We start from the raw sequence: 72089 nt of genomic DNA, 5'->3' as shown, positions 1-72089 counted from the left end.
CATTTATGTAGCAATATTCCATTATCACCTGCATATGGTGTTTATATATCTCAACTGATTCGATATGCAAGAGCTTGTTCTGGGTATAGTCAGTTTTTAAATCGAGGTAAGCTACTGACAAACAAGTTGATGGTACACGGATTTCAACAGTCTCGATTGAAGTCAGCATTTCGCAAATTCTATGGTCGTTATAACGATCTAGTTCGTCAATACAACCTATCATTGGGTCAAATGCTGTCTGATGTGCTTCATACCGATTGTTAGGCCGTTCTTGGCAAACTGATTTTGACTACGGATATCTCCGTTTGCCTGATCAGGATATAGGGCTCACGGCGGGTGTGACCGGTCGACAGGGTGTGCTTACCCCTCCTAGGCACCTGATCCCACCTCTGGTATATTCAGGGGTCCGTGTTTGCCCAACTATCTATTTTGTATTGCTTGTAGGAGTTATGAGATTGATCACTGTTCGTTATCTTCACCTTGCATGTTTCAAGTGAAGCTGGTGTCAACAAAATGTTTTAAGGGCTGTTATTTCTTTGCAATACACAGGTATCGAATTGCAGGTACCTTTATTCATAGCCGTTCAGAGAGAAACGTTTGCTTTGTTTTATAGCTATGTTTAATAATTTTCCAGAAAGAAGTATGTTTTGTACGGTATCTACTCGTAAGGAATCTGCATTAGGAAAACAGCAATTCTGGAAGAACTCTGCCACACTTGGTTAATTTTCATTCAGTGGTTCTCATGTGGAATTAAGTTACCGGACAACAGACGCCAAATGGTGACAACAACTAATTTGATCGTATAAGTCAGATGATGAGTATTCCGAATGTCCATATTTTTTTAGTTTATAAATTATTCTGCCACGCTCAAAATTAACTAGTATTTCTATTACACATTAGTTTCTGACATGTAATTAAAGTTTAGTACAAGTCTCTGTGGCTGCAACAGCTTAGAGTCGTTTATTATGTAACCATCAGGTTGCCTGATGGGTTGTTATCTGGTATGTCGATTTGGTGCATTCGGTAAATGTATTTTTTGGAGGCGAACTCTGTCTATATGATCCCTGTGAAGTAGAGAAAGCATGTTAATAACAATCACAAGACCATATAATGAAACCTTCCATGCTTATAAATTCATTCTAGAGAGTAAATTAACCCAAGATCGACACCTACATGTATAGTGCAACATACAGCCCCAAAGTAAACTGACTGTGGCCTATTACCCCTTCACCAATTTACTAGGAAATCAATTATAGATTTCTATATCCTGATATGAATTAAATTCCCTATAGACATTAACATTTAGTGTTCTGAATTTGAAGTGAAGTACTAGACTAGTACATGCAATGTAACAAGATATTCTGTGCAATATCATACCGATTGTTGGACTGCTCTTGGTGCACTGATTTTGGCTGCGGATAACTCCATTTGCCTGATCAGAATATGGGGCTCACGGCGGGTGTGGCTGGTCAACGGGGGATTCTTGCTCCTCCTCGGCACCTGATCCCGCCTGTGGTGTGTCCAGGGTCCGTGTTTGCCCAACTCTTTATTTTGTATTGCTTATATTGCAAATATATAGTTGGGCAAACACGGACCCCTGGACACACTAGAGGTGGGATCAGGTGCCTAGGAGGAGTAAGCATCCCTTGTAGGAGATTGCTTATAGGAGTTATACGATTGATCCCTGTTTGTTACATGTATCTTCACCTTTCATCAAGAAAGCATAAGCGTTAACTAAGTACATTGTAGTTAACAATTAAACATAATGGATAAATATTCGAAATTCACACCATCCATTCATTTTCTACATAGTCATGATTCATAGCATATATAGGTTGCTTATACACACCTTGGAATTATACACTCTATCTTCATTATGTCCCTGCACCTACTACACATACAGTTTACAAGCTACCTGGGTCCAGTCATGATTGACACGTCTTTGGTTCTGGATAAGCATCAGCATCTTTTTTTTTTTTTTTTTAGTTTTGATGAATATGTTCCTGAATAAATATACATATACGAGTACAATGCTGGAATGTACATTGAAGAAAAATATGAAACGCTTAGACGGGGGGGGGGGGGGGGGGGGGGGGGTTGGCATGGGAAAGAGTAGAGGCGAAATTCACAAATAGAAAACGGTATAATTTTTCCCCTAACACGACTAATGTTTTCAAGTACCTTCGTTACAAATAATAAAGGAAAAATAATTTCAATAAATTCTAATTCATACATTAATGCTTATTGCAGATCCAGAATCATGCATACTACTGTAAATTACGTCACGTAATCACTGTACCTATCAGCAGGGTGTGCTTTATATATCTTTTTCTCTAAATCATAACCAATCCATTTAATCATAAGTTATCCCCTAAAACATTACCTGACCCGTTTGGATAGGATAAATTTCAAAGGCCGCTATCTTTGCAGCGGGTAACTTAAAATATATGATAGATTAATACTAATTTAATCCTTAAGCAAGGATTTTTGTTGTTAAAAACTGTCGTTTACGATATCAGGAAGTAATACTTTATTCATAAAAGCAGCAATGTGGTTAGGGTTGCCTTTCCCTTTAACTAAGTAAATTTTGGATGACTGATCACTAGATATGAATATTTCCGTTTTCAATTTTTGTTGAAGAAGCAACTGTCTATGATGTCAAAAAGTCTAGTCTTTAATTTATCGCGAGGAATGGTCTTGCAAATGGTAAGAAAAGTCATACATTTTGATGTTGTTGATTTGAGAAAGGTTTTGCGATTTCAAGTTTACTAAAAGTTCTTTTTAGAATCCACATTTGATTAACACCACTTCTGTCATATGTCGTCGTACAGTACGTTTATATGTGTCGTTCATTGTAATTTGATCGTCGAAAGTGGGAAATGTTGACAGGTTGATAATTAGTTGCACATGTAATTTCAAACATATCTAATTTTGTTTTGTGTTGATATGCTAAACACATCCTGATCTAAGCAAGTTGAGGAGGAATATTAATGTATATATATGGTACCTGAAGGGGTGAAGATAACTAACAGTGATCAATTTCATAACTCAAAAAAAGAATACAAAATTAAGAGTAGAACAAACACGGACCCAAGGATATATCAAAGGTGGGAGCATGTGTGTAGGAGGAGTAAGCATCCCTTGTAAACCAGTCACACTCGCCGTGAGTTTTATCAGGTAAACAGAGTAATCGGTAGTTTGAATCAGAATGTGAAGAACGGTCTAATAATTGGTATGAAACACATCAGACAGCGTTTTCCTCAATGACAGGTTATCTTAGTAAATTAGATATACGTAAAACAACTAATTTTATTTAATAGCTCGTTTAAGCATCTCGTATGAAGCGTGATTTCAACATCGAAAAAGCAATATAAGTTCTCTATTATCTTGAATGATGTTTTTATTAACTTTTCTGGAATGATAAAAAGGGTGTTTTGTATGTAAATTAGAGATTGTAGATTAGAGATTCTAGAGTTGAACGTTTGACTACGGATTAATCCGTTTACCTGATCAAAACATAAAGCTAAGTGTGACCGGTCGACAGGAAAGGCTTACTCATCCTAGACACCTGATCCCACCCTTGGTATGTTCAGGGGTCCCCAACTCTTTATTTTGTTTTCCTTTCGGGAGTTATGAGATTGATAACTGCTCTGACCAAAGACTTACAGGTTGAAATCCTTGAATTCCAAAAGGTTTCTTGTCACTGTCTTAAGAATTGACACATGAGGTTTCACATTGTTACCTTCATCTGCATGAAAAGTGAAGATAACGAACAGTGATCAATCTCATAACTCCTATAAGCAATACAAAGTAGAACTCCTATAAGCAATACAAAGTAGATAGTTGGGCAAACACGGACCCCTAGACACACCAGAGGTGGGATCAGGTGCCTAGGAGGAGTAAGCATCTCCTGTCGACCGGTCACACCCGCCGTGAGCCCTATATCCTGATCAGGTAAACGGAGTTATCCGTAGTCAAAATTAGTGTACCAAGAACGGCCTAACAATCGGTGTGAAACATGTCAGACAGCATTTGACCCAATGCATCTATCAATTGAAATTCTCTCTGATAGTCTTTAACATCATCCAGCACTTGGGGGTCCTTTGATCCAATCACTACCATGAATATCCTTTGCAGCAATATATCTCAATCCTATGTCAATGAGATTAAATGTAGGTTCAACATTAAGCTGGTGGAGCTTTTAGAATGCTCTGAACATGATTCGAAATATAAGTATAAAATCTTTTTCAGGTGGTGTAGAGATAACCCAATACCATGCAACTATCTGAGTAGAATTGTATACGGTCACTTTTGTGGTCCAGGTTATCAACCACGATGGTGGTAACTTCATACGCAACAACTACGTCACAGAGTTCAAGATGAGCCACTGTATGCACATATTTAGGTGCAAGCCTGGACTTTCCAAGCAGAAATCCAAGATCCATTTGGTCTGTTTAAACTGTTTAAACGACCTTAATGTAGGCAACTGTTTAAAAGGAAGATGAAGAGACATCACACAAAAATGCGTAACTCTGGATGCATGTTTCAAACCTGCAGATGTTTTAGATACTGGGTAAGTTAACATTAGCTAAGTAAACTAAGGAAGTACATCATTCCCTCTATGCATCCCAATTAAACGAAAAAGCATCTTCCCCTTGAGCACTACAGGATCATATACGCTATTCAACTTCGAATTATTCTACGTTTAGTGTAGGGTATTGGTTCGAGAGAAACAACAAACTTAAAGGAATTATTTTACAGGTCCCAAAACATTCCTATACCTTTCTTTTCAGGGTACCTCATTCAGATGTAAGTGAATGTGTTTCAAATGATTGGATTTGTCATCTTCATCAAATGCACAGATCACTTACTGAGAGTTATAGGTTATTTGTTATAATCTTATTTTTCCTCTATCCAAAAGAGCCTTCTGTGTCCTTTGAATAATTGAACTGCCTCTTCCTCCTGTGATACCGAAATTAAGAAATCATCCACAAAGCAATTTTCAGTATCAATTTCTCCCATATGGATCACTGAAGTCGGCGAGACTGACTTTAGAAGGTCATATGCGGGACAAGACGGGGACGGTGTGTTGCCGAAAACTTGTAGAGTATTGTCATCCTGTATCAAAGCTGCTCTCGATTGATTGAATATTGTTTAACGTCCCTCTCGGGAATATTTCACTCATATTGATTACAGAATTTCGGTCATATCTATCAAAATACTCTTTCAACAGATTAATGTCACAAACTCGTTATTCTTTACGCCAGCCAGGTGTTTTACCTACATAGTTCACATCACTAAGCTTATTTCAATTTCATAAGGACTATGATACCTGACCAGCAAAGGATGATCAGGAACAGGGGAAAATACAAAAACTTTGTCACCAGGTTCAAAAACTATGTTTTTAGCATCTTTGCCATACCAAACTTTCAATTTGGATTGAGAACTCTTGATATTTTCAAGCATTATGAAATCTCTCTTTGAAATTAGATACATAGTCTAAAAGATTAAGAGAACTAGTTTCAGTTAGCGATTTTTCTTTCATTAATTTTAAAGGACTTCTAACTGTATGACCAAACTGAAACATTATTTCAAAGGAACTGAATTCTAGAGGCTCTTGAACTGCTTTGCGTACGTCAAACAAAATAAAATGAACCCTTTTATCATACTAAGAGCAACATGTCTTCATCATAGTCGTAAAGGTTTGCTGTATACGTTCAAGTGCCCCCCGGAGACTCAGAATGATAAGCTTATAAATACTGTATAACACCTAACTCATGCATGACCTGTTGAAACAGTCCTGACATAAAATTTTAACCTAGCTCTGACTGAACAGCGGTAGGCATTCCTACAAAACCGAATAACTTGGTAAGAGTCTTGACTATGATTTTTGCCTCAAAGAGGCACTACAGCTCATTTTTGGCATTTTAATGTTATGTTTTTCAATAAATTCGATCAGTGCATAATATCTATTCAAGATTTATTACTGGATTCAGAGGGCATACCTAATTGAAGACCTACGGGTAATTGAAGACCTACGGAAGACTTATAGAAGACCTACACAAATGTGGGCTATATACATCAAAACTAATATGATTTTCTGATTAAGCATGTCTCAAATATAAAATAAACACAAACAATTTAGATAAAATATATTTATAGAGCTCAGTATGGGGAACAATTTTTTTTCTATTAGACGACCCAGTGCAAGAGCGATAACTCACGTAAATATATATCTACAAATCAGCTGTTCAATTGTTATTCATTTCTTTTATTTTTTAATATACAATTTTGAAAAAAATTTCCGATCTTTTAACAAAGAAAATATACCAGAAATGATTATTAATTGAACAGCTGATTTGTAAGTATGACATTTATACGAGTTATCGTTCTTCCGCTAGGTCGTCAAGAGAGGAAAATAGTTGCCCCTTCCCAGCTTTGAAAATACACTTTAAAACTTATTTTTATCAAACATTTTTGTTTATATTAGATATTTGAGACATGCTTAATGAGAAAATCATATTAGTTTTGATGTAAATCGCCTATATTTTTGTAAGTCTTCCTAAGGTATTCAATTACCTGTAGGTCTTCAATTAGGCAGGCCGGGATTCAGGTACTCTTCACACAATTGCTCTGAAAAAATATAGTTCCATTCATGATCAGCAGATACAACATTACAACAAATGTTTAGAATATCGATGTGTATGTAATACGTAGAAGAAAACAAAATTAACGTCAAATGATTTTCAGAAAATCACTTTTTCACCAGAAATGTAAATAAGAAGTATTCATATTCCTACGCTAGCTGCCTCCTCAGTGTATTTCACGAAAATATATAGGTCATTCTTCGATTGACAATTATATTCCTTTCATGATTATTGTTCGTTAATTATCATACAATTTCTTCTGAGAGAGAATGTTAATCATTAGTTTGTGTGTGTGTTTTCTTTTTTATAAGGATTTCTATGTATAGCAGAGCACTTCTGGTAAATGCCGATGATTTTGACATCGGCATTACGTACGACTACGAGTTATCGACCGTTATAAACAAGTATGACGCTTTGTCAACACGGTTTCATAGACGCTGGTATTAAATATATGTAATCAGAGCAGAGGAAAACAACTGTACAGAAATGAGAATAAATGTTATATCTAAAGGAAAACATTTTACCACTGGTAACGGTAGTTTTGAAAGACAAAAGGCTATCAAATCATTTTATTAAATTATACATATATGTGAGTTTTTCCAACTTCTAAATATATAATACATGTAAGAAATGTACGAGTGACGAGGTTTTGTTTTTCTTTTTTAAAGGTACTCAACTTATCAACATTTATATTGCAATTTATGTGATTTCTGCTTATTGTCAGTGAACAAAGTAAAGAAACACGTGTAAAAAAAAATTACATCTACAATATGCACTGCAAGACAGCTCGGTATTGCGTAGATGAGGTACTAGGTGGTACTTTTGCATGGAAAAAAAGTTTACGCAGAAAAGTTTATTTAAGTCTCTCGTTTACGAAATTCCCTGCAATTCAAAATGATTCCCATGTTGTTGTTTTTTTTTCAATATATAAATAAAATTTATTAAGGCAATGTATACATTTCTTGTTGAATAAGTGCATAGGTTGTGATCCTCATGTACAAAATTTATGAATTCACAAGGATAAGAAAATACAAATATAACCATAACAGAGAAAATTTAAAAAAAAAAATAGGAGGGGTGGATTAAAGGTTTGGAAATCAGATATTTCTACTATCTTTTTTATCAAGAAAGGGGACACACATTTGATTCTGGGGTGGGCATTTTTTCAATTAAAAAAGAAATTACCTAATTGGGCAATTTATTTTCTAGGAAAGGGAGGGGTATATCATAGTAAATATCTACAAAGTGATTTTCACCTTCTTGATTTTTGCATTACTCTATATATGTATTTTTCAGCTAATATAAAAAGAAGATTTAAAAATTATCCTTCTTTGGTATTGTTCATGTAATTGTACATTTTTTCAAAGTTAAAAGGTCAAGGACAGGTGTGCGCACTGTTTGCTAGTGAAGCAAGATTGGTCACAATATTTGCTACGAGTAAATTAAACGTCGAATTTCTTGGATATAAGGTAACCCATATCTATTCTTGTTTAAAACACGTATTCATAAAATAATTTTGGTGATCATCCGGGATTCAAATGTTTCTTCATGCTGACTTGGACTTTTGAATGCTTATTTACAACACGTGATTTTAAATGAGAGCAAAATTTTTGTGTAAAACAATATTTAAATACCACTTAGGGGGTTCACATTCCCCTTTGAAATATGAATATATTCCCTGTTTCTTATAATTAAGGAATTATAAATCATAATTTTAACAGAAACCCTTTCATATTCCTATTGACCGATGTTTTCACGTCTAAAACGTGTCGTGTTCAGACAAAATTAGGACTTGCATTATGTACTTTTAAGGTAGTGTATTCGCGACTAGTCCAAAATGACTGATTTAAAGGGAACCAGGACCACCCTCCTCTTTTCGCCACAAATTGTGAGCAAAACTCCAGATTTGGCACCCAAAATGGCTGAGTACTTTGACTAATATTTGACTTCCACATCCCTCTTCAGATCTGCCACTGAGTCCTATGTGCGTTTCTCATGGCTCTTTGCTTTCCGACGATCATACTGATCCAAAGGTAAATTTTACTTCACGTACGAGTTTTATCTCATTCTTTCTTTTTTTTTTTTTTTTACCTCTTTTGTCACAGAATCTGTCAAAATTCTGGATCCATCCACTACACCTTCTCTCACTGAACGACATGATGAACTGTTTACCGTCTATGCGCATGCGTCTGACGACCGAATAGAGGAGATTTGATATTTTTTGTTTAGGTCATCAAAAAGTATTAATTTTTACGATAAATTGAGAATTGAATTGAGAATTTAAATAAGTGTTATTTTCGCAACGTTCATACATTCAACTATGCAACAAAAATTGAAAAATTAAACTGCCATAAAAAAAAGTCAGTCACTGAGGTAAATTTCACTAGATAAACAAGCCGCGTTATGGGGTTGAAATTGGTCAATCTCAACTAATTCTCTTTTGGCCATCGATCTGGTAACAGCATAATGTGGATATAAGCTGTCGTCTTCATCCTCGGACGCGATATTGTAAATGATTTTGTCACATACTATGGGATCTGGTTTAATTAACTGCTACCACTACCAGCTACATCTCTGCTGTTTCATTTTATGTTTGCATTTTTTTCTCACTCAAATTGTCTTTCATTTTTGTTTTTCTTTCACCGCTCTGTTTCGATATTCTCTTTCAGTTTCTAGTTTCATTGTCTCAATTTGCATTTTCTCGCTTTCTCTTTGAAATTTTTATTTTTCTAACTCTAATTGAAATTCAAATTACGTCATGTTCCCTCGTTCAACGGTTTGTTTCGAAAAATCATATGATTCAAAAATATTTACTTCTACACGTGTTTTAGCGACCCTAACTTTATTATCTTGTTTACCCATTGCAGATTTAATTTTTAACCAGAAGTGTACAGCTAAATTTATTAATTCGTCTTTTTTAACGCATCTAAAACCTAGGCATTCGGTGAGTCAAGAAAATCTATGACCGAAAACATGGTAAATCCTGTTGCCTATGAAATTCAATAAATTCAGAAAACAGTGAGATATAAATGTTGAAAAATGTGAATTTTTTTTATCCCGAATCTTCAGAATCAACCCTTAAAAAAGCAGAATTTACTAACAAAGGCAATTAAAGTATTGCTAAAATTTATTTACAATTGATAAACTCACAGTGGGTGAACAATAAACAATGTCAAATTCCGAGCTGAATCTACATAAAGGGACTGGTTCACGATTTTTGAAAAAAAAAAATCATTTTTGATGTTAAACATTAAAAATATAATTCATTTAATGTTGACAGACAAAATTTTGACTTTCTGAATGTAAGAATAAAAGCAATATTTTAGCCTTAATTCTGTGTTATGTAAAAAAAAAAAAAAAAATCGAGTCTTTTAATATATACAAACAAACCAGTAAAATATTGATTTTGGAATATAAAGCATTTTAATTTTGCATAGTCACAGATTTTAACCTTTAGTTTAGATGACTCATTCTACCCAAAGAATGCTTGAAATGTGAAAAATATAATAAACTTAGATCAATATCCATTTCTTTTGAAAATTTCATAAACAATAACATACCACAATCTTTGTTTACAAAACAAATAATAAACTCTCTAAAATGAGATTTTTTGATAATGTATAACCTTAATTTTCATCTGAAATCTTTTAAAACACATTAGACAGTAGATTTTGATCATTAAAAGTGAAAAACAAAATTTTGGGGGAAATCGTTAATCAGTCTCTTTAATATTCAAATGAAATTCCTAAATATTCATAGTTCTCAGTAATATAATCCAAATATGTACATACAAATAGTCACAAGTCGACTTAATATTCAAATGAAATTCCAAAATAGACATAGTTCCCAGTTATGTAAAGTGCTTGTCTAACAGAGCTTAACATCATCAAAATTCACAGTGTGTTTATGATGAGAATGAATTTTCCGGTACATTCTTGAAAGACAGTTATGCAACCATTATGTCATCTTTCTGCTGCGTGATAAACATCATCTCTAGAACAATTTAGGTCACAGGTGTCAATCAAGTTTCATTAACTCACTCTATTATTTATCGTCTAATTGTCCATTCACTGATCTGTATTTTCTCGCTCCCTAATTCTTTCTGTTAACAATCAGTAGCATTTTTCTGCGTTTTATTTTGTTTTACCCCTATTCTACTCCTGGAAGATGTTGGAAATAAGTTATCTTTGTTTTCTTTTTGCATTGTATTTGTATCAATACCATTAAATGATATGTTTTCAAACAATTTCTATCTATTTATCAATAATTTGATTTCACTTGTAACACACGATTTGATTGGATGAATCAGATGGAGGAAGCACAGAATTTTATATAACTTGATATTTGGACACCCACTCCTTTACAACCAGCAGCTGCAACTACGTTGTTTACTTATATGACATACATGTACATATACATGATACACGTTCAGCTATATCCAACGAAATCTAAAATCTCACTATGATTTCAAAACAATAAATAATTTAGACAATTTGTTGGTTTAGGTTTTGTTATTCTTTTCAGTTCAACACAATTTTACCATACATGCACATTGAATGAACAAAAAAAAGCAAAAACAAAGGACTGTATTTGAGTATTTTTATAGATGTAATTTGTCATGTATCGTCTGCTATTCTTAAACAGTCAGTAGGGAGGCTTTGATGTAAATTATGATTTTAATTACCATTTGGAGAAAACTGGAGATTAAAGGATATAGATTTGAATGCCTGGTAATGATGCTGACTTTTCAAGTAGTGAAGTTTCAAATGATGTTGATGTCTTCACATCACTAAAAAATGCAGAAAGAAAAGAAAATGAAAAGAGCATTTCTGACAGATGAAAAAGAAAATTTCGCCATTCCCATTTAAAAATACAAGAACGAGATTCAAAGACGTCTCAGAAAAGCAACTAAAACAAATAGAGGAAAAGAAAAAATCTAAATCTACGAGAATGAATACTAAATGGGGGAAAATTTCTCAGGGTATGTGTAAATTTCAAAAAATGAATAAAATTTAAAAGCTAGAAAAGAAGATAAAAATAAAGAAATTTTAACATTAAGAAATACACCACATTTTAACCCAGAATGGGAATTGCACCCAAATCTCTCTTTTCAGAGCGCTTTACTGTTTAAGCTATCTAGGTTTGGTGAAATGTTGGTGTATTGTATGTATACCCCCCTCTTTGTAGAATGGAGTGTAGACAGATTTGGAGAACTATTCTAACAGATTTTGCATACAACTATTGAACCCAAAGAGCTAAATAGTAAATTGGGAAAATTTTATGTAAAGGCAACCTAACAACCAAGCAAAGACAGGGCCAATCAAATGTCTGCAGAACAAGCTTTTCAGTGCAATACAATTTTTACAAATCATTTCGATTTAGCACCAACAAACACCTGCAAAATTCAGGAAGGTAGATTGATATAGTTCGAGGGAAATTTTAACAACATTCTTGATGGAATTTTTAAAAAAAAAATAATCTTCAGGATAGGTTTGTAAGACCAACAAAACATAAAGAAATTATAAACACTTCCGATTTAATGATTATTTCAACCTACCTTTACGACAACATGAATCATGTTGTCCTTCGCTTTCGAATATGGTTCCTTTTGTCCATTCAGTTAGTCAGAGAAGGTCTAGAATTTCATGGGCAACTGAAAACAAACACTTTTGTCTTTACCACCGGTGAAAACGGGGAAGAATTCGCAACTTTGTCACGCGACAGCGTCTTTCCATCAAAAGGAGTCTAAATTGTTTTAAAATACCCCTGTTACTCATTACCAGTTAAGTCGTTTCATGCCAGATATATTTTAAAAAATGCAAATTGCAGTAAATCATATACAGCTCACTGCCTCCGTGCAACCACCATTCAGGGAATGAATGATGCTGGTTTTGAAATTTGACACATTATGCACATGTCTGGCCATAAGTCGTCTGTTTGCAATTGTTCAACAGCACAGAAAAAATTAATGCCTGACACTTTAAGTAGAGTTATTGTTACATACACCATGTTGAATGTAAACAATAATAATCCGCGAACAGTTATTTGTCATACTGAGACATCTTCAAATCATGATCCTTTAAAAGTTACAATAAAGATATCTCCTCTTCAGCATCTGCTCTCTCTCTCTCTCTCTCTCTCTCTCTCTCTCTCTCTCTCTGTGGCCTTATTTATGCAATCTCCATAGGTCAACAACTGCGTCTTTGAATTTGAAAAATAAATCCACACAACGACAATCCAAATATGTCTGCTGCACCACGCTTTGTTTCCGCTTTGTTCTAATTTAGGTCAGGCGTTACTTAGAGTGTTATATTAGTGCACGGGTATTTTAAACTGTCATTTTGGGAAAGGGGTCGTTTTCAATTAAAACAAATTTTGAAACTTTACAAATGAATTAGTTTTGTGTTTTTGCAGCAAATTATAAGAAATAAAATTGATTTTGACCTATGTTAAACGAAATGATGCTACTTGGTGCAGTTTACGATTCTTATGATCCGCTTCTTCGCGGATTATAAAAATAAACTGCATAAAGTTACGTTATATAATTCCTTTATTGTTTCCCTCGTTTTCTATTAATTTCTATCTATCTATGAAATGTGAAAATAAAGAACAGTGATCAATCTCATAACTCATATAAGCAATACAAATTAGAGAGGTGGGAAGACACAGACCCCTGGATATACCAGAGTTTCATTGTTTCACAAGTTACATGTACTGGTATAATATCGCATATCCACGCTTGTCTTGGATATGCGCATTTATCTCCGTAACTGTATCCTCATCAGTTTTTATTAAAAGGGAAAGGGGGGGGGTTCTTATTTATTCCGGGAAATTTAATTCTGCAATAGTCTAATATATATTGACACGTACACGTCACGTCCTTTCTGGAACATTCTTCCAAACGGCGTGGTCATCAATTTGGTGCAGCATCAATTCTATCCATAACACTTTAAAATATGCCCAAGACCAAATCAAAAAGGGGGGCACCCAGATCCACGACGTCGGACCAGTCTCAGCATGCTCAGGCAGTACAGACAGGGCGTAATCACAGGACACGGAGGAGCAATGCTGACTCCAGTGTAGCACATGGCGGAGTCCAGCCACAGATACCTGTCGTCCGGCCTCAGATACCTGTCGTCCAGCCCAAAGACCACTTTCAACCCCCACAGTGGGTGCAGCCTGGGGTAGAATTAACACCGAGTACAGGTAATGATATTTTGCACAATGAATTTAATCAGGGCCCACAACCGTTACCTACAATGATCAATTCAAACCAGGCCCCATTGGCATATCATGTTGATAACCACACTAAACATAAAATAGTCAACGGTGAATTTGTTAATTTAGCCACTTTGCTTGTACGTGACAGCAGTAATTCTCAGATAGCATCTATTCTCTCAGTCAACAAATTTGGCCAAATTATTGCACATCCTAAGCAATCAAACAAAATCACTACTATTGAACGCTGGACAGATGCGTTCCTCATATTTACTAGCATATATATTGCTGCTCATCCAGAAAAAACACAGCAATTATTAAAGTACGTCCACGACGTTAGACTGGGGGCAGAAAAGTCACAGGGTTGGCCTAATTATGACGAGCAGTTTCGCTTGCGTATGGCAACTAATCCGTCTATGGACTGGGGCAGGGTTGATGCAGAACTTTGGCTCATTTACATGACCCCTTCAAACACCCCATCCCCTCAGCCACCATCAAATCAGTATCTCAAGTGTTTTGATTATAATTACAAGGGGTCGTGCCACAAGATTCAGTGTAGATATTTACACCGTTGCCTTAAGTGTGGCGAAAACCATCCGTCAAGTGATTGTGCTAAAACCCAGGCTAAGGCGGGCAAACCAGGGGGACCAAGCAACAATCAGCCCTTTCGGGCCAATAGCAACCAGTCACAATCCTTTATCCCAAGCCAAACCAGACAGCAGTCTGGATATATGGGCCCTGGCAAATTCGCCAATAAATACTAGCATAGTTGTTAGTTATCTCCACACATACCCAAACACTACATCAGCTATTTCATTAAAAAATGGTCTAATTCGGGGGTTTAGATTGCAGTATTCGGGTCCTCGACTGCCAATGTTTTGTAGTAATCTTTTATCAGCCACTGAGCACACAGAGGTGTTGCAAGAAAAAATCCATAAAGAGGTGCTTGAAGGGCGAATGGCTGGTCCTTTTGACCACCCCCCATTGCATAATTTACACGTTTCCCCAATAGGTGTCGTTCCGAAGGCAGATGGCGGTTGGCGCATGATCACACATCTTTCTTACCCACCGTCAAATAGTATAAACCACCATATCGACCCGATTCACACATCTGTTAAGTATACCTCATTCGATACTGTAGTCCAAACCATTAGTCTTCTGGGCAAGGGGACGTTCATTGCAAAAGTTGATATCAAAAGTGCGTTCAGGTTAATTCGGGTTCATCCAGCTGATTTCGAACTCTTGGGCTTGCATATGAATGGCAGTTTTTATATTGATAAGTGTTTACCTTTTGGTTGCGCTATTTCATGCAAAATTTTTGAAATGTTCTCATCATTTTTAGAGTGGTTGGTCATAGCTAAATCAGGGATTGAAACGGTTCACCATTACTTGGATGATTTTATTTTTGCAGGCAGTGCGCATACAAGCCATTGTCATGTCCTTATGCATACATTTCAGTCTATGTGTGTCGAGATGGGAATACCTTTGAACCAGGATAAATCTGTTCAACCCACTACCTGTTTAATATTTCTCGGTCTGGAGATTGATACTATCAAAATGCAAATTAGAATACCCCGAGAAAAGGTTGACGAACTCATGAATCTCCTACTCTTCTGGGTCTCGAAAAATAAAATTAAGTTATCTACCCTTCAGAGCCTGGTGGGCAAGTTAAATTTTTTTGGCAAAGCAATACCCGGTAGCAGGGCATTCGACCGTAGATTTTACAACGCCACGATTGGTCCCACTAAGCCATCGCATCATATCAGAATCAATCACTCAATGCGTGAAGACATGAATACATGGATAATTTTTTTGAGGGGATTCAATGGTGTAGTGTATTTCCCAGAGAGGGAGTGGGCCACCCAGAACACTTTACAACTGTTCACGGACAGTGCAGGTGGATCTAGTTTAGGTTGCGGGTGTTATTTTCAGGGTCAGTGGACCTACCTTCAATGGCCACATGATTGGGCCATTACTTCCATCTTGAAAGACATCACATTTTTAGAACTTGTGCCCATTGTGCTAGCCATATCAGTATGGGGCAGTAGGTTGCAAAACAAAAAGATACTATTTCATGTGGACAATATGGCCTTAGTACACATTCTTAACAAACAGTCATCTAAGTCACATCGGGTCATGTCGTTTGTTAGACCACTTATCCTTCAAACATTGCACTTCAATATTCAGTTCAAATAAAATTGTTGATTCTATATCTCACAAGCAGTGGGACTTGTTCAGGAACCTGGCACCTACAGCCGACCACAACCCTCAGCTAATCCCAGCTTCGTTCCAGAGGCTGCTTTGTCAAGTGAAATAAGCCGCCTTTTACACTCATCCTTGTCAGCAAACACCAACCAAGCATATATGGTGGGTATTCAGGCATTCAACCATTTCTGTAGCATTCAGGGACTACCTAACACATGGCCACCACTGGATGCTCACATCAATACATTTATTGCACATTTATCCATACATGGTTACAAGCAATCCACAGCTAAAGCATACATCTCTGCCATTAGTTTTTATTGCAAACTCCACTGGAATGCGGATCCGACTAAGCATTTTATAGTGCAGAAATTGTTGCAGGGTATGAAGCGCACAAATTCAATATCGGATGCCCGTTTACCTATCACATTGGGCATTTTGGAACTAATCATAAATAAACTACAGGTGGTATGCTCTAGCACGTATGAGACCCTTCTTTTTAAAGCATCATTCTCACTAGCTTTTAATGCCTTGCTTAGGATAGGGGAATTTGCTTTGTCAAAGGGCAATTCTGTGGATCGGGTTTTACATACTGGGGACATTTCCCTGCACACTAACTATTTAACAATTCACATTAGATATTCGAAAACTGACCAACTAGGTAGGGGCACCACATTGACAGTACATAAGATGACCGGAACTACTTGTCCAATACAGGCCATGCACGATTATATGGAGGTTAGGGCACCGAAAGCGGGGCCATTATTTTGTCATTACTCTAGTCAGCCTCTTACTCGTTACCAGTTTACCTCAGTTTTGTCACGCTCGCTTAATTTAGCGGGGATAGATAGTAGGCACTTCAAATCCCACTCGTTTCGCATTGGTGCAGCAACTACACTCGCACAACAAGGCATGTCAGCCGAAGTTATTCAAGCGGCAGGTCGATGGAGATCTGTTGCATATCAGTCATATATTCGCTAATCTCTTAACGTTCATATGCCTTGGGTATTTGCATGCCTAACATTCACCAAGTTTTTCATAGGTCCAATTAAAGTGTGGATTGTTGGATCCTCCATTATTAAGAGGGCAGCAGTGGCTGCCAGATCCAGGACAGGGGGACCAAACCTTAACGTTCCAAACACGACCATTTGGTGGCAAGGTTACGGGGGTATGAATTTATACGAGTTGGTGCCAAAACTTAAAATATTACAGCAGGTGCAAGATATTCCTGATCTTATCATTGTTCATTGTGGGGCAAACAACCTAGGCCGTACCAATCTGTGGTCACTGGTCAGTCTTCTTCAGTCTGCTGTACTAGAAATAACCAAACTTTTTCCTAGTGTGAAATTAGTGTGGTCCTCACTGCTACCTAGATTTAGTTGGCGTTATTCTACACAGATACAGGCAATGGAAAACGCCAGAGCAAGAATTAACAGGGAGGGTATTAGGCTAATAGCTTCAAAGGGTGGGGCGTTCATCAAACACACACAGTTTGAAGCTAAGCCCGTTCACCTGTATCATTCTGGTGGTGTGCATCTGTCACAGCTCGGGAATGACTTATTTCTCAATAATCTACAAGGTGCCCTTGAAACCTTCATTGGTGGCAGGGTTAATGCGTTTCCTTAGACCTGTTTCGATTTGCGGCAATCTGGTTAGCGGTGACCATTTGAGTTGGCGTACTGCCGCCGTCACCACGGTTCTGGGCACTCCCTTGGTGGCGGTTGCAGTCCCACAAACGCTCCTGTTTCACGGGCGTGTGTGGCACGTGCAAGTGGCGTTTCGGCGCACCCCAACTCAAATGGAGGAGTGCACCCAATATTCTGCAGCTTCATGCCATGAACTTGAAAATTTGCAGTATTGATTGATGATTGAATTGCTGATTGAATGATTGAATTGTTGTTGACATTGAATTGTCGGACTATTGATTGATTGATTTAATATCTTAATTCTTGTATTATTGATTGATTTATTGTATTTGCATTTGGTGACGTGCACTTGCGTTTACCCAGTGCGCAATTCGCCCATCTGGGGCCGTCACATTTGATTGATTGATTGATTGATTGATTGTTCAGGGGGCGGCTCTGTGGTAGCCCCCAACCATCACCGCGGCCAAGAGCGCCAAAACAAATAAATACCGTTCATTATTATAGTGGTTGTACAGTGTTATTTTTAGACAAGAATCGGTGATAATATCATACTCTATAATATGATCAATTATATATATTATGACATTGTCTTGCCACTGTAAGAAGAGGGATGTACGGGCTATCTTTGTTGCTAATTCTAATCATTTATTGACTAAGATATTGTTTAAACTAATAAACTAAACTGACCGTTAAGAAACCTTGAAACTGATATTCACCGGTATGACATACTTTCTTGTACATATTTTCCTGTCCAACTAAATGTATAAATATGGAATGCACGATAAATATACTATATCTATGCATGCTTCAGTATGGCATAAATAAAAAAACAACTTTCTACTTACATATGAAGTTTGCACGTTGTTTAACTGGGGCATTTGAGAATTTTCTGTCATTAACTTAATGTGAAGTGCCACAAAGAGGTAGTTCTTACAGCAAGAACTGAGTATTCTATTTAAAGTCTACTATGTCCCCCTTTTTAAAATGATTATATTCTTAAGATCCGGGACTTTTACTTGAAATGTCGGGCATTTGGTGAAGAAACGTCACTATCTGTTGTAAATGTTTAAAGTTTGACGTGATGTCAGAATCGAGAATCGAACTCGTGTCCCCTGATTGCAAACATTAAATGTAATATATAATCTAAATACGGAAGTTCCGAGTTCCCCAAGAGTTATTTCCCTTTGTCGAACTCTTCCGTAAATTATGACGTAATATATGATGACAGTGGGTACAGTTGCTCATTACTATCGTTGTATTATTTCTTAAAAGATGATATCCAGAGTTTCTGAGACCATCCTATCTCAGGGAAAAGGCAACTTTAGTGAGTTTATGAGTATTGGATAACAAAATGGCTCAAACAAATATTATTAATTGTCATCTTTCTTTGATAAAAGCGTCACTCATGTAGAAGAGGAAACGAATAATGATTCAATAGCCAATTTGATGATCTTATTCAAACAGATTATGCTTGATATGGCCAGAATATGGATACCAGTGATTGATATAAACAAAAGTAATCATTTAAACACAAAGTCAAATAGGAAAACAAGCTGTTGAGCGCTACTGGCGAGCCAAAATAGCCGCCTTGACCATAAGCTGTTCCAGGCGCAGAAATGTTTCCAGCCGTGACGATTGGAATATTGGCATGTAAGGGAGAAATCCAACTGCTTATCTGAAATTGACACAAGAAAACAAAACGAGAAGCGGCAGTAATGTTCGATAAAAAGGATCTAACATTAAAATGGGGTGTGGTAGGGAGGGTTGAATTTGTTTGCAGACGACTGTGCGTATGACGTCACATTTTTGCTGTGTTCGGCTAATATTCCGAAAATCGTGACGTGGATGACTCTAAGAACCCGGGGTAGTGCCCTTGGGATGCCGGGAAATAGCACAGTAATAAAAAATAAAAGCTCCGTATCACTTTCATAAATGGATTTAACCTCTAGTGGTTAAATCACATTATAAAAAGATGTACTGAGCCCAGACTTGCATATCCTCATGCACAAAATAAAATTTAAGAAATGGCATAATGTACCTTGAAAAACTTTTATTTGACGATATTGGCCACGGCTGCAATTTACAATAACAATAAGGGAGGCAGGCATCAAAATAGCCACCACGAGACTATGCTCAGGCATAGGCTGCGCCACCAGTAGGGCAACCCGTACAATACCACACAGTTACGAATAACTATCAAAGTGTGCTTGACACGATAAGGCAATACTGAATAATCACTCTAGCCCATATTTGGCTTTAAATTTTAACCCCCCTGCCACCTTCAACACCAATTAATATCCATGTCAATCGAGTACTGGGTGAAAATTCATCAAGTCAATCAATAACGCCATAAATGACTAGGTGATACTAATTGTCAATACAGAAATCATAGACCTTCAATAGTCTATAAATGGTCAATATAAATGTAGGAAAATAAAAAACTATGACTAAAAGAATGTTCAATCAGTTATAGCGCAGCCATGGCCCGTTTTCGCCAAGTCTCGGGGAGACCTGAACGGAATTATCCTTAAAAAAGGCTTGCAATGCCTGTTGCAATCTAAACAAAAACAAGTTATTGCCCATGTCGGAAAGGTGGACTTTATCCTTAAAGAACATGCCCGTGTTGACGCGATGTAACTCTGGATACCTGATGTACTTCCCTCCTGATCTAAGCATACAAGTAGCCACATGGCTGTTTACACGAATTCTTATTATTTCCATGGCAGCTTGGTTTATTCCCCCCTCCATTGAAGGCGTGACAGTATCTGAGACCAAATCAATATTGTTAATGGTAGTAATGCTGTTAATTTTTTCAACACAGCCTTTAGCCTGAAACGCAAGTCAGCTGATTTCGCCCCTTTGTCCATTGGGATGTTGTTGCCCCCATAATGTATAAATAGCATGTGAGGAGCATCTTCTACCTTCAGTAGTGTCCTAACTTTAGGGTAAATCTCTTCCAGTCTCATGCCCCCTTTGCCTTGCCAAAATATGGTAGCATTATGGCGGGCTAACTCTAGGTTGGCACCAAATGAAGAATGAAAATTTTTTTGGACCTACAATGTGAATATTTTGTATTTCTTAATCATTATACTTTAGACCCCCCCCCTCCTGAGCTCGAGGCACTACAACATAGTGAACCTTATTTCCTAATGTACTTGAATAAACAATGAGATTTCCACCGGCCCTTACTAGCAATATCTTGTTCGCTAGTTCCCATGACCCAAGCAAAGGAAGCTGCCCCGATGCGGAAGGAATGGGTTTTGTATAATCGGGTGTCTAATCCTAAATTACTTATAGCCATGTTAAAAACAGACGCTACTTGGTATCTAGTCACTGGTCTGCCCGAGAGGTGACAAAAAATGGTCCTGGGATTTTGGGTCTTAAATGCATGAATGATAGCATAGTGCGCACTGGGCATGTAGACTGAAGCGTAGAGGATAGCGTTATAGTTACCCCCTTTCCCACCTGGTCAGTCTTTGAGTGTCTGAGGAAAATGGGGACTGTATTATTGTGTTCTAGGTAGATTACGTCCCTAGCTTGGATAGCATGGCCAGGGTCATGCACTGAATTTTGAACCAGTTCTCCCATTCTGAAATACCCGAAGAAAGCGGTTGTGAATATGGCCGAGAATAGCGCAGATTCATATGGGGATTTGCAAATTGTAGGCAGCAAGCGAAGTATACTCGACAAGATATACAATGTAAGTGGTTTCCTGTCGTCAGCACGCGGGTTTTTACGGGTCAATCCGACCAGGACTTTTCTGAGTAAAAACGATTGAGTTGAATCATGGATATTGTGTAGCTTGCAAAAATATGATAACCCAGATATGTAACATTTAATTGTGTTGAGAAAAAATTGCTTATATGATAGGTACGACACGAAATTTACTAATTCGTGGGAATGAGGAGGCCACTTTTCTTCGTGGTAGTAAGCCTTACGAAATATGTTAAAAACATTCAGTGCCATGTCATACAACTTCCTAGTATTGTCGGAAATGGAGTAACTCAAGAGCTCTTGAGATCTTCGTTGTAGATAAATTGCAGAAAAGACTGGGGAATTGCTATTGGTTGTTCCTCTGAGTCCGAGAAGATGGCCCGGAAACGTGACCATTGCTGTCGAGAAAGAGAATCAGCTTTAACATTATGCTGGCCTGCGATATGGGACGCCTTAAACTGAATATTGTACACCAACCCTTGGAGAACTAACTTCCTCAGCAAATGCCTGACCCTTTTTGATTTGGATCTTTTGGAATTGAGAATGGATACAAGGGCTAGATTATCCGTATGAAGGATTACTCGCCTGCCAGCTAGTTTCTTGCCCCAAATATCGAAAGCTATAGTTATTGGTACTAACTCCAGAAAAGTAATATCTTTAATAATTTCTTACCCTTCCCACTGAGCTGGCCAGCGCATAAATGCCCATTGCTGGCCTAATATAGCACCACAACCTAATTGCACACTTCCTGCACTATCAGTAAACAACTCCAATTCAAAATCATTTGTCCAATCTACTGTTTTCTATGATGTAACTCCATTAAAGCACTCTAAAAACATTAGCCAAATTTCAATGGCTGTCCTCATTTCTAAACTGACCCTGCGCTTGTGATGTGGTCTTGACAGTCCACAAGTAGCATAATATACTATAATAGCCTTCTAACGAAAGCCCTACCAGATGGAATGGCCCTAATACAAAATTCAACAAACTTGTAAGGGCTTGGAGCTCTTTCAGCGTGACTTTGCGTTTCGATAGTATGCATAGTAACTGAGTCTTAAGCTGTTGCAATTTGTCCAGGGGTATTCTGATTGTCATATTGGCAGTGTCGATTTCTAAACCGAGAAAGACTAAGTTGTTGGTAGGACCAACAGTTTTTTCGTGAGCCAATGGGACCCCAAGATTGGAACAGATGGAACAGAAAATTGACATTAGCCTCGCGCAATCTTCAGTACCCTCTCTACCTGCCATTAGAAAGTCGTCTAGATAATGCACCACATCAAGGCTATTGGCTTGCTGCTTAAGTGCCCACTCTAAAAATGTTGAAAATTCTCAAATTTTGCGAAGCTCACTGAAGATCCGAAAGGTAGACACTTATCCACAAATATCATTCCCTTAATTTTGAAGCCCAATAATTGAAAATCGAGTTTGTGGACTGGCAACAACCTAAATGCATTTTTTATATCTAGACATTCTACTAGGGCTCCTGGACCCAACCTTGCGAGCATGTCTAATGCTTCGTCAAAAGATGAGTATTTCACGGAACAATACTTTTATCTATATGATCGTTGATACTATTTCCAGGGGGATGGGATAAATGGTGAATTAATCTATAAGAACCCCCCTTCTTTGGCACCATGCCCACTGGGGATAACCTAAGGTTCTGCAGAGGGGGGTGGTCAAATGAGCCTGAAACTCTACCCAATGAAATCTCCTTAACAACTAATTGAATCGCTTGATAATTTAAACCAGCCATGGATTTAAGATTTTTACAATCAGTGGCAACACGTGGTCCTTGATAACAAAGCTTAAACCCATAAGTAAAACCTTGCTACAATTCTAAAGCCACCGAACCGAGTGGGTAATTGGTCAATAATTTGCTCAACATGCGCACCTTGACTGGGCTTGTTGCGATATTAGTGAGGTCTAAATGACTGGTCATGAGGGGCTCTACTAGTTGAGCTTGGGTTGCTGAGGTCGCCAAGTTGCTTGCATATCACCAGACCTAAAATTTAAACTGGTGCCTGAGGATGTTCTATGCCTAATGTAGGGGTGATTTTGTGAACATGATATGCATTGGTGTTTATATTGGCACCGATATTTGCTACATTGCCCCTTGTAATTAAAATCATAACACTTTAGGAGCGATGCCTGGCTGTAGGAAGACTGGGTGGTTGTTGTACTGTACATGTACAGGAGCCATAGCTCTTGGTCAACAACAGCAAATGAAAGGGAAGGGTTAGCCTCCTTCTTCAACCTAAATTGAACATCATAATCGCGCCATCCTAAGGTCTTAACTCTACTTGCCCCCAGCCTAATGGTATGGATATATTTAAATAGTTGGGCCATGCTCTCAGGATGTACTGAAGCATATATTGACGCATATATGAGGAAAGCATCAGTCCAAACCTGTATATCGGTTATGACCTTGGCTTTGGACTTAGAGGCCAAAGTAAGGCTACCCTCTTTCATGGAAAAATATTTAGTGTCATCGTTGGGATCAACCCCCTCAGAATTTTCAACCAACAGCCCCAAATTTATATATTCCCCATTTACAATTTTGTGTTTCAATCTATTTGGCACCATGTGCCCCAAATCATTGTCATAACTCTGCGTTTGAGCAAGATAGTTACTAGAAAATATCTCAGGTTCTGTACCTGTACTTGGCTCATCCGCAGGCATGCTTGGCAGGAGGGGCTCTATGGGCATGCATTGAGACTGCCTGGATATGATGTCTGCCACGGCTTGCGACACCTGAAGCAATTGCTCGTTGGTAAATGGCGTTGTTGGGATCTGGGGCCCCGTGTTTGATGGTTCTCTTGCTAGTTGACTTGGGGCGGGAACTAAGGTAGCGTTGTCCGACCCATCAGTACCCTTAGGGCGCCTCCTCGACTTAACTGCTGGCGTGGCTTGTTGGTTCTTCCTCTTTGGCATTGTCAATATTGCTCGTTGAGTAATGCAAATACAAAAACAAGAAACTAATAATGAAATTAATCAATGACCTATATGTCGCGGGATGGGAAAATTGGAAGTTGAAGATTTGAGTCACGTGTAGACGCCAAAAAATGAAAAGTTAAATCCGAGTGAAATCTGCAAATTCTGTGGCCATCAGAGAGTTTAAATAGTACGATTACCTTTTACGAATGCTACCACATCGTACGAGAAAATCGTAAAGAAAATCTTTTAAACGAATAATTGAGTGTTATAAATTTTCAGCGGAGAAATCTCAAACACGTCTTACCTTGAATTTGTTTGCAGACGACTGTGTGTATGACGTCACATTTTTTGCTATGTTCGGCTAATATCCCGAAAATCGTGACGTGGATGACTCTAAGAAACCGGGGTAGTGCCCTTGGGATGCCGGGATATAGCACAGTAATAAAAAAAAATAAAAGCTCCGTATCACTTTGATAAATGGATTTAACTTCTAGTGGTTAAATCACATTAATCGTACGTAATCGTTATGTACAATTCCAGTCTACGATATAATGTATACATTGTGACCCACCATACGTCATAAAATGCGAAAGAGTTCGACAAAGGGAAATAACTTTTGGGTAACTCGGAACTTGCGTGTTGAATATTTGGGAGGTTTTTTTTTACATGCACCCAAACCAAACTTGGTAGCCCATATCTGAACAACTATTTGTGACCAAAAACACCAGCGAAATAAACAAAATCACATCACTTTCATTTGCCCTCCTTCAGTAATTTTAGACACATGCAAACACACAATCAAACCACAATCAATATCACCTGTTCACGTTGTCACGCAATTCCTCTATTTAATAACCAATGCCAACTACATAAAAGTCTTTAGGCATCAGAGTGTTTAACAAATCTCTTGCCTTTTAGAAATTCGTAGTTATATTCAAAGATGATGTTTTCTCTGTTTTGCCTTTACATTGCATCCATTGTTCTTCAAACGGACGCTAAATCCCTGTTGGGAAAATCTGTGGATTTTGCTGTCTTCCAGAAGAAACTTTATGGTGTTCATGCCGGGTTTCAAACATCCGCCAAAGCAAATGGTTATTTACTAACGGTAATTTTCAACGTTGTTTCATTTTGTTTACGTTCTAGTTTCAAATGATATTCAATTGCAAAAACTGTTCTAACAATATTTTATGATGACATAGTTATGGTTGTTAGCGGTAAACATCAAATTTGTTTTCCTTATCATGTTTGTTATCTTGAAGGAAACGCATTTTGAAACAAAGGTGAAAACCATATGTACACATTCAGGATGCTCGTCATTTGCAGAAGGTAATGTATGAATTTGAAAATATTCAAAAGAAATCAAGATGAAAATGATATTTCCCACTGACAACATCTTCGTAGTCTTTGGTGATCAGGTCTATCAACAATCTTTTTGAATTCACATGGGCACGAATTATGCTCCTTTTTTAGCTGACCTGTTTTTATATTCTCATGAAGCAGACTTTATCCAAAACCTTCTACATGAGAAGAAAAAAGTTCCTATTGTGTCCTTCAACTCAAAAGTTGTTATTTACGCATTTTCCACGTCCAACATTAGTAAAAATACGTGGTAACTGATTATAATATATAAGGTATGAAATATCTATAACTATACACGTGAGGAAAATTTACGCGCTTATTACATGACCGCTTTTTAAAATTAGTGTAAAGGTCCCCCATGTGTAGATAACCACTTTTACAGTATATCTACGATGTTTTATCTATTAACAATAATAATTTTTCATTCATATGATGATTAGACATATACCTGTGAATTCGAACCAAAAGACACCACGGAGTCCTCCACATCCGTTTCGTACTTATATATTTTATGGAAAATGGATATTATAGGCAAACTAATAACACAACTTCAGGACAAATGGGATGATTTCAGTTTTCCCATCGTCATATTTCCATATTATAGAGCAATAATCCATTATCACCTGCATATGGTGTTTATACCTCTCAACTGATTAGATACTCAAAAGCTTGTTCTGCATATGATCACTTTTAAAATCGAGGCAGGCTACTGACAAACAAGTTAATGGTGAGGGGTTTCAACAGTCTCGTTTAAAGTCATCATTTCGCAATTGCTATGCTCATTATAACGATCTAGTTTGCCAATACAACCTATCATTGGGTCAAATGCTGTTTGACGTGTTTCATACCGATTGTTAAGCCGTTCTTGATACACTGATTTTGACTACAGATAACTCTGTTTACCTGATCAAGACATGGGCTCACGGCAGGTGTAACCGGTATATAGGGGATGCTTAATTCTCTTAGACACCCGATCCAACCTCTCATATGTTCAGAGTTCCGGGTTTGCCCATCTATTTATTTTGTATTCCTCGTGGGATTATGAGATTGGTCACTGTAAGTTATATCCGTATTTCATTCTTACAATAAAATTCTACATATATATATTATAAGGTATATTATCACTGTTCATTATCTTCATTTTTCATACTTAATAATCTTGTTAACTTGATTTAATAAGCGAATGAATGCTAAGCAATCAGTTGGAAACTTATACAAGTGAATATCATTACAATACTATACAGTGTATGACAGGGAATGCCCCAAGGACTGGAAAAAATTCTCAGGAAACTGTTATAGGCTTCTGTCGGGCAAAAAGAACTGGGATTCAGCAAAGGTAAAGCCTGATTATGTAAACCTTTTCAATGATTAATTTATTCTGTGTTGGGTTTTTTCAAAACTGATAAGTAATGTTGTAAAGCTGAAAATATTACATCATTTGATATATAACATTGTACAAAACTCATCAGGAAGTGCATATTTTAGCCCTGATATATAGAGAGCGTTTCAGACATTCTTGTGAACAACAAAAGTGACTGTTAAGCTTATCAGTCGAAACATGGTTCCTCATGTTTGTAATAAATATAAATCCAAGTATTCGCCTTCACATCTTTAAGATGTAATCTACGTAAAATACCTAAAATGCGACAAGAATTTTTTCTAGCATGTACTGTATCGAGGAATATAGGCTCAAATAATTTTTCTTAAATGTTACCTACGTTTCTAAATGATTGCATTAATCTATAATTCTAAACAATAATAACCCATTTGAACCAAACACTATGATTTTTTTCTTATTGATTTATCGTATCATTCTCTTCTAACTATTCCTTGTTTGGTCTAATCACTAGTGGTTCAGCCACTGTTTCAAACTACATGTCCCAGCCCTTTATTTATTTGAGCTTTTGCTCCCGGGATATCTTCTGAAGGAATAATGTCTCAAATGGTCCATCCGCAGTAATTTGAGGTCACGTATATGAGACAATTTAAACCTTACCTAAAATCTGAATGTGAGATGCGATCCTCTCTCTTCTCCGTCTACCAGCAGACTAACTCAAATACGCAGAAGTGCCTTCTAATTATACCTCGCTCAATTCTGCTTAATCATATACTAGTCTCTTAAACGTTTGAAACAATGTACAGCACACAAAGAATAGCTAATCATTGACAAGACTTGATTGACCCTGATTGCATCATTTACATCATCATAGCAATTTTCATTACAATACTTACATTTTCATTATATGTAATATATATGTAGTTTTTTTTATCTATCAACATTAGAGCGCATGCAAAGCACTTCAGGCAAATTTGGCTGACGTAACATCAGAGAGTGAAAATCGATGGCTTTATAAGACATTTACAGGTATTTTCATACATTTTTATTCAACTATCAGAATAGAATATCATGACACTGGTGACATAATGAAAACTTATTTCTAATTCTAGCCCCTCTCCCCAATGTAAAATTTCTGAGCTACATGTAATTATATTATTATGTTGAAATGTATCATCATTAACAGCGGTGTTAACATTTACCATTATTCTATAGGTTTGAAAAAAGTTGCTTGGATCGATGCCGCAGACAAATCAAAGGAAGGAGAGTGGAGGTGGTCCTCCTCTGGCAAGTTGTTGACGTATAATGCTTGGAATAAAGGGGAACCCAACGACGGAGGACGCAATGAAGATTGTGGTTGTGTTTTTGAACATAAAGGAAAACTCGTTTGGGCCGATGCACCATGCACTAGCCAATATCAACTTTTATGCAAGAAAAAAGCATAAACAAGGTATAAGACGATTGATAACGCTTGCTGTTTCTAGATTGATCATTAATTTTACAGATTGTCAGCAAGTTGTTCATAACACTTTTTGCACAGAGAATTTGCACAGAAAACACTTTCATAATCAATATAAATTCACATAGTCGATTTAATTAATGAGAAAAGTTTAAACATATTATTCATTGAACGATGTTGTCTTTCAGTGAGTACAGAATTAACAAATTTCATTCTTTTTACAGGACATTCAGTCATGAGTGTTGAAGTTCAAAATTGTGATGGAATTGAATTATAAACTACAAATTATAACACCAAATTGTTTTTATTGTCTTTTATTTGCTGTGGTAACACCAGCAATGTTTTAGGCATAGTAAAACAATGCCTACATCATGGGATCCCAAAATATCAATTTAAAAAGTTTCTTGAAGAACTTTGGAGTTGCACTGAATTCAAGTTGCATTGTGCATACTCTTGTAGCAAATTGTGCCAACGTAATATATAAAACACAGCTCAAATAATCCATAATGAGAATTACATACATTCTGTTGGAATTCACATGGGCACGAATAGTGCTCCTGTGTTAGCTGACCTGTTTTTCTTATGAAGCATATTTTATTCAAAGCTTTTACACATGGGGATGCCTGCTCCTTCTAGGCACCTGATCCCACCTATGATGTATCCAGGAGTTTGTGTTTGCCCATCTCTCTATTTAGTATCCCTTATAGGTGGTTTGGGATCACTTGTTCATTATCTTCACCTTTTCATGAGAAGAAAATATTCCTTACCATGGCTTTCAACTTTACTTTTAAATACAAAGTTTTATCTATCAACAGCAATCCCTTTTCTTGATATGTCGATTTGATATATCCCTGTGAACTTGACATAAATGACACCAGAGTCCTCCACATCAGCTTCGTACTTATTGTATTGAATTTTTATATTCACGGCAAACTAACAACTCAACTTTATGACAAACGGGATGATTTCATTTTCTCCACTGTCATCTTCCCCTGATCAAGATATAGGGCTCACGGTGGGTGTGACCGGTCGACAGGGGATGCTTACTCCTCCCAGGCACCTGATCCCACCTCTGGAAGATCCAGGGTTCCGTATTTGCCCGACTCTTTCTTTTGTATTGCTTTAATATAGGAGTTAAGAGATTGATCACTGTTCGTTATCTTCATCTTTCATGTAGCAATATTCCATTATCACCATCACATGGTGTTTATACTTCTCAACTGATTCGATATCGATATGCAAGAGCTTGATCTGCGTATGAACAATTTTTAAATCAAGATAGCTACTGTCAAAGAAGTTGATGTTACAAGAGTTTTGACAGTCCTGTTCAAAATCAGCATTTCGCAAATTCTATGGTCGTTATATTAAATTGCATGCCAATACAATCTATCGTTGAGTGGAATGCTTTCTGACTTGTTTCACACCGAATGTTAGGCCGTTTGTTTGTTTTTGTAGGGGTTTTTTGGATGGGGGATTTTGACTACGGATTACTCCGTTTACCTGATCAAGAGATAGGGCTCACGGCGGGTGTGACCGGTTTAACAGACTATATATACAGGGGAAAAGACGATTCACAACACACGCTTCTGCAAATGCATAGGTTTTTAGTGGTGCTCTGTTGTTTTTAAGTTCCTAGTAATACAGTCCCGCGCCCTAGTGTACAGTGTTATATTCATGCATTTTGGATGTTTTTTCTAAAGGTATATAAACAAAGAAAAAACAAATGCACAAAGGTTACATGTTCTTACAGGGGAACCAGAAAGTGTGCATGAACCATAAACCGAGGTTATTTGCAAACATCATTAAAAGACAGCAAACGTGGTTTAGATTGACTTTTATAAATGTATCATACCATAACATCACACATACTGCGGGTTAATGGGAGGGGGACTGTATGTAATCCAAGCCCGTCAGATGTTCAAGGTTAATTACTTCGTTATGTTTGTTTGTTTTACGTTCTATTATTTAAAAAATTCATTATATTGAGACGTTACTAGCTGTAGAAAATTATACCTATACTTAGCCTTCGAGACCGTAGTAATGAGAGTTCTTTAACGTCTGCCGTGACCAGGGGCGGATCCAGGAATTGTGGTTACGGGGGGCGCCACTTTATGAGGCTGGGGGCCGCCTTGAGGTCCCCAGTGGGTCCAGTGGGAATCCCTGGGGCAGGGGGCGATACCCCCGGAAGCTCCTGGATTTTACAGATTTCATATAAATATAAATTTCATATAAACATATTTTTGAAATATGCCTCCTATTTAGTCATTTGTACTAATTTCCATGATTTTTCATAAGGTAAAATTAATAAAATGACGCAAATTGTAAGGGTTTTTCGAAAAAAAAAATTAAGTTCTCCCGATAAAGTAATTCAAGAAATTAAAAGATTTTGTCATTTATTTCTCCGGGAGTAGAAGAAATTATTGCATCTTTTATCGTTTAGTACATTTTTCTAAACAAGATACCGCGATTTACCTTAAATTTGAAAATTTTAGGGGGGAGGGCTGCGCCCCTCCCTTAAATCCGCCACTGGTGACATGGGTCCTCCGTTTTTAAGGTCATATCCGAAATACCCGTGATTCTCACTTTTAAATGCCAAGCGTTTGGCAAAGGAGCACTCATTATTTATGTTTACATCTTACTTTTAATGGAGCACTCATTATTTATGTCTTACTTTTAATGGAACACTCATTATTTATGTTTATGTCTTACTTTTAATGGAACACTCATTATTTATGTTTATGTCTTACTTTTAATGGAACACTCATTATTTATGTTTATGTCTTACTTTTGACGCGGCCATGTTACGAGCGGGGCTTGAACTCACGACTTCTCAGTTACTAAGCGAGCGTTCTACCTCTGAGAACCGCGACCGGTCCCAATGTTAATTGGAGAAAAATCCTGCATTCAAGCATTTTCCCAGTAATGTTTGAGAATATACATGTACATGTAGCTTTCTTTTATTTGGCCGGTTTATTACAATTTTCACATGCTCTGGACTATCCCCATCCCATCCCCACTACACACACACACACACACACACACACACACACACACACACACACACACACACACAACTTCACTGTATAAATCTTAGGCTGAGATTGCACAACATATCTTTGAAATTGAAGAAACGAAGGGATTAGAAGAAATTGAATGATTTTTTTGTTGTTGGTTGGTTGATATGGTGTTGCTAAAACGTGGAACGGAAAACGAAATGGAAGACGGAACGGAATGGAAAATATTGTATGCAATAATGTTGTAAGGATGTCAGCATTTTTGCAAAATAAAAGGTTTATCATGATCAAGGAAAGCAGAAATTACAGAGAGTGAGAAGTCATCCACAGAATTCACCGTTTCATATACTTCATACTAATGCATATGTATTTTAAAAGCAGTAACTTACCATGAAAATATTAATAAATTCAAAAAAAAAATTAAAAACAATAATCATACTGAAAAAAGACTTGAATTAAATATGTTATATGCAAGGTGAAGATAACGAACAGTGATCAATCTCATAACTCCTGCAAGCAATACCAAATAGATAGTTGGGCAAACACGGACCCCTGGACACACCAGAGGTGGGATCAGGTACCTAGGAGGAGTAAGCATCCCCTGTTGACCGGTCACACCTGCCGTGAGCCCCATATCCTGATCAGGTAAACGGAGTTATCCGCAGTCAAAATCAGTGTGCCAAGAACGGCTTAACAATCGGTATGAAACACGTCAGACAGCATTTGACCCAATGCAAGGTTGTATTGACGAACTAGATCGTTATAACGACCATAGAATTTGCGAAATGCTGACTTCAATCGAGACTGTTGAAATCCCTGTACCATCAACTTGTTTGTCAGTAGCTTACCTCGATTTAAAAACTGACTATACCCAGAACAAGCTCTTGCATATCGAATCAGTTGAGATATATAAACACCATATGCAGGTGATAATGGAATATTGCTACATAAATGTGGGAAGTTGACGATGGAGAAGCTGAAATCATCCCGTTTGTCATACAGTTGAGTTGTTAGTTTGCCGTTAATATCTACTTTCAATAAAATATCTAAGTATGAAACAGAAGTGGACGACTCTGTGGTGTCCTTTATTTCGAGCTCACAGGGATATATCAAATCGACATATGAATGAAAGCTATCATTGTTAATAGACAAAACGTCATCGATATATCTAAACGTCGAATTGAAGGTCACAGCGAGATGAATACCCCCCCCCCAATTTTTTCCGCGATTTTCCCCAAACATAGCCTTCTTAAATCGAACTTGCTTTTATTCGTAATTTAGTTCTACACCTGGTATAATATGTGTATGTATTTATGTATCACATCAAAGTTTTAAGCGAACGAGTCGGGTGTGTATAAAAGCTTTGCCTTCGTTAATCTGGTCCCTGCCCCCGCCACTCCTTGATCACTCGTTTTTGGTCATCAAGGAGTGGCGGGGTGGGGACCAAACTATGCCTTCGTACATTTACCAACATCCTGCGGATTTGTGTTGAACCCGAAGAGATACAGCGCGAAAGAAAGTTTGAAAAAGAACTAATGAAAACTAAAGTGAAGTTTACGATTCATAGTATGAAGAATTAACAGATATGAAATAGCTATTAGACTAACAGACAATTTATGCTTGAATGGCATTAAAAAGGTCATCTCATTATTAATCTAAATATTACGATACAAGTATTTAGTTTAGAAATAAAGAGCTAGAAGAGCTAGAAGTCCTTCCAATTTGGGATTGAAGTGCTGCAGTCACAAAGTCTCTGTTACTTAAAAAGTATATATCAAACACAAGATGTTTAACTTGCTGACTTAATAAGATCATCAATTGTCGTTGTTATATACATTCCACATTCCCTGTTGTAAGTATACACATACACGGTATTATGTAAATGTGCGTTAATGACGTTTTGACACCCCGGTGGTGGTGGTGGGGGGGGGGGGTTCCTATAAAGTACGTGTGCTCTTTCCATTCCCTACCCATAGGTGTCGCTGCTCGCTAACACATTCGTCAATGCCGACATTTCAATTCTTGTAAAACGCTTTGTAAATTCTTATACAAACGTTTAACTTCGCTTAATCAATTTATGATGCATAATTTTATTATAAAATTGTTTTACCGCTTGAAAACAAATTACCAAAATTTTGATTTTAATCATAATAAAGTATTAGCTACGTCCATCATTCTAATTTTTAAATTCTGCTCCGTTTTCCGTTCCGTTTCGCGTTGATATTGTCTAACGTTTTCCACTTACATGAAGACCATCATCAACTGCTGCGGTGGTCTAAACGTTTGAGCGGTTGCCCCGCATGCGGTATTCGAATCCCGCGGCCGCAACAAACCTAAGTCATTAAAACAGGTAGTGGCAGTTCCATCGCCAAACGCTTGGCATCAGGTGTAAATGTCACGGGTGATTTAAAAACTGACTATACGCAGAACAAGCTCTTGCTTATCGAATCAGTTGAGAGATATAACTACCATATGCAGGTGATAATGGATTATTGCTACATAAATATGGGAAGTTGACGATGGAGAAACTGAAATCATCCCGTTTATCATACAATTGAGTTGTCAGTTTGCCGTTAATGTCTACTTTCAATAAAATATCTAAGTAGAAGCAGAAGTGGACGAGATTTGATCAATTAAACACTCTAAATTAAAGGTTTTTGGAGGTCATCCATTATTTTACAGCATGCATCTGTGCATAGATGAGACACGATGCTGTTGTTGACTGGGTTACTCTTATATAGCAGAAGAAGTTTATGGATTCATATTAGAATTAATGGATATGGTTTTATAGAAAAAAGAATTGAAATCAAATCCAATTCCAATGCATTAAGAAAAAGGAAAATTTAAATTGTTTACGTCACAGTGCATCTGCTATACTATTGTCATAATTTTGGAGTTTCACTAATTATGTTTATTTGTTTATCTTGTATGCATGCTCAGCATTTATTGCTCTATATTGTTATCACAATGGGTAACGGGATATGTCTGTCAGCGTCTAGACTTGCTCAAGTCTATGTTTAATAATCAGTGCTCTCTTTAATACTTTTGATAATGCCAAACATGGAAAAGTATTAAAGAGAGCACTGATTATTAAACATAGAGACTTGAGCAAGTCTAGATCTAATGTAAAGGACTGGTGTCGTAAATGTGAACAGTGTTCGGCAAGGAAGAGTCCATCTAAATCCTACATGGCCCCTATGAAGATCTACAATGTGGGAGCTCCAATGGAGAGGGTAGCCCTGGATATCATGGGTCCCTTACCTGTAACAGAACGCGGAAACAAATACATTCTTGTTGTGGGAGATTATTTTACTAAATGGACTGAGGCATACGCGATCCCAGATCAAGAGGCTGAGACTGAGGCCAGGAAGCTCGTTGATGAGTTCATTTGTCGTTTTGGGGTCCCTTTACTTATTCATTCCGACCAGGGAAGAAATTTTGAATCTGGACTATTCATCTCGATGTCAAAACTACTAGGAATGGAGAAGACTCGAACTACAGATTTACACCCCCAATCTGACGGAATGATTGAGCGTTTCAATAAAACGGTTGGAAATATGCTTGCAACATTAGTGTCTAAAGATCAAAGAGACTGGGATGAAATTCTCCCTATGACAATGATGGCATATAGGAGTGCTGACCAGGAATCAACGTCATATTCCCCGAATTTGATGATGTTAGGTCGGGAAGTACTTTTACCTGTGGATTTCATGTACGGAAGTATTCCTCAAGAAGAAACAAACAGTGTGCCTGAATATGTTGCAGACTTGAAGGACAAAATGTGCAAAGTGCATGAATCGGCTAGACAACATATTAAAAGTGCAAGTGATAAACAGAAGCCCGGATACGATTATTCTGTGAAATTTAACCCGTATATAAGTAGTGACCTCGTGTGGCTTTTTTATCCTAAACGCAAAATCGGTGTTAGCCCAAAATTGCAATCTAATTGGGACGGACCTTATCGCGTAGTTACGTCAATTAGTGATCTTGTGTACCGAATCCAAAAGACACCAAATTCCAGACCGCGTGTTGTGCATTACAACCGATTAAAACCATTTTATGGCGAAAGTGACGCGTGGCAGCCGTCAAGCGATCAGCAGTCTGGTGATGATGACGAGGTACGTTCTATTGACAATGCGAGTTATAATGACGATTGCGAAGCAGGAATTGATGCAGAATACGGTTGCGGTAAACGAATCCGCCGTCCTGTGGAACGATTGGATTTATAAAGTGACAGTGTAATTAACTGAGAATGTACATTGAGAAAACTGTCAATTTTAATTTGCAAATAACCTGTGCGGGCATAGCCCATTTGATTTCGAATGTAAATAACATGTGTGGGCACATGTCTTTGAAGGAGGGAGCAATTTGGAGTTTCACTAATTCTGTTTATTTGTTTATCTTGTATGCATGTTCAGCATTTATTGCTCTATACTGTTATCACAATGGGTAACGGGATATGTCTGTCAGCGTCCTACACTAGTCGTCGCCGATGTTCTCATGGAAATATAAGGGTTCATTGTTTATATTCCTGATTAAGGTTAGCCATTATCGGTGCTTTATGATTTTGGCTGGGAACCTTGAAGTTTGAGGGGCATGTCCAAGTTTGAGTCAGTTCTGTATTGGAGTTTAATACAGATGAAAGTCAGTTCTGCTCCGTAAGCAGATGGACTGATGTGTATATTGAACTTCAAGTATTTGAAGTTGTTCAATATAAATGTTGTGTGTAAATATGTGTATATTTGTAAATAAACTTTAAATATAACATCTGCCTTATTTTTCGACATTAGCACGTTACACTATTTTGTGTACCTACTATCTGTTTTGCCTTGAATACTATATTGTTTTTTAACAGTATAAGGACCAACTTTCGTATAAAGAACACTGGGTTGTTTTTTTTAATGTTTGTTAATAATTTACACCATTTTATTATTGTCAATGTACATTATCATCCTTTTGTTCTTAAACAACATTCCACCCCATATACAAATAGCTAATATAATAGGCACCAGCTCCAAAACTGACATTTCTTATCAAATTCCCATTCTGTTGGTCAAGGCCAGAAAACCCATTTTCCTTCCCTATAGGCACCGCATCTCAAATCTGGATTGCTTGTACTATCTGTAAACAATTTCATATTTTCATTACTCAGCCATTCACTCTCATGCAAGAGTCTGACACCGATGAACTGTTCTAAAAAAGTGACCAAGTTTTAACTTCTTCCCTGAACTCACTTGTAATTTTGATATGATGGTGGGCTTTTGTCACCCCTCAAGTAGCATAATAAAACCTCCTGTTGAATGTTCTTGCATTTGGTACACCTTTGCTGAAAACATTTAAACTTCCATCTATGCTTTCTGCTTCTTGTAATTGTAATGAAGTTTTAATGAGGACCATGTTTGGCATAGATTTCAACTGTTTTACCTTTTCTTGAAGAACTTTCACAACCATATCAACCGTTTTTATTTATAAACCTAAACATATAATTTTTGTAGATGGTCCTACTGTTTTTTCATTTGCTAACGGTACACTCTCCAAACTGCACAATTTCTGGAACTATTCCATTAAACATAAAGCATTGTTGAGTGTCTAATAAATAAGAAATCACTCAGATAATGATAAACTGTGTCGATACATGTCTGTATTTGGAGTTGCCAGTGTAAAAATGTTGAAAACTTTCCAAATTGTTTACATAACATTGCACAACCAATTTGTAAACATTTGTCAATGTAATATTGTTCTTAGAATTTGAGACCTAGCAAATCAAAATCACCAGGATGGATTATCATTAGTCTAAATACGAATTTGATATCCATCTTAGCCAACAATGTCCCTGGGCCCAACCTAGCTACTGTTTCTAAAACCTGATCTAATGATGTATAAGCTACTGTACATTCTTGGGAATCTATGTAGTGATTAACACTATTATTTTCTGGAAAAGATAGATGTGTAATTAATCGCCACATTCCCTCGCTTTTTTGGTACAATGTTTATTGGCGATATTTTTTAATTTGATATTGGTTTCTTTGAATATGGTCCTCCTATTCTTCCTTTTCAACTTCATTATCTATTTTTTCTTTTGCATTTTCAGGGTGTGTTATATGATGCAAGATCATCTGATTCTCTCCCTATTCTTGGCCCTTTGTATCCTAATCTGAATCCAAATTTGAATCCTTGCAAAGGTTCTAAAGCTATGTTTTTGAGGATGATTGTTCAACAATGATTCTAAATCGTCTATTTTTATAGGGGTGGTCCCAAGCTTCCAGACAATAAAAAGTCCCCCTTTGACCTCTGAATTGAGACCCCTTCCTCTTCCTCTTGTGTTTTGGTACTGACCCCTTGAATACCTGTAATTTTCTTGTCTACGAAAATTACTAAAACCTTCCTCTTGTGTGCTGATGTTTTTTAATTGACAAATGATACTCGGATTTTGGCTCCCGCACTTGATACATACATGTACATATGCACAGGGTGATCTGAAGCATGGACCTTGGTAGTTGTAATGGTAGCATTTTTTATTCTGACTCTAGTAAATTAAAGAATCAGACATAGTTTTAACAGCAGGTAAAACAAACATCAACCATAATTTCGAATCGGCTTCTACCTATGGTTATGTAGGGTTCTTTGCCATTTTTAATCTGAATTGTTGGCCATACTCTTTAAATCCAGGATTTCCTGACTTAGATGCTGCTAACCTTACATCATTCATGTATTTCAAAATTTCTGAAGTTTTTGCAGGATGTGCTTCTAAATAAATTCTACAAAATATTATAAATGCATCCGTCCACTGTTCAATTTTTAGAATTTGTCTGGGATGTTTGTAGTTCCCCATGCACCATTACAATTGTTTGTTTCTGTGGCACATTAAAATTGATCAACAGTTTTGCCAATTCTTCATACTTACCACTTACTATTTTTTTTTTTATTTCTTGTGAAACATTAAGTATAATGATATTATTGCAACTGTTGACCATGTTTCGTATATCTATGTCATTTATACCTCAAACGGATTCTCTGGGATCCTCCATGTGAAATCCCGATGGTTCATTCCTGGGCCTGGGTGGTGCATCTAATTTTCCTCAAATCCATTTTTTTATGTTTCCATTGTCGTCTGCTCTTGAACTTCAACTGGTCCTGGCCTTCCACAGCATTATTTGTTCGTCCATTTCTACTAACTTCAGCTCCCTTCTTTTTCGCCCTTGTTGGTCTTTCTTTTAGCATATCGTTTTTCTACAAATTAACTATTTTCCATAGCTTCTGAATCTTAAAAAAATTTAATATTTTGTCACAACTTTTGTCTAACCTTTCTTCGTGTATTTGCTAACTTATTTCCGGTAGAATTGCGGAATAGTGTTTCTGAAATAATCCTCAAAAATAAAATATGTTTAAGTCTGACTAAAATAAATGGATTTATAGTTCTACGTCATAAAAGAGTTCCGTCTTGTATTCCAACATATTTCAAGTTCAAGTTGACAGCTAGTATTTCCTACAAATACACTTCTACTATTACATCCAAACTTTATGATTATAAACAAACTTTGCAGTGCCTAGATATAGAGTATTTTATACTTAATCCACCTACGTTTTCTTGTTCTTCATCTTCTTTCAACTATAGTCCAGCTGGACATATCATTACTGGTGATGTTAATAGATAAAAATGAAGACCTCAAATCATTTATTCTAAAAAGGTCCTAAATATAGAGAGCCTCGGTCTGTCAATTAACGACATAACTTCATCTCTATTATGAATTCTGTCGAAGATTATGCCAGACGATGGGCTAAATATGAAAAAGAACGTTGCTCATTGTCAGAATGGTTTAAAAGTATAAGAGGAATATTAAAATCCCGCATTAGACACATCAAAGCAAAAGTACGTACCATCTATCCTTCTGTGTTTGGTAAAGCAGAAGTGATAAAAGAATAACATAGGTTATATGAGTAATATATTTTGGTTCCAGTTGACAAAGCTTGTAACAACATTATCTTTGTTTGTAAGGCTTATTATTACAACTGTATTTTGGCATTAATTCCACTTTTGGTAATCGTACTTATACTCCGACTGCCCTTTCAAAAGATGAAATTCTTCAAAACCATGCTTCAGGTTTAGACACATTTAATATCCCGGTCAATGGGTCGGATGAGTTACCGTATCTATGCTAGATGCCTAAATTTCATAGATAAAAACCTTTACAAACAAAGATACATTGCTGGATCCAGTAAGTGTTCTGCCAAGCCTTTATCTTTGCTCCTCACGAAAATATTAGCAGCTGTGAAGGAGAAACTTCAAACGTACTGTGCGACTACATATGCCAGAAGTGGTGTTAATCAAATGTGGATTCTAAAAATTCTAAAGAACTTTTAATGAACTTGAAATCGCAAAACTTTTTCCAAATCAATAACATTAAAACGTATGACTTTTCAACATTATACACGACCATTCCTTACCTTAAATTAAAGACTAGACTTTGTGACATCATAGACATTTGCTTCTTCAACAAAAATGGAAAACACAAATATTCATATCTAGTGATCAGTCTTCCAAAAATTGGTTTGTTTTAATACCACTCTGATTCCACCAACAAGTACTCTGAAGTTGAAGTAAAAATATGCTAGAGTTGCTCATTGACAATATCTTCGTGGTCTTTGGTGATCAGGTCTTCCAATAGTCTGTTGGAATTCCCATGGTCAAGAAATGTGCTCCTTTGTTAGCTGACTTATTTCTATATTCATATGAAGCAGAATTTATTCAAAAACTTCTACGTGAGAAGAAAACATTCTTGCTGTGGCCTTCAATTCGACATTTAGAGATACTGACGACGTTTTGTCTATCAACAATTATAACTTTCATTCATATATCGATTCGATTGATTGATTGATTGGGGATTTATGCCGTTTTGGCAGTATTTCAGCCATTTTATGGCGTCATATCGATTCGATATATAGGGGCTTGGTAGAAACCTTACTTGATCCAGCAAAGTATCTTTGTTTGTAAGTGTTTTTATGTAGTTTAGGAATCCAGTTTAGGTACGGTAACTCATATTCATGATGTAATATCATACTTCATAACATTATATTATGTGTAATATAACATTGCCTTGTCACTGTAAGGAAAGGGGTTTATAGGCTATGTCTGTTGCATAATTGTAATCATTCATTGTTAACCTTACTTAAGGATGTATTCTTGTGGTAATTTTACGTAAATATGAGGATGCGTGTGTTTTATTTCCTATGCACAAAATAGAACATTAATATCTGTTTTTGTTTGTCAGTAAGTTAATAAACTAACAAAAATTAATTAAAACATGACAATTTTTTTAATTTTTTTTCTCATTTTACGACATTCATGATGACGTTACGATTGTAAACAAACTCGAGCTCGAAGACGCACACTGTACGATGTCGCATTTAGTCTATTCTACAGCAGTCCAGAAACATACATGGGCGATTCGTTAGAAGTAAAACGGCAGTTATAGATCAGGCTGCATCCGATATTCTCACAAGTTGGTGGCAGACAAAGAAAATTACAGACAAGCAGGCACAACCACACACATGGTGACACAGTACGCGTACTTTACATAGTGTCAGACGAGAGGGGGAATGGAAGAATGTTAGCGATGTAGTACCCGAACCAGAGTTGCTGATATAGTGTTGAATGAATTTGTAAGTTTTTAAAAAGACATTTTTTTATGAAAATAAAATCTTCAAACTAATAGATACTAATAGATTTGTACCTAAATTGATCTGCGATCTTCCCGATCCCGATCCCGCCTAGTCGGTAATGAGCGAATCTCGGGGCAAGACTAAAGGCCAGAATGAGTCCGGAATGGAGGTAGTGGTACTCAAAAAAGTACCTATATCTCCGCTAATACTCATCATATTTTTATTCAGTAAAAACAATCCATAATCTATGGGGCAACGCCTTTCAGAATTTGATAAGATATTAACATTTTGTTATCGATAAGACTATGAAAATCCTGCCGGTGTAGCGGTGATCCAAGTGTAGTCAGTGCCACATATTTCTTTATATCTCCTAAAATATCTAATATTTTCTTATTCGGTAAACTTTCACACAATCTATAGGGCAAATACTTTCAGAACATAACAAATTCATAGCATTTAGATGATTTCTAATACATGAAAATCCTGCCGGAATGAGTAAATGTTGTGAAAATATGGAGGCGTCGTGAAGGGGTATGTATTGTATACTCTTTAATATCTCGTAAAACAATTTATATTATATTATTCGGATAAATATCCCGAAATCTACGGGGCAAGACCTTTTTAAATATATATGGTTTTTTGCATTTTGTTAATGGTAAGTATATGAAAACCATGCTGGAACGGATAAAAATAGGCACATTTTCATGTCGAAATCGAGGAGTTGGTAATCAGCAACAGGTGTTGACCTAATTACGAAGTGTGAAATTCATAACCGTGAAGTGGACTTACTCTTCTGTAATTAAATCAATGATAAAATTGTAATAAAAAACTCAACATAGTATTTGAATTTGATTTTTTTCCCCACGATAATGTTCAGTACACAATCATTCATTACAATCTGGTGAAACATTTGCACACTTTGAATGCTTCCAAACATCACAACATTTTCTCCCCACTTTAAAACCACACCCTACCATTGCATCCACCCAATCCGGGAGAGCACATAAACAACAACATTGAATTTTAACAATTTTATGTTTTAGTGTCATTAGAAACAAAATTATTATTTTGTGGAAATTTAGTAAAATGAACCGTTTTCTATACACTGAATTAGATGTTCCCTTATACACTCGGTTTTGAAATATGTTTTGCTCTCAAAACAATTTTCATTATAACAAATTTCCACTAAATTTGCAATGGCAAATAAACCACAATCGTTACCATTTTCTTGCTGTTGAATATCTAAAAAAATTTTATAGGAATAGACGTTTTTGCCCTCCCGTAAATTAATGACAACTGAATTTCAAGTACTGGTGTATTAAGAGTGTAGTTTTTCATATTACTTAAGCTATCCAAAATACAAACCTCGTTGTCTTTAGACTCCAAAGATAGAACCCAATGATCCCTACCCGTGTCATGTATTTGCACTGGTGGCGGTGAAGTAGATTGAAATTGCTTATTACATTTCCATGAATTTGATTAAATGTCGAAAATTGGAGCAAGATTTGTCATTTGAACACCATTAATATGATGAAACTGATTGGAGATAATCTGTAGAGTTTGGTTCATGATATCAGAGCAAATCCATCCCCGGGATCTAAAATAGTTTCTTTATGAGGTAATTTAAGAGAATAAACCCATTTTTTATCAGAATCATTTTTACCGTCATGAAGTTCTCTTTCTTCCAGTTTGATTTTTTTTAGCCTTACTTGCTTCCTCACTTACCTCATTTTCCAAGGCAGCGGCAAAATCAGGAGCTGGTATGACATCTTTGTCATAATCGTTCGGTCGCGGTTTTTCCTTCCTGATTTTTTATCATTACGTTTCAAATTATTTTTTGAGAGTTGTTTAAGATTAACATTTTTCTTTGTCTCTGTAATATTGTCCCCAATTTTGATTCGCGCTGCCAAAATGTGATAACAGGTTCCCGTAGCCGGACATTGACACGTTTCTTTTGGAAATAATGTTACCGCGTATTTTTTATTATTCTTACCGTTAATAACGAATGCTTTTTGATTTTCTACAAAAGTAACGCCATCATTTTCTACTTAGCCAAACATGCCTGTGACCTTTCGCGGAGATTTCAGGAAATTTTTGGACATCCGTTTCAATAATTTTTTATTTTTTTTTACATCAGAATGTTTATCAATAACAGGATCACACAAATCATCACAACAAGGTTCGGAAGGCAATTATAAGCTTCCTAACGTACCCTTAACATAATCTATAATCTCACCAGGTTCTAACAATTTCTTTGGGATTACAATCTCATCTTATGGTATCTGTATACAAGAAAAAATATCTCATAATTTGTACTGACCAATACCCGCCATTCCACATTGAATATCTGTACTGCAATAAATGTAAACTTAGCGTCAAGGCATCTACTGGTAGTTCTTTACCGTTTACATGTAATTTCAAAACATTGTTTAGACTTTCTGATGCATTGTTGGTGATACCTGAAAAGGGATTATAAAGGCCCGGGAATTGTTGGATTATCCACTTTGCTTCATGTTCTAAATTGTCAGTTTTTAAACATGTATTAAAATAATTCACAGCTGATTGTGACCATTTTTCAGTAATATCATTAATAACTTCTTCCACGTTATCCTTATCACTCTGTAATACCTGAAATAAAACCTGTACATACACTGATATTTCATTGCTCTGAGCACCATTCTTTTGTAACCAAAACTTAAAATCCCGTTTCAAGTGATTCCAACAATACAAATTTACACAATTCGGTAACATTTTGCTTAGAGCATTTGATACATCCTTTTCCCTATCAGTGACAATTGCAATTTTGTTTGTGGTAATTTTGGGGATTTTTTCAGCTATATAATCAAATAAACGCTCGTGACATTTTTTATACTTACGCTCGTGAACCAAAAAAGCTAACGGTATACTTGGTTTGCTCTCAAAAAGTGCATGTTTGAAAATCAGGGGAGTAACATAGAAATCACCAAGATTAAAAGTAGTATCATAGCCCATGCAAATTGAAAAACTTGAATCATCTATGTCTAACAACTGATTGAAAATTTGAAACATTTCTGGTAAACCTAAAATAACTACCAAATCAGGAAAAACCTTAATTTCGTGAACGAATCCATATAAATGATAGCCTAGCAAAATTAAGTTATAGATTTCGTCTTTGCTTTATTTCTTTGCATTATTAACACTTGTGATGTTCTTGACCTGTTTTACATCGCGAGCGTTCATGACACCGATATATTCACCGCTGGGGACTCTTTTTGCTGCATTTGATTTATCGAAAATTTGAGATGGCGACAATCCATTTTCAGAGTCATCTTTAATTTGTTGAATAATAGATGGACACGTTCTCACGAATTCATTTTCTTTTTTGCTGTTACCATGCGGTAGTGATCTGTACGAAGTTTCGTCGCCGAAATACCGTATTAACACTAGATTTTGGTTCGATTCCAGGAAGTAAGCACTACGCGTAAAATTTGTTGACCCGATTGCTTTTTTTTTTTTTTGACGAATCCTTTCGCGTTGTTTTGATCTTGAAATATTTTCGCTGAAGTTGATTACCCCCCCCCCCCCCCCCTCTAATTTGACTGTTGAACTTCCGTTGTTGATCGCTTCTAACGTTCAATGTATCATTATTGAAGCATCATTTTGATTAAAAAGTGTAATATATATCATTGTTTTAAAAAACCGCCATTGTATACAGCGAATTTAATTCATTAAAAAGAATTCAAAGGGAAAAGTGGGTTTCTCCCATCTAGAGAACTATGGTGCGCCGTTCGTGTACAAATTAGTTAAAACAAAGGATAATTTTGTTGACTATACATGTAGATACATGTATAGATGTGTTTCTATTGGGCTACTACATCGATAATTGTTTCTGATCAGTTCTGGAGAATGAAATTATTTTATCAAAATTTTATTTAATTATCCCTTCAGAGTCTAATTGTCAAAAAGTTTTAATCATGTTAAAATTTGTTTATACGGTATTGAAAATGCACATTTTAAAAATATCCTGATTAGAATTTCAGCATATATTTCATAAACAGTCATTTATGCACAAACAAATTCATATATAACATTTTGCATAAGAAATTCTTTTAGAGTAACAATTTGTTGGGCAAGGCATTAAAACATAATCCCTGGCTGGACAAAAATTGGAGTTATTTGAAGTTGGTGTATTAGCAGTCTGGCGGTAAACCTAATAGTATATTCTGTTCTATTGTTAAGAATTTACGGTATTGATAGAAATTGATCCAATGTTTGATTTTTAGCTACATTCATTTGGTAACCACAGTGAGAGGAATGAGTCGTACTATCATCATATGAGGAACCATACTGGGAAGTGCAGATTTCTTCCTCATGGCCACATGGAAGTTGACCGTTAAAACTGGTTTCTGGATAATAACTGAAGTTCTTTGCATTCTATTCAAACCAAAGGACATGTGGATACATACAAAGAAGGAAGATGCCTATCAATTTGGGGGTCAGGAGGTCAAAGATCAAGGTCACAGTGCATGGAAATTAGAAAATGCGGATGCGGGGCATATGTTTTACACATTCTTTAGTTATCAACGAAGTAGTATTGTATATATGCATATATTATTTATGTTTTCTGATTATTTATCATATAATGAAAGAAATATATAGAATTTGTAAATATGAATTGAAAAATACAGATTTTATAACAAATCGTATATTGTTATTGTTTAGAATGTATGTCAGTGTAAGAAGGGGGATGGGGACACAAAATGGTTCAAATCTTTGTTTCAATGTACACTACCCCACACATTTTTTTCATTTAAAGTAAGCAAAAATATGATTCAAATCTACATTAGTAATATCAGAAAAGGTTTGATACAGATATTCTCCCTAGGTTGAATTTTTTATGAAATAGGTCTTCAAATCTTTATGAAATAGGTCTTCAAATTTGTATGATATTTTATCCAATTATGTTATTTTATACTTGATTTTTTGTAGAATTGGTGATATCTTTTATGTAAAAGTTATTGAAATAATCAATTTTGCTTAATTTTCATAAAATAAAATAAAGTCAAGATTATTCTGTCCTTAATATTTGTTTTATAGTGTGTTTCTTGTGAAAATTGGTGATTTTCATGAAAAATTAAGTTTCAGCAAAGGGACAACTTTGAGGGGCTGTAATTCTTTAAAGTCCACACTAACATACTCTTTTTTATGTTTTAAATGTCTTTTAGATAAAAATGTATCAGTTAAAATGGTTTATCAAAAAAGTTTGATGCTTCAAATTCAAAACAATTCAAACCAGGAGAGAACATCCTTAACTACTGGCTGTTTAGAAGCCTTGAAGCTGCCAGATATTGACCGGTATGATATACTCTCTTATACTGATTTCCCTGCCCAACTGAATATTGTATAGATAGGAAATGCAAGATATACATACTCTGACTGTCAATGCAGGTCTCTATATCGAATAAATCAAAAAAATTCTACGTAGATTGAATGTTTGCAGGTTTATCACGGAAACATCAGCTTTACGCCACAAAGGGGTAGTTTTTACACCAATAACAGTGAAGATTATATCCTAAGTCTACCGTGACTCCATTTTTAAATTATATTTTAAAGATCCGTAACTCGTACGTCATTTGCCAGGCGTTTGGTGAAGGAAAAATCACCATCTGTTGTAAACGTTTTAAGTATGACGTGATGCAAGGATCGAGAATCGAACTCAGGTCCCCCGAATGCAAACAAAATATATTGTATAATCTAAATTGGAATTTTTAAAAGAGTTTTTACATGCACATAAACCAATAAACCAAAATTGGTAGTGCATATTTGAACAATTATTTGTGACAACAAAACAAAACAAAACAACAAAAACAGCGAAACAGAAAATATCACTTTCCTTTACTTTCCTTCTGTAATTTTAGACACATGCAAACACACAATTAAAACACAATCAATATCACCTGTTCACGTGGTCATGCAATTCCGCTATATAATAACCAATACCAAACATATAAAAGACTTCAAATTTATTCAGTCATCAGAGTGTTTAACAAATATCTTGCCTACCAGAAATTCATAGGTATATTCAAAGATGATTCTTTCTCTGTTTTTCCTTTACGTTGCAGCCATTGTCCTTCAAACGGACGCTAAATCACTGCTGGGAAAATCTGTTGATTTTGCTGTCTTCCAGAAGAAACTTCACAGTGTTCATGCCGGGTTTCAAAACTCCGCCAAAGCAAATGGTTATTCACTGACGGTAATATTCAACGTTATTTCATTTTGTTTATTATTTAGTCTTAAATGATATTCAATTGCAAAAACTGTTCTAAATTTTATTTTTATGATGACACAATTTTGGTTTTTAGCGGTAAATATCAAATTTGTTTTCCTTATCATGTTTATTATCTTAAAGGAAACACATTTTGAAACAAAGGTGAAAACCATTTGCACACAGTCAGGATGTTCGTCATCTTCAGAAGGTAAAATGTGAAGAAAAATAGTATTCTTGTAACAAAATAATACATATGCATATTCTACTGAACAATCTTGTTCTATGTCAATCTTACACAAAATATACATTACTTAAATTGTATGCAATAACCTAAAATGAAACAATAAAGAGAAACTATCAAATTTGGAGAAATATTGACCGGTCGACAGGGGATGCTTACTCCTCCTAGGCACCTGATCCCACCTCTGGTGTGTCCAGAGGTCCGTGTTTGACCAACTCTCTATTTTGTATTGCTTATAGGAGTTATGAGATTGATCACTGTTCGTTATCTTCACCTTGCATGCTGTACAAGTGAATGTGATTTACAATAATTCCAATGTTATTTATTAAAATTGTTTTGATGGACAAAAATAAAGCTGAACAAGAGTTTATACATCAATAAATCCGAAAACGCGATGTATTCATACATGCCTGAAAACAAATAACATAGTGCAGGGAAATTATTCAAATTTTTTGCAATCGTTAATAAAGTGAATGAATTGGAATTATAAAATCAAACATTCTTTTAGACGAATTTATCGATGTGTAAACTCCGCACATTTTACTCACAAACTTAACATAAAAGTGCTTCGCACTTTTATTCAGTTTGTGAGTAAAATGTCCGGAGTTTACACATCGATAAATTCTTCAAAAAGAATGTTTAATCCTATAATAATATTCTACAGAAAATGACAAGGATTGCCCCAAGGGTTGGAAAAAATTATCAGGAAACTGTTATATGCTTCTGTCGGACAAAAGGACCTGGGATTCAGCAAAGGTAAAATCTAATTATATAAGCCTTTTCAATGATTGATCTATCCGGGTCTTTTTTAAAAACTGATACGAATTGTTGTGAAGCTCAAAAAAAAACAACACAATATAATATATCATAATGTTGTAAAATAAAGAAATGCCTAAAACTCACCAGGAGTTATATATTTTAGCCCTAATATCTAAACAGTTTTCAAGCATTCTTTTAAAACAGTGGCTGTTCATCTTGTCAGTCGAGACAGGTTTCCTCAGTCAGAAAATGTTTGGAATGTATTCATATCCAAGTATTCGCGTTTATATCTTCCAGTAAAATGTAATCTATGTAAAAAAAAAAAAAAAAGATGTGTACAAGAAGTTTTACCATCATGTCAATATTTAGAATTTGACTATATGTAATAATGGTTTTTTTTAATAATACTTAATAATACAACACTAGAGCGCATGCAAAGCACTCGAGGCAAATTTGGCTGACATAACATCAGAAAGTGAAAGTCGTTGGCTTCGTAAGATATTTACAGGTAATGTGATACATTTTCATTCAAATATCAGAATGGAATAGATACTAGTGACATCAGGAACATTTAGTTCTAATTCTATGCCAAACAGCATTTAAAATTTCTGAGCTAATTACATGTATCTGATTATGTTGAAATTTATCATCATCAACAGCTTCAATTCATTTAATCTTAGAAAGTGTTAACATTTAGCATGATTCTATAGGTTTGAAACATTCTGCTTGGATCGATGCCACAGACAAAGCAAAGGAAGGGGAATGGAGGTGGTCCTCTTCTGGGAAAAAGTTGACGTATACTGCTTGGGGCAAAGGAGAACCCAACGATGCAGGAGGCAAAGAAGATTGTGGTCAAGTCTATGAACATGGAGGAAAACTTCTTTGGAACGATAAAGAATGCTATCATAAACTTCAAACTTTATGCAAGAAAGAAGCATAAACAAGGTGAAATAAGTTTGATAGCGCTTGCTGAATGAAATTGCTAAATTGATTAATTTTACAGATTGTCATCGATAAGAAAATTGTTGATGAACTCTTTCTGCACAGAAATTTGCAAAGACAGCCCTTCCTTAATCAATATTTCACATTGTCGATTTAATATAGGATTAAGCATGTTTTTAAAGAATTTATCGATGCGTAAACGCTGGACAATTTACTCAAAAAACTGAATAAAAGTGTGAAGTATTTGATTCTTATAATTTCAATTTGTTTACTATTAACAATTTCAAATATTTGAATAAATTCGCCGCACTACTTTATTTGTTTTCAGGCGTGTATGGAACACATGTCGTTTTCGGATTTATTGATGTGTAAATTCTCGTTCAGGTTTGGGGGGGGTTCAATCAAAACAATTATAATAAATAACATTTGAGTGATTCAACAAGAACACTTTAAACATATTCCTTGGATGATGTTGTCTTTCAATGAATAAATCATCAATGAATTTCATTTTTACAGGCCATTCAAGTCACGAGTGCTGAAGTTCAAAATTATCGTGGAATTGAATCATGAATTAAAATATTGTAACACCAAATAGTTTTATTGTCTTTTATTTGCTGTAGTAACAATAATAATGCTTTATAGATAGTAAAACCACGCCTACATATTGGGATCCCAAAACGTTTCTAGAAGAACTGTGGCGTTAGGAATTTATTGCATTGTATTTAAGTTGAAGTGTATACAATGTACTCTTGTAACTAATAGCCCTAAAGTATGCATAGCTCAATCTGCACAAATAATCCATAATGATAATTACATACATTCAAGAATTTTGTTGCATTGTTGGAGCTATGGGCTTTTAAACATCTGCTCAAATGCTGTCTGATGTGTTTCATACCGATTGTTAGGCCGCTCTTGGCACAAAGATTTTAATCACAGTTTAACTGATCAAGACATGGGGGCTCACGGCGAGTGTGACCGGTCGACAGGGGATGCTTAACTCCTCCTAAACACCTGATTCCATGTCTGGTATGGCTGGGGTTCTGTGTATTCCAAACTCTTATTTTGTATTCCTTATATGAGATTGGTTATCTTCACCTTTCATGCTAGTGACTAAATCAAGACGGGCGATTTCCTGTAAAAACAAAAAAAACAAAAAACAAAAAAAACCGTAGAATTATTGTCACTGGAATGCTTAGACCTCTAGTGATAACATGGAAGTTTTCAGTCTGACTATGATATGAGAAACGACTTCAGGTATACATGTGTACTTATATTGCTCAACTACGTCATATCTCAGCACAGTATTTTCATAGTTCAAATGCTGTCTGTTGTTTTTGTTGCAATATTCATATATGAAGAAAAAAGTATAACATTTCTTTTGTTCTCACGTAACGATATTTGCGGTTCATAAAATCCTGTCAGTTTATGTATATCTATATTCAACAGCTGTGTTTATCAAGCAATGTATCCTTTTAAATTTTGAATCCTTCGGATGGAGTTGTTATGTGTTGGACCTGCGGGAAAAATCACGACCCCATGATGCGAAAAAGTATCTGGAGTTGTAAAACGTGGCCGCCACAGAGACATTAAAGTTCCAGAAGCGGAGAACTACGGCTAAACCTGAATTACCAAAATATTGCTGAAATACCACCCACTCACCTTAAAACACATACAATCAAACAACATTCCAACAAAACTAAGCAAAATCATATCAATTCTTGTGACCTCGGATATTAGAGTTGAGAAATTTAGCGACGATTTTCGATTTACTCAGTATTGAGAAAGAACAGCTGCATGCTTGATAATTTGCAAACCAAAAATCCAATGAAAAAGTGCACAATAGAAATCCGCAGTTCTTCTTTGGGAAACCCGATGGGATTTGCAAAAATATGGGCATATTCTGTTGATATTCCTGTACATGTTTATCGTTTAAAGGAAAAGGCAAGCCTAACAACATTTTTGCTTTTATGAATAAAGTATTACTTACTGATAACGTAAATGATAGTCTTTAACAACAAAAATTCTTGGTTAACGATTGAATCAAATGTTAATCAATCATATATCTTAAATAACCCGCCGCTAAGACAGTGGCAATTGAAGTTTAATCTATGACGTCACACTGTTGGTTCCGGTTTATTTCATCAGCAGTACTGTAAACATGACAAGTCACGAAAAGTTAAGTTTCGAGCCGCATAGATTTGAGCCCATTCTTTCGCAAGAAGAAATTAAGAAAAGAAGACGTTCAGTCGTTTCGCAGACCAGGCAGACGGTACATGTTCTTCATACAAATGTCTCGAACCTCAACTTGTCATTACGCAAATAATGGATCCACAATTTACATAGTCGTTTCTTTTCAAATGACTTGGTTGGGTCAGGAATTTCGGGGGGGGGGAACCTTTTTCACATTTCCCCTTCGCATTAGTCCAATTGACTGCTTGACAGGAAGGCATCAAGCTACTTCTTTGTAAAAATCTACCACATGCACATTGTTCTCATCAAAACAGGAACAGACGGTGTGACGTCAAAATTATTGATTTTTGTTGTCTTGAATACAAAAGAGTTCCACATCTTGGCAGCCTCTATAGATGGCGGGAATTTCAATTTCTAACGTTTTTAAATTAGTACTGACGCTTATTTAGGCCGTATATCAACAGAATAGTACCCCTGGTATGACAAATCTTTATCAAATAATGAAAGGTGAAGATAATGAACAGTGATCAATCTCATAACTCCTACAAGCAATACAAAATAGATAGTTGGGCAAACACGGACCCCTGGACACACCAGAGGTGGGATCAGGTGCCTAGGAGGAGTAAGCATCCCCTGTTGACCGGTCACACCCGCCGTGAGCCCTATATCCTAATCAGGTAAACGGAGTTATCCGCAGTCAAAATCAGTATGCCAAGAACGGCGTAACTTTCGGTATGAAACACGTCAGGCAGCATTTGACCCAACGATAGGTTTTATTAACGAACTAGATCGTTATAACGACCATAGAATTTGCAAAATCCTGACTTCAATCAAGACTGCTGAAACCCCTGTACCATCAACTTGTTTGTCAGTAGCTTACCTCGATTTAAAAACTGACTATACGCAGAACAAGCTCTTGCATATCCAATCAGTTGGATATATAAACAGCATATGCAGGTGATAATGGAATATTGCTACATAAATATGGGAAGTTGACGATGGAGAAGCTGAAATCATCCCGTTTGTCATATAGTTGAGTTGTTAATATGCCGTTAATGTCTACTTTCAATAAAATATATCTAAGGTTGAAGTATGAAGCAGAAGTGGACGACTCTGTGGTGTGCTGTATTTTGAGCTCACAGGGATATATCAAATCGACATATGAATGAAAGTTATTATTGTTAATAGACAAAACGTCGTCGATATATCTAAATGTCGAATTGAAGGCCACAGCAAGAGATGTTTTCTTCTCACGTAGTTTTTGAATAAATTCTGCTTTATATGAATATAGAAACAGGTCAGCTAACAAAGGAGCACAATTCGTGCACATGGGAATTCCAACAGACTGTTGGAAGACCTGATCACCAAAGACCACGAAGATATTGTCAATTAGGAACTCTAGCATATTTTTTATTTCAACTTCAGAGTACTTGTGCGTGGAATCAGAGTGGTGTTTAACAAAGTAAGTTTTTGAATGACTGATCACTAGATATGAATATTTCCGTTTTCCATTTTTGTTGAAGAAGCAACTGTCTATGATGTCAAAAAGTCTAGTCTTTAATTTATCGTGAGGAATGGTCGTGCATAGTGTTGAAAAGTCATAGGTTTTAATGTTATTTATTGGGAAAAATTCTGCGATTTCAAGTTTACTAAAAGTTCTTTAGAATTTTTTAGAATCCACATTTGATTAACACCACTTCTGGCATATGTAGTCGCACATGAATGCATTGAACTGAAGGATCAACTCCTGAAACCCCCTTCCCCACGATTTAGGATTTATAGCTTTTATTTTGACTTTATTTTGCTTGTGAAGAATTTTCAAATATTGTGAATTCATCTGCTCTGACCACCACTCCCACTTAGCGCATCATGTTTTCATTTCCAGGCGTCTTTTGCTTTTTCAAATCACTTTTGAATTCTTGTTTTTCATTCCATCATAACTTGAACATAAATAAACATCAAATATGACTATAAAACATCCGCTCATTCTCCAACCTTATAATTTTACGATATGTACGTTTTAAAACGTGTTCTCCATAAAATTGAAGAATTTAAACATTGATTAAACATTTATGTAATGCACCTCTTACAACTCAGCATGATAAAGAATTTGGTACTATAAGCTTTAGTATACCCTGTTTGTTTTTGCATACGCGTAAATGAAAGGCGAACATAACGAACAATGATTATCTCATAAACCGTATAAGCAATAGACACATCAGATGTGGGATCAGGTGCCTGGGAGGATTAAGCATCCCTTGTCGACCGGTCACACCCGCCATAAGCCATGTGAGTGGTTAAGGCTATATATGTGAAGCGACAATCTTCCGATGTAAGGGGAGTAACTTAAAAGATGTGTACACATGATTCACCAATAAGACAGTAAAAATTGCAACGTAGACTTGAAAACTGATAAAATCACCTAACAAAAGTTATCAACATTTTTTTTCCACAAAAGAATTCTTATTGTGGAAATAATGGTAAAAATGAAAATAGGAATTATTCCCCCAAATGACCTCACAGCTGTTGTCTTCAAGATGTGCAATACGTTTTTGGACTTTGGTTTTTCATGCTAGGGGCAAAATAGGAGTAAAAGAACGTTTTTTCGACAAAAAACATGGTTCCCCTGACACCTCTTACATTTTCCACAGTAGCCAAATAATCTTTAAGAGGTAATTATTGATGTCCTTTAGATGTGTAATAAGGTTTCAGAATTTTCATTTTCACACTGGGCCCAATTGGCGTTAAAAACGACATTTTATATAGAAAACCCTACATTTTATGCAATAACCAAATCATCTTGGGAGATTATTGGTGGTGTCCTTTAAGTCACAATAATGTAATCCTATCTGATTTTTTTTATTCTGAGGATGTTGGGTGAGAGCTACAATACGCAATTTCCGTGATATCAGCTCTTCTGTGATGAAAGTGTGTTTAGTATTCTGTTGAACGTTAGGGTGGGTAACAAGATGTATACACATATTACAGATTGGCTATGTAAATGAGAATAAAAGATATGTCAAGAATAATATGTTTGAACAAGGCAATTAAATTGAATGGGTATTATTATTTATTTCTTCTGCACGAGGGATACTTTTATCAAAGAAAGATGGTAATTATTTATTGTTGTTTGAGTTATTTTATCATTAAATACTAATAAACTTACTAAAAGTGTGTGTCCGTGCAGTTCGTGTGGTTGCTTGACGTCTGGTATTCATCCTTTAGGCAATATATGTAAGCATCGACAAGCATTTGTACCCTCCGCGTGTGAAAGAAAATATGTTTTACATCTCATTACATAACCATTGGACAACTCGGAAATTCCATATTCCATAGGATCTTCGTAATGGTGCAAAATATTTTATGAATACATTATAATAGGGTCAGTGTAAACGGGATGATTTCAGTTTCTCCATCGCCAACTTCCCATATTCATGTAGCAATATTTCATTATCATCTGGATGTGGTGTGCATATATCTCAACTGATTCAATATACATGTACAAGAGCTTGTTCTGCGTATGGTCAGTTCTTAAATCGAGCCAGGCTACTGACAAACAAGTTGATGGTGCAGGGCTTTCAACAGTTTCGTTTAAAGTCAGCATTTTGCAAATTCTATGGTCGTTATATCGATTTAGTTTGCCAATACAACCTATCATTGGGTCAAATGTAGTTCTCACAGCAATAACAGTGAGGTTTCTATCCAAAGTCTACCGTGACTCCTTTTTACTGATTATATTTTAAAGATCCGTAACTCGTACGTCATTTGCCAGGTGTTTGGTGAAGGAAACGTTACTATCTGTTGTAAACGTTTTAAGTTTGACGTGATTCAAGGATCAAGAATCGAACTCAGGTCCCCCGAATGCAAACATAAAATGTAATGTATAATGTAAATGAAATATTTCGGAGGTTTTTTTTTTTTTACATGCACATTGTTACGAAATTCTGTTCTTCACCTCATATATCACTCGCAGCTCACATGATTATTGTCATCAGTTTATTACATGATATATTCTGTCCAGCATTATATCGTGTTAATCAATTGGTATGAAACGCTAGCTTATATTCATAATACACGCTGATTACATGTGTGCCACATTGTATATGTTTACAATGTTTAGAATCGGGTTCCGTATTGATTCGGCCCGATCCTGAGCTCAAGAGCTCATGGTCCGTCATTTATCACGTTTCATCTTTGAATATTCACATGTCTATATTTTTATCGAAGTATTACTTGTACTTGTCGTTTTATAAATGTTACACTGCCATTTTACTCCAACATTAGCTATCTTGTCCGCGTGCATTTTCCCCGGTTGTTTATACCGAAAGTGTCGCAAGGCATATTTGGGTCAACGATTGGTTGACTGAGGTTACCAAGGGGTACCTAAATGGTATCAATACAAGCCGATTCTAGTCGTCTGGACCACAAACCCCCACAAGCAACCGAGATCGGACACTGACCTTTAGAAGCAATTTGTATATATATCTCCCATAACATAAAGGCAGAGTAGATGTGTAATTATATTTAATTAGTCATGATATTATTGAGTTGCAGACGAACCCCTGTGGGAGACCCATAATATAGTGGGAGGCCCATTCATGGGAAACCCAATGGGAATATCTATGGGAGTTAAGATTTCATTATAAGTACATTAGGATATTTAGGGATGTTATAATTGGAAATTAATATATATTTAGTCAAAGTACAAGTAGCTGGCGGGTTGAGAATTTTATAGCACAACATATTGTTGGGCATTACGGGAGTGAGTGACATTTCAGTGAATTGTGTGATTTTTAGGATAATACCCTTTTCTACCGTATTGTGCATAGTGTAAATGCAAGGTGAAGATAACGAACAGTGATCAATCTCATAACTCCTACAAGCAATACAAAATAGATAGTTAGGCAAACACGGACCCCTGGACACACCAGAGGTGGGATCAGGTGCCTAGGAGGAGTAAGCATCCCCTGTTGACCGGTCACACCCGCCGTGAGCCCCATATCCTGATCAGGTAAACGGAGTTATCCGCAGTCAAAATCAGTGTGCCAAGAACGGCTTAACAATCGGAATTTCGTTCATTGAACTTTTTATCCTGACTTTATTATTCTTTTATGAAATATGGTTGACATACGAGAGTGGGAAGCCCACATGTTTGCCCGCTCTCTCTCAAGGGAGTGAAACGCAACAACATAAACCAATAAATCAAAATTGGTAGCCCATATTTGAACAACTATTTGTGACACACACAAAACCCAACAAAAACAGCGAAACAGAAAACATCACTTTCCTTCTGTAATTTTAGACACATGCAAACACACAATTAAAACACAATCAATATCATCTGTTCACATGGTCATGCAATTCCGCTATGTAATAGCCAATAACAACCCTATAAAAGTCGTCAAATTTAATCAGGCATTAGAGTGTTTAACAAATAGCTTGTCCTCCATAAATTTGTAGCTAAATTCAAAGATGATATCATCTCTGTTTTGCCTTTACATTGCAGCGATTGTTCTTCAAACGGTCGCTAAATCACTTCCAGGAAAGTCTGTGGATTTGTCTATCTTCCAGAAAAACCTTCACGGTGTTCATGCTGCGTTTCAAAATTCCGCCAAAACAAATGGTTACTTGTTGACGGTAATTTTCAACGTTATTTTATTTTGTTTCTTTTTTTTAGTTTCAAATGATACTCAATTGCAAAAACTTATCTGACAATTTTATTTTTCATGACGATACCGTTATGGCTGTTGGCGGTATTAGATCATCAAATCTATTTTCCTTTTCATGTTTATAATCTTAAAGGAAACGCATTTTGAAACAAAAGTTAAAACCATCTGTACACAGACAGGATGTTCGTCATCTGCAAAAGAAAAAAATGGTAATATATGAATTTGAGAATATTCAAAATAAATAAGAATATATGATAACGAGTTGTACATACACTGACCCCTGGACCTCCATATATATATATATATATATATATATATATATATATATATATATATATACTGTGGAATCATCATTGTACTTGGTCTATTGATGTTCGCGGATTTCGTGGGTCACTCTTACCCACGAATATACGTGTCCTCGAACATTTTTTAAACATAGTAGTGTTATTTCTCCTAGTGACATCGTATCGCCTATCCACGAAATTACGTCCCCACGAACCAGCAAAACTTTGTTTAACATTGCCCCCCCCCCCCCCCCGAATAAAATGATTCCACAGTATATATATATATATGACATTTATCACTAAAAGACTCAGATTAAACTTGAATGTCATTTTTAAGACCATACAGAGAATGACAGGGAATGTCCGAAGGACTGGAAAACATTCTCAGGAAACTGTTATATGCTGCTGTCTGACAAAAGGACCTGGGATTCAGCAAAGGTAAAAACTAATTATGTAAACTATGACAATGATTAATGGTTAATTTATTCAAATTTTCCCCTCAAAATTGATAAGATATGTTGTGAAGGTGAAAATGTTAAATCATTTAATATATAATGTTGTATAAAGAAATGTATCAAAGTGAACAGCAACTGTATAATTTACGTCTAATATCTAGATGGCCTTTAAAACATTCTTGTTAATAAATACAAAGTCTGTTAAGTTTGTTAATTAAAAGATGTTCCCTCTGTCAGAAAATGTTTGTAATGTATTCGTAGATACTAACGGCGAACTAACAACTCAACCTTCTGACAAACGGGGTTATTTCAGCTTCTCCATCGTCGATATCCAATATTTATGAAGCAATACAGTATTTCATTATCACAAACTGATGTTACAGGGGTTTCGTTTAAAGTCAGCATTTTGCAAATTCTGTGGTCGATATAACAATCTAGTTTGCCAATACAACCTGTCAGTGGGTTAAAGTTTGTTTGACATGTTTCATACCAATTGTTAGGTCATTCTTTGCACATTGAGTTTGACTACTGATTACCTAAACGAGATATAGCGATCACGGCGCGTGTGAACGGTCGACAGGAGATGCTTACTCCTCCTAAGCACCTGATCACACCTCTGATATATACAGGGGTCTGAATTTACCAAACTCTATTTTGTATTTCTAAAGGAGTTAGGCGATTCATCTGTTCGTTATTTTTACCTTTTCATATATCCAAGTATTCCTGTTTACATTTTCCAGTAACATCAGTTATTACTTATATGTTTACTCTATATTCTTCTTCCAACACCAGAGCAAATGCAAAACACTCAAGGCAAATTTGATTGACATAACATCAGAAAGTGAAAATCGATGGCTTTATAAGACATTTACAGGTATTTTCATATATTTTTATTCAAGTATCGGAATATAATAGACAGTAGAATATCATGATGCTGGTGACATCATGAACATTTATTTCTAATTGTATGCCCAACAGCATTTCAGATTTCTGAACTAATTATCTGATTATGTTAAAATGTATCACCATTAACAGCTTCAATCTATTTCATCTTATAAGTATTAACATTTGGTATGATTATCTAGATTGGAAACATTTTCTTTGGATGGGTGCTACAGACAGACCAAAGGAGGGGGAGTGGAGGTGGTCCTCCTCTGGCAAGTTGTTGACGTATAATGCTTGGGCTAAAGGAGCACCCAACGATCCAAGTGGCAAAGAAGACTGTGGTTATATATTTAAAAGTGGAGGAAAACTCATTTGGAGCGATGCAACATGCGATGGTGGCCACGCTCCAACTATCTGCAAGAAAAAAGCATAGACAAGGTGGAAAAAGATTGATAACGCTTGCTGAATTAAATTGCTACATTGATTATTAATTTCACAGATTATCAGCAAGTTGTTAATGAACTCTTTCTGACCAGCACAGAAAGCACTTCTATAGTCAATATAAATTCCCATAGACAATTTAATCAACACGAACAGTTTAAACATAGTGTTCCTTGGATGGTGTTGTCTTTCAACGAGTGCAGTATTAACAAATTACATAATTTTTACACAGCATTCAGTCATGAGTGCCGAAGGTCAAAATTGTAGTCGAACTGAAATATATATTAAAGATTGAAAAATCAAATAGTTGTATTGTCTTTTATTCACTGTAATAACAGCAATAATGTTTTAGACTTAGTAAAACCACGCTTACATAGTGGGATCCCATATTCTGAATTGAAGAAATGTAGCATTTCTTTCAATTTAAGTTGAAATGTAAGGTGAAGATAACAAACAGTGAGCGATCAATCTCATAACTCCTATAAGAAATATAAAATGAAGAGTTGGGCAAACACGGACACATGGGCATACCAAATGTAGGATCATGTACCTAGGAGGAGCAAGCATCACCTATCGACCGGTATATATTCTCGTAGCTAATACCACTAAAGTATGGTAAAAACACCGCTCATTTCTGCACAAATGATCCATTATGATAATTACATTGAATTCTGCTGTATTCTTGGTCGTATGGACATTAAAACATACCCTAGTTTTAAAAATAAGAAGTTTGATTTTATCGACTGAATCAAGACTGACGATGTTTTGTTTAAAAAAAATCTCACAGTTATCGTCACTGGCATGCTTAGATAGTATTAACATTGACGAACCTTCCGTCTAATTATCATATGAGAAACGACTTCAGGTGTAATTGTTTACTTGAAAATATTGTTTAACTCCTACATATTTCAGCAGAGTATTTTTACAGTTAATCTGTTGTCTGCTGTTTGTGTTGCAATGCAAGGTGAAGATAACGAACAGTGATCAATCTCATAACTCCTACAAGCAATACAAAATAGATAGTTGGGCAAACACGGACCCCTGGACACACCAGAGGAGGAATAAGGTACATAAGATGAGCAAGCATCCCCTGTTCACCATTCACATTTTCCCAAACGAAGATTACACAGCCTACATATAAACTTGTCTACGGGGTGGGTTTAGAGAAAGGTGAATATCATGGAACAATTTAACAAACACTTTTGAAGAAGCGTTTAATAAAAAGGTGAAAATAACGATAAATGATCAAACTCATAACTCCTTTAAAGAAAGGAAAATTAAGAGTTGGGGAAACTCACGAACCCCTGGACATACCAGAGGAGGAATAAGGTGCATAAGATGAGCAAGCATCCCCTGTTCACCATTCACACCCGTCGTAAACCCTGTGAAAGGGGAAACAACGAACAGTGATCAATCTCATAACTCCTATAAGTAATACAAAATAGAGAGTTGGACAAACAGGGACCCCTGGACATACCAAGTCAGCATGGCCTAACAATCGGTATGAAACAAGTCAGATAGCATTTGACCCAATGATGGGTTCTATTGGCAAACTAGATTATTATAAGACCTTAGAATCTGCGAAATGCTGACTTTAAACGAGACTGTTGAAACCCCTGGACCATCAACTTGTTTGTCAGTTACCTGCCTCGATTTAAAAACTGACCATAAGCTGAACAAGCTCTTGCGTATCGAATCAGTTGAGAGATATAAACACAATATGCAGGTGATAGTGGAATATTGTGACATAAATATGGGAAGTTGGCGATGGAGAAGCTGAAATCGTCTCGTTTGTCATAAAGTTGTGTTGTTAGTTTGCCGTTAGTATCCACTTTCAATAAAATATCTAAGTATGAAGCAGAAGTGGACGTCTATGGGTGTCTTTTATTTCGAGTTCACAGGGATATATCGAATCCACATATGAAAGAAAGTTATTATTGTTTTAAAATAGATAAAACGTCGTTGATATATGTAAATGTCGAATTGAAGGCCACAACAAGAGATGTTTCCTTCTCATGTAGAATTTTTTGAATAAATTCTGTTTCATATGAATATATATAAGTTTTTGGATGACCGATCACTAGATAGGAATATTTCTGTTTTCCATTTTTGTTGAAGAAGCAACTGTCTATGATGTCAAAAAGTCTAGTCTTTAATTTATCGTTGGGAATGGTCGTGTTAAGTGTTGAAAAATCATAGGTTTTGATGTTGTTGATTTGAGAAAAGTTTTGCGATTTCAAGTTTACTAAAAGTTCTTTAGAATTTTTTTAGAATCCACATTTGATTTACACCACTTATGGTATATGTCGTGGCACAATGCGTTTGAAAATTCTCCTTCACAGCTGTTAATATTTTCGTGAGGAGCAAAGATAGGGTCTTGGTAGAACATTTACTGGATCCAGCAATGTATCTTTGTTTGTAAGGGTTTTTTTTTTTATGAAGTTTAGGAATACAGTTCGTTATTTTCATCTTTCATTCAAGTCAAAGAAAAATGTTTCCCAACGAAATTAATTAAACGCAATAAACACTAATGGATCACAATAAACACCGATTAACATTTGCCAGGAGCTGCACTTCACTGGTAGTCTTTGAATCTCCCTGGCTGCTTGACGACTCTGCCGGATCTGGTTGTACGAGTAACATCTGATGAGCTTTCAGATTTACTCTCTGATGCTGAGTGGTGTTCCTGAATGGTAGTAGGCGGAGAGATAGGTTAAGCTTCTTGTAGAATAGGCTCATGTGGTTCTGTGTTATGCATTTGCGCTTTCGAGGGAGGGGTGTGTCTTCGATTTCTGCGGAATTTGCATCCTTTGTTGTCTTTAAGGATGTATGACCTGGGCGAAATGTGGTGGTCTTCAACAGTTGCTGAACACCAAGTGATGTTGTTCATGAGGACATTTTCTTTTTGCTTTGGTCTCTGAGTGGTTTTCTGGTAGCATGTTTGTCAAAGTTAATTTTATGCTGCCATTCTATGGTCTCATGTTGATTTCCTGTTATATCCTGGCATTGGTTCCGCTGTTGGTATGTCTGTCTTTAGCATTTGACCTAAAAACAACTGTGCTAGCGATAATCCTAAGTCTTCTATAGCATTTCTGATGAGATTCTTGACAGTCTGGACTGTCCGTTCTACTTGTCTATTACTTTGTGCAAAGAGTGGGCTGCTGCTCTTGTAAAGAAACCCATAGTTTCTGCAAAGTTGATGAATTCTCCACTAGAGAATTGTGTTCCGTTGTCCGAAATCAACGTGTCCGGAATCCCATGTTTAGAGAATTGGCTCTTCGGGTGAGTAATCGTGTTTGCACTTACTATATCCGACCATTTGGAAGAGTAGTCAATTGTAACCAGATAATTTCCTCCTCTGTAATGAAACAGATCTGTAGATACCATGGACCACGGTCTTTCCGGAGTTTCCGTTACCATCATGGGTTGCTTCGGATTTTGTTTCATATTAATGGCACAAATGCTGCATTTTAAAATTATACTTTCAATCTCTGATGCCATTCCCGGCCAACACAGTTATTTACGGGCTCTTGTTTTACACTTAACTATTCATAAATGTGATGAAGTGTTTCCACCATCTGGCTTCTCATGAATACTGGTACTATCAACTTGTTGTTTTTGTACAGAATGCCATCGATACAGGAAACTAAAGTTTCGGTATTTCTGTATCCACTGTGGACCTTTATCCTTGTCATTCGGTCATTCATTTTGGACAGTCGTTTTAGGTTTCTGTAGTTATGGATCCTCAGTCGTGTGCTGCTTGAACTTCAAGTACTCCTGAGGGGTAACTGGTAAGTATGTCAACTGGTTGACTGAAACGATAAGTTCCAAGTTCTCCTTTGTTTCTTGTAAGAAAGCTCTGCTGAGTGTGTCAGCTAAGAACATAGTTTTCCCTGGTTTGAAAACAATATTCAAATCATATTTCTGGAGTGTAAGCAGTATTCGCTGTAGTCTTGCTGGAGTGTGATGTAGCGATTTCCTGAAGATAGATTGTAGCGGTTTGTGGTCTATTTCTTCCAAAATGTACTGGTGGAATTTCTCACATCCAAATGATATCGCTAGAGTCTCTTTTTCTATCTGTGTATATTGCTGTTGACTCTTGGTGAAAGCTCGGGAGGCATACACTATGGGCTGCTCATCTTGGACTAATGTTGCTCCAAGCCGTTTAGAGCTCGCATCCACGGCCAGAGTGAGAGGCTTTTTATCATCGAAGTACCTTAACACCGGCACTTGAGTGGTCATCTGTTTTAGTTTTGTGAAACTTGATTCTTGCTCTTCTTCCCAGTGCCAATTTGTGGGTTTTTCTAAAACCTGACGAAGTGGGGGCGCTGACATCACGTATCAGACATATTGGGAAGAAACTTCGAGAGATACTGGATAAAACCAAGAAAGGTCTGAAGTTCTTGGATGTTAGTTGGCCTGTTCATCTCTGTAATGGATCTTTCTCTTTCTCCATATCTGGTTTCACTCCCTTTGAGGTCAACTCGTATCCCACATAAGTCACATTGTTTTTTCTAAACTCACATTTTTCCGGGTTTAGCTTGAGATAAAGTCTCTGATTTTGTTCATCACAAATGTCAAGTCTTTGGTCATGCTACTTCAAGTTTCTGTTCCAGATTAAAATGTCATCAATAATGGCTGTACAACCGTCAATCCTTTAAACCATTTCGGAAATTTCTCGCAGGTAAACTTCAGATGCTACCTTTATACCAAATGGGAGTCGGGTAAAGCTATATACCAAATGGTAGTCGAGTAAAGCTGTACGTCCCAAAAGGCGTATTGAACGTACAGAGTTTTGTACTGGATGCATCAAGACGAATCCTGATGTAGCGTCTAGTTTCGTGAACACTGTGGCTTCTCCAATCTCAGAAATCACATCCTCTGTCGTTTTTATGGGAAAGTATTCTCTTAAAAGGGCTTTGTTTAAGTCCCGGGGATCGATAAAACTCCCAACTTTGCCGTTTGCTTTTGTGACGGTTACCACTGAATTCACCCATGGAGTTGGTTCCTGCTGTCTTCTGACTACACCTTCACGTTCCATACGGTCTAACTCACGTTTCACCTTATTTTTTTAGAGTAAGTGGTACTTTCCTCGGTGGATGTATAATAGGTTGTACTTCTGGGTCTATCTTGATCTCGAGTTCCCCTGGTAGACATCAGAGACCTTTGAAGACATCACTGTATTTCTTTAACACATCCTTTGGAATGTGGTATTCTTCCTCAGTCTCTCACATGCTTTGGCACTTACGGTATGTTGGCGTTCATGTCAACTACTACGAATTCTATGTTCTGAACTCTGTCATTAAGTGCACACTTTATCGACGTCACGGCCTTTGAAACGATTCTATGTCCTGAATTATGATTTCAGAGTGTTGTGCGTGCTTTTCAGTTTTCGGTGGCTGATTTCTTGTAGTAGACTGTATGGCAAAATATTACACATTGCACCTGTGTCAAGATGGCATTTCACTGGTTTGTTGTTTACCATAACAGTCTGAGTCCACTCCAGTTGTTCATGGTCTACTGAATTGACTGGTGAGTACATTTGAATGCTACCAGCATAGTACTCTTCGCCGTCATCACTGATATGTTCATTGTCAACCACAAGCACACTTTTGCTTCTACACATTTTCTTGAAGTAATTAGGTTTCTTGCATAGGCCTAGTGCACATGTTTTCCATTTAGCCGGACACGTGTCTTTTCCATGCCTATATCTACAGCGTGTACAAGTTTTCTGGTCATCATCATGCTGTCTATATTTTTTCTCACCGAAATTGTGTCGCTTTCCAGTTTCACTATTGTCAGCTTGTTTTTGTGGTTTCTTTGACATACAGTATTTCACTTTGGAATCCTCTCCAGAATGATGTGACATTGACTTTGCTGGACAGGTCGATTTTTCGTGCAGGCGTGCAATCTATTGTGCTTTTTCTAGTGTTAGGTCATTGCCTACATTAATCAGTTTCTCACAAATGTTTGTGTTGTTGACTCCTATGACAAGACGGTCTCTCACCATATCGTCGGGTTCTTTATAGTTGCACTCTTTCACTAACAACTTGAGATCGGTCACAAATTAACTGGTCAAGAGTTTCCCCATCTGTGTGTTATCTACTATGGAACTTGTCTCCATTGTATATGTGATTGGCTCTGGGCTTTACATAAGCTTCAAATTTGTCCAAGTCTACCTTTAATAATTTTCGTTCCTCATCTTCTAGATTCCACGTGGAATATTCACGCCCTTTTTGTCCAACCCATATCATCAAATATGCACATTTTTCGTCCTCTTTTGTCGATATTAGGGGTCCCGAGAAAGTGAAGTTTACGTGTTGCACAAACGATTTCCACTGACCTTCTAAATCGTCACTGGTTCAGTCCATCGCAGGCATTGATCCAGTTAACACCTCTATTATCCTTCTTTGTCTATGTATGCTGATGACTATTATCTAGTACGATATTTTAAGATTTATGATTCTTATATGACAATGTCTATCAGATACTTAAATTAATTTGACAAATCTAATAGCGGTGTTAATTCTGCGAGTGCTGTCTGAAGTCTAACTTTGGTATGGACAGACAAGAGACTTATAGGTTATAGGCGGGAAATAGAACCACCTGACTCCGAAAATGACCACAGATGCTTTAGGCTCAAAGAAGCTTTTCTGGCAATGCTGAGTTTAAAATAGAGAGAAAAATGGAGTAATATGGCTTTATGTGTAGCACAATACACTAAACAATGTATAACAAATGATGATGAATAATGAATGCTGTTGATGCAAATTATGAATGAGATTAATAAAGTTTAAGAAGCACTTTCAGATATATTGAAAACATTTTATTGTAATTTCTCATTAACTAAATAGTGAGAAAGTACATGCATAAAATGCAGACACTGGGGCATCACGTAATGCAAGAAATTCTTTCTTTTTTAAAACTATACCCCTATTACACCCTACCCGGACTACTTTTACACCCATCCAAATAGTGACGTTGGGTGCAGGACATTTCGGCTCCGGATGTTTCGACACAAACATGATGCATGATATCAAATTTGTTCTAAATTTCTCAGTACAAAGTTGTTCTTGAAAATATTTGAGGGTGGCCTTTTTCAGAGATATTATATTGACCAATTACTCGTAATACTGTGTCAAGACATTGCCGACTACAATTTGTAATTCACGTTGTTCAAAATGAAAATTAACGGGTCATATGGATTACCCGGTATCAACAACCCAATCGTGGGTATATAGGCCTCGTGACCTTACAAGTAGTATGCATGACTGTTCGGACGTGATTTACGAAGTTCAATCTTTTATTCAAACAACAATCATGTAGACACTAGCCTTAGTTTCTTACTGTTTATACGAGTTACGATCTAGTATATATACTAGCGGAAAAAAGAAACTGTGCATTATAAAATTTAGTATAATTTTTCTATATTTATTGTTTATATTTATAAAATCTAAACAATCGATAAAGGTGATGTTTTTTAACAATATCGGATAGTACCCGACTCAGATGCACGGACTTTCCATGTTTAGTGAACACATGTTGTTTATTGAAGTGTTCGTACGCACGAGTTTTACTGGCCAATACTGTTTGGAGTAAGAAGTGTAAAAGGTTTGTTTGGACACTATTCGTTAAGGAAAGCACTTTAGTTTTGACAAAATCATGCCACGACTCAGCGAAAACCAACGTAATCGTGCTGTTGGGATGCTTCAAGCTGGAATGACACAAAATATCGCAGCAAGACACTTTGGAGTTCACTAGAACACCATCCAGTCATTATGGAGATGTTTCCAACAATCTGGTAACACTCGGGATCGACCACGTTCTGGGCGTCCTCGTGTGACTTCGCGTCGACAGGACAACCACATTAGACTTGTGCACCTGAGAAATCGTTTCCAGACAGCAAATTTGACTGCTCGTAGCATTCCTGGACGTCGACCAATCAGTCCAAGAACTGTGTGTAATCGTCTGCGCGAACACAACATCAGACCAAGACGTGCAGCGGTGCGCCCAATACTGCTTCAACGTCATCGTATCGCTAGACTAGCGTGGTGCAGACGACATCTGCGATTCAGAATATAGGACTGGGCCAATATTCTGTTCATTGGTGAATCCAGATTTAATTTGGATAGCAGTGACGGCCGTTGTAGAGTGTATCGTCGCGTTGGGGAGCGGTACCAGGACGCTTGTCTTGTGCAACGTCGACAATTCGTTGGGGGTAGCGTTATGGTGTGGGGTGGAATATCAGCACGTGGAAGGATCCCTCTACAAATTGTCAATGGAAATATCACCGGCGTACGCTACCGAGACGAAATTATTCAGCGCCATGTAATACCCTTCATACAGAGACAGCAAAATCACATCACTCTGCAGCAAGACAACGCAAGGCCACATGTTGCACGTGTAGTCAGGGACTTTTTTGTTCAACAGAATGTCGATGTCTTGCCTTGGCCAGCTGTTTCCCCCGATTTATCGCCGATTGAGCACGTCTGGGATGAAATGGAACGACGTCTACGCCGTTTACCAAATCAGCCAGTGGCATTGGCTGATTTAGGCCAGGCTTTAACCAACATCTGGAACAAAATCCCTCAAACATTTCTGAACACTTTAGTGGCATCAATGAGGCGCCGTTGTCAAGCATGCGTGAATGCAAATGGTGGTCACACGCATAAATCAACTTTGTTAATTCAAGTTTGAATACCAGTGTCTTTCGAGTGTGCTGAAATTGACGTTATTCGACGTTAACATTAATGGATTATGAAATGTAAAGAATACCTTTGTTAACAGTATTACAAAAAAATAAAATTTGATCATTGTTATTTTTTATTATTTTTTCATATATTAGATAATGCACAGTTTCTTTTTTCCTCAAGTATACAAAAGCCAAAGTCTGTCCTGTTTAGACAAAGGAAATTATAGACCGGTCAGTGTTTTGTCAGCCATCTCAAAGCTCTTTGAGAGAGCCATCCATATACAGCTTTCTGAATATTTTGAGTCTATATTTCACCCTTTCCTTGCTGCTTTCAGAACAGGGTATGGATGTCAGTCCACCTTACTTAGGATCATGGAAGACTGGAAGAGAGCCTTGGATGAGAATAGGTATGTAGCCGCCAATCTTATGGATCTCTCCAAGGCTTTCGACTGTCTCCCCCATGATTTACTTCTCTTAAAACTTAAACACTACGGTCTTGGAAATGAAGCCTTTTAAAAGTCTTCTGGAAAGTTATCTCAGTGAGAGATATCAATATGTGAAAATCGGGGAGTTTTCTAGTTCATTTCAACCAGTTTTCAAAGGTGTTCCTCGGGGCTCGATACTTGGACCAATACTGTTTAATATTTTTATAAATGATATTTTCGGCGTTGTCTCTGACTCTTCCATTTATAATTATGCTGGTGACAACACTGTTTCTTACTCTCATGAAAAAGCAGATATATCAAATTATAGCTTATCCCTTTTAAACTGTTTCAATTGCAACAAAATGAAGGCAAACCCTGACAAATATCCAGGCAATTTCAGAAGGAAAGAGGAGCAATGTTTTAGAATTAACTTTTGATTTAGGAGAAAATATTCTATGCAGTGAATCGGAGGTTAAACTATTAGGGGTGACCATAGATTATCAATTAAACTTCAATTCCCATATTGCTGACATCTGTAGGAAGGCAGCTAGGCAATTAAATGTTTTAAAAAGAATAGGACACAATCTTAGTCGTTTAAGTAAACTTACAATTTACCATTCCTTTATTTTATCAAATTTTAGCTACTGTCCCTTACCTGGCACGTCTGCTCTGAGAAGAATATCATAAAAATGGAAAAGCTACAGAAAAGGGCCCTTCGTTTCATATACATGTATAATGATTATGTTTCTACATATGATGAATTGCTTCAGAAATCTCTTCTTCCAACCTTAAAAGTAAGGCGTATGCGCACACTGGCTATAGAAACTTATAAAATTGTAAACAAATCCAGCCCTCTGTTTCTACATGACATCATTGCATTTAACGATCATTCTTACAGTTTTAGATACACAATAAACACTGCCATAGTGCCCAGTGTCAGGACAACCAGGTATGAGCTGCAGTCCTTTAGGTACAGTGCTCCTAAAATCTGGAACTCTTTGCCAAATGAAGCTAGACATCTTACCACCTTAATCAATTTAAAAGTTTTATTTCCACTGGGTCTGGCCCCACGTGTAATTGTAAATTATGCAGATCTTAGGTCCAGTGTATGTAGCTTTATATGTTGCTTCTGCTCGTTTATCTCTGCAGCGTTTATGTGGTGTGTTTGCATGGCTCAATAGACCTTTCTTTTCTAGTTTATTATTTATTTTTTAGGTAATTCTGCCAGCAATGAATTTTTAAATATTTATATGATTAATTTACTACCATTATTGATTTTAATTATATTTAAATTATTTTCAAAATTTTTATACTATTTATCTAGCTTTCTATTTGAAATAGCTTGCACTTTTCACAATATTTGCAATAAAAATTGCGAATTAGATTGAATTTTAATGATGATTTTTATATACATCTACTCTTGCTTGTAGTATTTTATTTCTTCCTCTTAGTCTTATGCTTTTGTATCTGTATATTCTTGCATGAAATGTTTTGTTTTTATTTTGTATTCTTTTGTTAATCTGTGATATGTCTGTGTACATGTGTACATGCATGCTATGTGTCTCTGTCTTTGATATATGTGATAGTCGGTTAAAAAAGTTCTACAGAGCTTGTGTTTGATTTGTTGAATGTATATAGTGCCGACTTTAAATAAAATTACTTTACTTTACTTTTACTTTACTATTAGCCGCTAAAAAAAAAACTTTTTAAAAAATAATGATTTTCATTGAATCGAAAACGTCTTACTGGAACCGAAAAGTAGCAGGACCGAATCATCATAGTACCGAAACATCGCGGTGCCGAATCATTCTCAAATTATTGGCAAAGTGTCTGGCAACCGTATACAACATTGTCTTGGTTGGACAAAAATCCGATAGATTTTGCGTATGTATTTGACTGTTTTAGTTTTTACAGTATGACAGAGCATTTTTCGTTGTTAGTTTGAGGGATTTTTGTTTCATCCCATATGGAATGATGTTGGTACACTATCCCCTGAAGACAGTAATGTCTCTGACAGCGGTAAATGTAGGTTAACCATACCAGGTTCCAATTTCATAATAAGCAAATGGTAAAAATTGTTGTCAATATGCATCAAAATTGACAACATGTCTTAAGTTTGATCTTTTTTGGACTTGATTTAAAATTTGATACACGGATTCGGAAAATATTTTGTAACAGAAAGAGAGAAAATGCAATGGACCAGACCGGGATTAGAACCCAGGCCCCCTTATTCTCTAGTCAGCTAGGTGCTCTACCAACTGAGCTATCTGACCACCGGCTATCGAGCCCGGCTGACCACTACATTCCCTCCTCCTTAAATGTTCTCACACCTGAAGACATCAACCCAGGATCTTTATCCCCTGGCAGGCATTTTCACCTTTCAGTTCAGGGGGTGGGTGGGTGTAATGTCCTGGACCCAGTTGCACAAAATTTAATTAAGTTTAACTGACAGTTAACATCTAGTTAACACTATATACATGTAAGACTTAATGACAAGTTAATTGTCAGTTAAATTTAACTAACCTTCGTGCAATTGGGTCCTGATAAGTGTAATGACCTGATTGACCTGATGGGGTATAAAGTAATATTATTAAGGAAATAAACGTTGCATTGAAATAATTTTTGTTTCTTATATCTTGTTTTATCATTATGATATTAGAAAAGAAGAAATTACAAGAATTTATTTTTATACCCTTTTTATCGCATTTAGCAAAAGTAATGTCCTGATAATTAGTGTAATGTCCTGATGAAGTATGTTACCAAAATGAGCTGTAATGTTAAGTGTATATATTTATTTTTTGTAGTCATTAATTATTAAATATTGTTTAAACGAGTATTATAACGAGTTTTCTTCCGCGGTGGTGTAATGTCCTGATGAAGAATGAACTGATGAGATTTTCTGCGGTGTAATGTCCTGATGAAGATTGACCTGATAAGACGTGTCGTATAGCTTTATTACTTTAACAAGTTGATTTGAAAGTTATATGAAAGAAGTAGTATTTATATATTGATTATTTCTAAAGTTTTCATAAAGATTATTTTAATTTCGGCATTTTGAAAGGAGTATATTTGCTATTCCAAAAATTGGTATATTGAAATTATTTGTTTGTGCGTCGCATGCAATATTTTAGGTCATACTTTTCATTTCTTATTTCTAACGTTTATCTTAATTATTTATTCATTCATCCAATCCTGGGCTATGTTGGGCATACAAAATTCAAGAAGAAAAAAATCAAGATAAGTACACAATCACAACAATATATGTTATGACATACACATGTACGATGCATGACAATATAAGATATATATAATTTACGAATTATACCAGAGTTATACATGTTTTTATCGTATGAACAGTGTTTATTATTATTCAAGTTCTTCTTTTAAAAATATTAATGAAAAATTACCAAGTAAAACGTTGTAATATTATACAAATCTTGCTTCATATTCAATAATCTTGATATTTGAATTCCATAATCTTGATATTTATATGCGGAAATTTTGATTTATATTTGACAATCTTGTTCAATTTTTCAAATATAAATAACAAGATTATCGAATATAAATCAAGATATGTATAAAACTGCAATATTAACTGCAATTTGTTATCTGTATTTGACGTGATAGTTTAAATCATTTTTGATGTTACCGAATTCTTTACTACCAT

General features: G+C 36.2%; 3 protein-coding genes across 5 annotated transcripts in view; all 3 read left to right on the top strand.

Annotated features, from left to right (window-relative positions):
- Positions 1-13493: 13493 nt before the first annotated feature.
- On the top strand, positions 13494-49973 carry LOC125646994 (CD209 antigen-like protein C). Of its 3 annotated transcripts, none has more exons than XM_056141017.1 (8): positions 13494-13853; positions 16087-16232; positions 25404-25469; positions 25624-25690; positions 26968-27059; positions 48866-48947; positions 49150-49384; positions 49898-49973. In XM_056141017.1, exons 1-7 carry the CDS (start codon positions 13604-13606, stop codon positions 49377-49379), a joined length of 933 nt encoding a protein of 310 aa, XP_055996992.1. In that variant the 5' UTR covers positions 13494-13603; the 3' UTR covers positions 49380-49384; positions 49898-49973. The 3 variants fall into 3 exon arrangements, with proteins under 3 accessions (XP_055996992.1, XP_055996993.1, XP_055996991.1); XM_056141018.1 differs by lacking the exons at positions 48866-48947; positions 49150-49384; positions 49898-49973 and adding exons at positions 28007-28088; positions 28275-28509; positions 28743-28816 and having other exon boundaries at positions 13517-13853; positions 16090-16232; XM_056141016.1 differs by lacking the exons at positions 48866-48947; positions 49150-49384; positions 49898-49973 and adding exons at positions 28007-28088; positions 28275-28509; positions 28743-28816 and having other exon boundaries at positions 13517-13853.
- Positions 49974-57020: 7047 nt separating this feature from the next.
- On the top strand, positions 57021-59592 carry LOC125647582 (perlucin-like protein). Its single transcript, XM_048874309.2, has 5 exons — positions 57021-57208; positions 57374-57449; positions 57862-57962; positions 58772-58853; positions 59065-59592. The coding sequence occupies exons 1-5, from the start codon at positions 57044-57046 to the stop codon at positions 59295-59297; spliced, it is 657 nt and encodes a 218-aa protein (XP_048730266.2). The 5' UTR covers positions 57021-57043; the 3' UTR covers positions 59298-59592.
- A 10619-nt stretch (positions 59593-70211) lies between these two features.
- LOC125646964 (Bardet-Biedl syndrome 2 protein homolog) overlaps positions 70212-72089 on the top strand; it is a 42546-nt gene continuing 40668 nt past the window's right edge. The window contains exon 1 of the mRNA XM_056141015.1: positions 70212-70306. The gene's annotated coding sequence lies outside the window, so the exon portion shown is untranslated. The remainder of the gene's footprint in view (positions 70307-72089) is intronic.

The sequence above is a fragment of the Ostrea edulis genome, chromosome 6 (assembly GCF_947568905.1).
Source record: "Ostrea edulis chromosome 6, xbOstEdul1.1, whole genome shotgun sequence".
NCBI lineage: Eukaryota > Metazoa > Mollusca > Bivalvia > Ostreida > Ostreidae > Ostrea > Ostrea edulis.
The sequence above is the reverse complement of the archived record's forward strand: the minus strand, read 5'-3'. Positions and strand labels throughout refer to the sequence as shown.

Excerpts from the sequence above, each read along its gene's own strand:
- LOC125646994 (XM_056141017.1), top strand. The coding sequence starts at position 13,604 with ATGCCCAAGACCAAATCAAAAAGGGGGGCACCCAGATCCACGACGTCG. Across the intron at positions 16,233-25,403 it reads ACACCAACCAAGCATATATG|AAGAAACTTTATGGTGTTCA; the intron begins GTGGGTATTCAG and ends GCTGTCTTCCAG. Across the intron at positions 25,691-26,967 it reads ATGCTCGTCATTTGCAGAAG|TGTATGACAGGGAATGCCCC; the intron begins GTAATGTATGAA and ends AATACTATACAG.
- LOC125647582 (XM_048874309.2), top strand. The coding sequence starts at position 57,044 with ATGATATCATCTCTGTTTTGCCTTTACATTGCAGCGATTGTTCTTCAA. Across the intron at positions 57,209-57,373 it reads CAAATGGTTACTTGTTGACG|GAAACGCATTTTGAAACAAA; the intron begins GTAATTTTCAAC and ends ATAATCTTAAAG. Across the intron at positions 58,854-59,064 it reads GCTTTATAAGACATTTACAG|ATTGGAAACATTTTCTTTGG; the intron begins GTATTTTCATAT and ends ATGATTATCTAG.